The sequence below is a fragment of the Dermacentor silvarum genome, chromosome 3, assembly GCF_013339745.2.
Source record: "Dermacentor silvarum isolate Dsil-2018 chromosome 3, BIME_Dsil_1.4, whole genome shotgun sequence".
Classification (NCBI taxonomy): domain Eukaryota; kingdom Metazoa; phylum Arthropoda; class Arachnida; order Ixodida; family Ixodidae; genus Dermacentor; species Dermacentor silvarum.
The window spans coordinates 159633968-159697055 of record NC_051156.1 but is presented as its reverse complement, the minus strand read 5'-3'; the positions used below and the strand labels follow the sequence as shown (position 1 = coordinate 159697055).

At 46.9% G+C, this 63088-nt stretch overlaps 1 protein-coding gene across 1 annotated transcript; it reads right to left on the bottom strand.

Moving 5' to 3' along the window:
* Window positions 1–20998: 20998 nt before the first annotated feature.
* LOC119444954 (arylsulfatase B-like) lies at window positions 20999–44830 on the bottom strand. Its single transcript, XM_049664815.1, has 10 exons — window positions 44813–44830; window positions 42163–42322; window positions 40733–40845; window positions 34891–35001; window positions 32490–32615; window positions 31728–31854; window positions 29197–29493; window positions 21926–22069; window positions 21629–21819; window positions 20999–21124 (listed from the first exon to the last, which is right to left on the bottom strand). The coding sequence occupies exons 1-10, from the start codon at window positions 44828–44830 to the stop codon at window positions 20999–21001; spliced, it is 1413 nt and encodes a 470-aa protein (XP_049520772.1).
* Between the last annotated feature and the right edge of the window lie 18258 nt (window positions 44831–63088).

Genomic DNA, 63088 nt, shown 5'->3' with positions numbered 1-63088 from the left:
TGGCATTATCGTCCTAAGTGGCTTTCGCTGTCGCGTCAAACCAACACCTGCTCAATTCATGCGCCAACATCTGGTGGGGAATACTGAGCCCCCCTGGTTTGCCTTTCTGTGCATGCGCATTCATGAAACTGCTGCGTGGCACGATTTCGGACGCTATACTACAGCTTTCACCAAATTCAGATTCTCAAAGCTGCATCGCTTGTTGCAACTTCTCTCGTCAATGAAGTCACCGGTGGCATGTAATTGGTTACTTAAAAAAAGTAATTGAACTACAGTGGGCGTTACCGGAGTAAACAAAGTAACCATTAAATTACAATATTACCGGGAAACGTTGCTGATTACAAGTATTTAATTACAGTTAATTCGTTACAAGTCTGTTCGCAAGTCAGTTTATTCAGAGCAGACAAGTTCACGTTTTAGGGAAGATACCAGCGTGCGCAAATACATTTGCGCACCGAAGTCAGACGGCGCAGATGAAATTATGAAAATACTTGGCTACTCTAACATATAAATAAATAATTGATGTTCAGTGCTGCGTTAAGCCACAGACGTATCGCTGACGCAAATGTCGTGTTTCATTTTAGTGCAATATGCCACTATTAACTCACATGGCAAGGCATCTTTGCTTTTCATAAGATGTACATGTTAAAAAGACTAGACTATCACAAGCAAGAACCATAGGAAATTGTGCAGCAATCCTATTCTTGATAAAAAACTCATGCCCCCTTGCATTTCGGTAAGGCAGCGACTTGTTTCGCTGAAGCAGCGGCCATAGATCCAATATCAGCGCAGGTGCCAGAAACAACAACGGTGTTTTTATAAGGTGGCTAGATTTGTGGTGCCGCCGAAGAATGAATTGTAGCACCGCGTTTTCGTAAGTTTTTCGTGTGAATCCACGGACTTCTTTTTTATGATACACTTGTAAAGAACTCAACGGAGACTTTATTATGTGGAAAGGAGGATGCCAACCCTGTAATCGCCCTAATAGAACACTTAACACTTAAATGTTTAACGCGATAGCGTTAAGGGCCTCTTGTCGCAAGAAATCCGGTGTCGGTGTCGGTGCCGGCGTCGACGTTGGCGGCATCGTCCGTTAAAGCGAAATCATCCCGAAACACGCATCCCGAACCACGCATACCCTCCTGCGTGGTGCATAGGCGGTGCTAAACTAATTGGATTTTTCAACGCAAATTGTGTGAGAAAATTCGTAAAGTACGACTTACACACGACCTACAGACATGATAGAATCGGATTGTAATTTGAATATACGAGAAAACATAATTATATTACGCGGAAACGCAAACACAAACCCCCTTTTCAGCTGCTGTTTGAGGCCTGTCTTAGTGTGAGCGGTGCGCTCCCGTTCGGTTTCTTGCAATAGCATCCAGATGGCGCTCGCTTCCACGCATGCGCGGCAGCGGTGACACGCACCATACCGCCAGCGCTTCCCGGTAAACATTACGGTTACATAAGCTGCAGTTGCCGGGAAGCGGGAGAAGCAGTCAGCGATCTTTAAATGCTATCGGGTTCCACTCTTAAAGGCGAAGCTTAAACGTCCTACCAGTTTTTTACAATTGTTCACGGAGAAATTGTAACTCATTCCCATGTACAAAGTATTTGCATTGGAGGGTACATATGGAATAAATAAAATACAACCGTGTTGCGATCTGAACGAACCCACAAATGGCTCCAAAAACAAAGGACGTGGGGACGAAAAGAGGAAGTAACCGCACAACAAATTCTACTGCTTTTGAATGCGTCACTGCCATCTCGTACAGTGATCGGGAGGTTGCATGATGCCTACGGAGACCACGATCACAGGAATGAGCGAAAATTTTAAGGGAGATATTGATGTGGGGATTGCGAAAAAGCGCTTGCAAGAACTCCCCTGCGGAAGTCAACGAAGGTAAACTTCCTAGAAAGCCTAATGATCCGTACAACCAAATAAGCGATGAACCAGGCTAATATCTCGAGAATGTAATGACGCCCTCTAGGTACAGACGCGGCACGAAACGTTATAGTCGCCCAAAATGAGCATTTTTTTTCGAGCCCAATATAGTCTACTAGAAGTTGCAATCGACGCTCAATCACATTCGCTCTAAAATCGGCTTCAGCCGCAGCGACCGTGTATTTACGAAAGAAAACACAGCGGCAATATAGATTATCAATATTGAAATTTCTTTTATTTGAACCCACTCCGAATGTTTCAAGTCATGCAAGGCAACCATTACTGGCCATACAAAAGTTACGGCTAAAATAACAGGTGCATTCATAAAGTGTCCCTGAGAAAAACATTATTGTGCGTCACTATGTAAGAGATTGTGGCTTGCATAAATTGTGCGCATGATAAATTTGAAGCCCTGGGGGAGAAATATACGTCGTCGAGAGCCAAAACCTTTCTGCTCCGTTTGCTTTACTCCGCATGCAGTTCAGCACACTGCCAGATCCCTCTGCACACTTTCTCTACTCGATAACGCAGCCCAGACATCGCACGTGAGACGAAGCGAGGAATTAACGTTCTCGAGCTTCAGGCACACACCGATAAATGCAGGAACGTGCCTCGTTGCACACGCAATCATAAAGCGCACGGTAAACAAGCCACAATATGCACTATAATTTGCTGTGGTACAATGGAGAGTCCGTGGTATTACGGCTTTATAATTCAGTTGTGCGAGCATTTAAACTAGTTCGACTCAGGAACAGTAAGTGGACCATGTCGAAGCCTCGACAAAGAAGCTACTTATGTAGGCCACTCCCGGAGCCGAGCGCATGCGTAGACATTGCTTTTCTGCCCGAAACAGAATCGTCGCATTACACTCAGCAGTCGCAGTTCCTGCCCGACGCTATGAATGGAGCAAGCAGTGCCAATCATATTGCACCATGCAACCAGGCATCGCCGGTCAGCCTACAATGTGGAACGAAGCTGTGAGGAAAGGACACCATGGCAATATTCGATATCCGCACAATTTATGAGGTCTATGTTTTTCTCAGGAAAGCCGGATAGAAAATATAAGAGGGCAACAAAGATGACATAGGAAGACTTTCTGCACAGCTCGGTTGAGCTACCAATATAAAGAGCTCACTGTTGTGTTTTTTTCTGTTTCTTTTTCCAGAAACAGCAATGGACTGGCAACGTCGCTTAGAAGCAGCAAACCCCATTCAAACCGAGAGGATAGTCCTGGAGGACGGTGGTCACGTGACCGACATTCTCAACCCTATGATGCGCACCCTGTGGCTAGTCGGCCTCCTGCCTCGGGGCCCTCATAAAGTTCAGGCCACGGTCGCGGCAAGTCGCTTCTCGGAAGACGCCAGGAGGATTCGAGAGGAGCCTCTGCGTAGGAAGCTTCTAAGGGGATCGCCGATGCTGTTCGTGGTGTTCGGCTACCTGCTTCACTTCTCAGCGGCCACCGTTTACAACGTCACGCACAGTGGCGGATTCTTCGGGTTTTTCGCCAACTGCGGCTACGTGCTTCGTAACCTGTTCGCTGGCATCACACTCATCCACTTCCTGACGACACAAAATGAGCTGATCAGACTTCTGGAAGACAGTCGACATCTCCGGCAGTTTCTGCCGGCTTCGAAAGCACGACAGGTGGGCGGTTTCTACGTGGGCGCGTTAGTTCTTATACAAGAAAATCCGATTCTATAAGGACCACGGTGTTCACTTAGTAATCCTCCACATTATACCTATCCGATGTGAAAATTAATAGACCGAGCTCAGACTTTAGTTGCAGTTTGTAACAGCAACAAATGCCCGTGCAATGGCTTGTTTACTTCTTGTCCTCCTCTGCGAAAGTACGTAACGCGGCCGCAAGTTCCTTGGGAAGCGTGTAGTTAAAAAACACAGCCCCTGCTGTGTGAGCGTATAGCCATGACTTCCTCCCTTCGCAAGGTTCATGACGTGAAACATATTCTTGCCCTTCCCAGGTGCGGATATTCTCCGTGGTGACGGTACTGTTCGCGGCACTCAGCTGGCTAGGCCTTTGGGCGGCTACGGCGTATGCCGGGTTTGGAGATTTGCAGCGCTACTTCGACTACTACCTCTACAAGGGAGACGTCACCAACGGCACGATCCCGAGGCGGCTGGGCTACGCGTTCGCCTTCCTGGACGCCACTGCCTACAGTACCATGACCCATTCTCTGACGCTGCTTCTCGGATTCCACGTGTGCGCCGCGGTCTATCTCCGCGCCCTTGCAGCTGATTATGCAGCAGGAGTGGCCAGTGCGCAGCCCTGGAAAACCGGAGCTTCGCAGGTTGGTTCGGTGCTTGTTAACACGAAATTGTTTTTAAAGCGAAGCTTTCTATGTCTCACTGATTCGTCCGTGAGGGCCGAGAACGCACTCCAGGAAAGCCAACTTACACAATGGAACTATCTGCGCATCTGCGCACACAATCGTAGAGCACTACAGTTTACATTCGCAGTTGTACCGAAGAGAACAATGGGAACTGCAACGCCACGCTACCCCGACGAACTGTATACATCTGCATTGCATTACGAGGGTCACGCAATGCATTCCCGACCGTCACCATTGGTTGGCTGCGGGTGCAGCGCACGGCACAGGAAGAGGCTGCGTACGGGAACGTAAGCGCGAGCGTGATCGTGCCCGTAAGGCCGATCACGTGTACCGGTAACGGCATGTAGTCCGTGAAAGTGTGAGTGTGTACCTGTAATCAACGGCTACATGATCTAAAATGAAGGCTATGCAACTTAACGAAATGTGCCTTCATTCAACTTCAACGTTCAAGAAATACAATCCTAAACAAGCAATCAAATCACATATGCATCGCAGCGGGTCGCTTAGCATTTCTTGGGTTCGTTGCGTGGTGGTTGGCTTTGGACTTAGACTTTGATTGAGTATGCATGGGCTAATGCTTCGTGTTGAACCATCTTTCTTCAAGAAATCGGCTTTGATTTTTATGCCGGGCTCCACCAAGCATTCTCTCGTGCACTTGTAGCCTATGACGAATGGTTGCCTCGGGGAACACAAGACATTTGCGCATACCGTGCGCGCACTGGGAGCGTCGCCACTTATCGCAATGGGAGCCTCGCTGGGAGCGTCGCCACTTACCGCGCTGCCTAAGACAATTGCGAGCCTGACCAAAATGCTTCTACCTTCGGCGAAGCCGCTCGGCAACAGGAGGCCCTGCGTCAAGCAAAGTTGCCAGAAAGCTTCGCTTGTACGGTTTGCGAACGCCGGCCGTTTTTGACAGATTTGCGCACTACTCCAGGGCGTGCTGTGCAGTGTTTCCGCGAAATGTTTCCCGGTCGCGAGTAGTTCGACAACTTTCGCCTGTCTGCCAGTTGTCACGTAATAACTGTGCCATGGTAGGGTGCCCGTGATGGCTAGTTGAAACGAATTGACATACCCCGAGCACCCTACCCATTCCCCGCCTCTTGATTGGACCTTTTAACGTCCAGCAGAACTGCAACGACATTTTTGAAGACACGCTTCACTTTCGTGTTATGAAATATTCTTGTGAAAGAGGGATCAGCCATTTTTTTAAGCGAAGCTTTATAGGCTCACTAGTGTCGGGGTCGGTGTATGCGTACGCGGTATCATCATCATCATCATCATTGGCTCGAGCATCATCGTCTTTCTTCCGCAGCTGGCTCGTACTGGCGCCCCTCGGGTTGCGCTCGTGCTCGTGCCCGGCACGCGCTCATGCCGCTTCTCCCGCCTTCGTCATCTTCTTCCACAGCTGGCTGCGTTGCCGCTCATCATTCCAGCGTAGAATTTCACATCTCTTCTGTCGTCGTAATGGGGACGCCGCGTTTACGGGAGTATGAGCCATTGCTTAAGGGGGTATGAGCCATTCATTGTCTTATGTGACGGACAGATTTAATTTTGAAGCGATTTAATTTCGAAGAATGTTGCACGAATAGGAAGAAAAAGTAGAAGGAAATGGAAGGAGAAGTAGTACGAAAGGGAAGGAAAAGTACTAGGCCAGGTACACACACAAGTTTCACTTATCTCTATTTTCTCGACAAGGAAAGGGCTGGCGATTTTCTTGTTCTTGTTGTTGTTGCTTCGATTACTGTTTAAGTCCAGTCAGAAGAGAATAGCGCGCAGAAACGACAGTGGGAGTCGGTGACCAGATGGCAGTACCCGCATTAGAAAGCGCTATGTTGCGAAGAAACCCTGACAGGCATCGCGACATTCCCAGATTTTCTTCAACTTGCGGGCTAATTCTATTCGTACTCAAGCATATAACTTACTGCGTACCCCTTGTATTTTTCATGTATTCGGGGCGCACATTTCTCTTACGCGAACTTGTCTTCAGAAGTTTCAACGTGCGAGGCGCTGCTATTTTGCGATCACTTGGGGTCTAACGTTTTTGCCTCTATATTGCGCCATGTTTGCGCCCGCAGCTGAAGGGGCTTCGGTGGCGCCTGCTGTTTGTCTCGGAGCTTCTGCGGCGCTTCGACCGCCTGGGCAGTCCCGTGGTATTCTGCTGGTACCTGAACGCAGTCGGCAACCTGGTGCTCAGCGTCCCTGGGATTCTGGTGGGCCTCGGCTCAGCCAGCGCCTCCGACTACCTGTACATGCTGACCGACCTGCTGGCCAACCTGGCCGCCTTCGTCGCACTAACTCTGGCACTGTCCGAGCCGGCGCGCATTGTGCGCGACTCGCACCGCGCGGCACTCTGGCTCGCTGCCTCTGGCGTCCCCGGAGCTCAAGCGCTGGCCGATGCTGCGCAGTCGGCCCCCGTGTCGCTCTCCGGATGGGACTGTTTCCACGTCCACCGGGGCATGGTGCTGGGCGTGTTTGCCACGGTGTCGACGTATGTGATCGTCGTATACCAGTTCATACAAGACGCCGTGTGACTCTGAGACCGCTTCCATTTCGATACTTGTGGCAGTCGTGAAGAGATGCTGAGATAGCGTGGAATACTGCAGCAGATTATAAACACGTATGTTTAAGGACAAACACGACATTGTCATCGTCCTAGGCATCTTCATGGAGTCAGGATGCCGCTATATATGTTCGGTTCATTTGAATAGCCATGTGATGTGAATGCGCACTGTTACACAACCACACCACATTCTTGCATGGGCTCCTCGAGCAAAAAGCATTTTGGTCACCACATAGCTGTCCCTGAAAGAGGGGTGCATCCTGGAAAACAGAATACGAGGAAGAAAGAGAATAACACAGCGTCACATATGGTAAGGAGGGCGTCACTGCAGCAACGCTACACACGCAGGTCACTACTTGTAGGTGCTCTTAGATGACAAACTGTGTATGGTAACATGTCTTCGATAGGCGTTGCTGCTACTAGAAGCCCCTCCTTCGAGCGGCCAAAGGCTGCTGGAGTACAATAACCTGTACGGCTCTTACTCCATAATACTCCATAATAATTATTCCAGAGAAGTTGAGTTGACCACCAAGGTGGTGGTTCGGACACTCAATTGAGGAGTAATACATACTCCGTAAACCTAGTTTCACAGGTGGAGCGCGGGACTCCCTCCAAACATGAGTCCAGAGACCCCAGATGAGGTTTCCATAGGGTTTTGCAGGAGAGTTGTAGACAACTACATGGAGGCAGTCGTTCTGGCTCAGCTACGCAGATGCACGTACGAAAACTTGTTTCGTAGGGTGGTTGGTTGACTCCCACAACAAAAAGGTTACAGTGACGTTTCACTTTGTGAACGCGACTTACGCGCAAGCGTATGGACGCCGCGCACGTGCACAGCGAGCACCGGGGCGTCGAATCACAAACGGTAAGGGCACGCAGGTGGCTATTCCTTTCTCCACCTCCAGGGACTTCCTCCTTCCTCCTCCGGCGATCGGATCCCTCGCGGCGACAAACATAATCTCACCGATTTGATAGACGGGGCATCTACGCTTGCGCGTAAGAAGAGACCTGTGACACCGAGAAATGTTATATGTGCACCTTAAGGTTGGTCGGAATGGACCCGCTTCTTAAAGGTCTGGTTAGTTGTTACGAAGTCTGAAGAATCATAGTCTGAGCGCAGTGGACGAGTGTAAGCACGCACAGCTTGGTAATCTAAGCAAAGGAGTAAGCTGATGTTATGGCTTTCAGCTCATAAACATGAATTGACAAGACTTATTGCTGGTGGCGAAGGCCGTATTTACGATGAAGGGTGAATGAAAAAGTGCCGTGCATTGTGGTTAGGCTCCACGTTACAGACATTTAGCTTGCCGGAATTAATTTGGAGCTGTGGCCCGCACAGAATTGTTTCTAGCGCCATGAGTAACTTCGCAACATTAAAAGGGCCCTGAAACACTGTTTTATCGAAGCCGAGTAATGCAGACTATTTCAAAAATACTTTGCAGTGAAAAGTGGTTCAGCCCGTTCAACAGAAGCGGTGTTATTAGCAATGAAAGGTCGCCTTCGAACCTCTTCGCTGTGTTCCCACTCCTTCTTCAATGCCTTTCACTTCGAAGGCTACGGCAGACAACGCACCGCCTACTAAAGCTCCCCATGGCGCGCAGTTCAAATTCGGTTTGGGATGTTCACATAGAGGTCACTACTTCCGATTTCGGCGCCTACGACGCTCCAAACTTTTAGCCAAACTTGGAAGCTGTCCTTCCACTTATGGTTGAGTTCAGAGTGTCTCATTTTGTCTGTATGTTCACTCGTGAGAGCACGTCAGCAGCGCCCACGTACACCTGATAAGTGATAAATGCCGCACTGCGGGCTCGCGTTGGAAGGACTCATAACGTAACGCGTTTCGACCACGATGGCGACACACCTCGAAGGTGTGCAATTCGGGAAGCAGACGACCTGTTTCGCTCGGATGTTAGCGCTAGTGCCGGCTCGCCACGCGCCTGGAGTAACGTCTCCAACAGAGACCACTCAGAGCACGTGGTAGTTTTTACCCAGCGGCAGGCGAGCTCAGCGAGCGCAACCAACCAACCAACCAACCAACCAACCAACCAACCAAGAAAAGCCAACCAACCAAGGCCTATCTCCTCCCCCTCCCCCTCAAAGTGGGTATGCGCCAACAGGGAAGGAATGCCAAACGAAACACACGCCTGGCCGTGCGAGTTGTTACCGCAGATAGAATATATGCTAGTATATTTGAGGCACTTAAGCTACGTTTAGAAGAAATTCTATTTTCAGTCTTATCGTAGACCAAGACGTCTATAGCCGTTTGCAGCTGTTTCAAGAAGTCTTTAAGAGGTTCTGTGTTTCGTGGGCCCCCACAGTGGGTATGCGCCAGCAGTGAAGGAACGTAAAACGAAACACACGGCCAGGAATTTCGAAACAAAATCAGCATCAACATCAATATATGAAGATTCGGATGCAAAGAAGAAGAATGAGAGAAATCGAAGACGTGCGGTTAACAGAGCTGCCAGAAAAGCGCAATCTACCGTCTACGATATCGGCGTCGTCCCTTGGAGGGCATTCCCCATCTTTCATCTGAGAAACATGACTTCCACGTCCACTGAGTCGTACGGTGTGCCTTTCGTCGACGGTGTCTTGCGTGAATGCGGAGGGGCTGTCCGCGATCAATCTTCAACGGCGGCTGCCAAGCAACCTCAGCGACCGCCATACGCTCCCAGAAAGAATGTGAATCTCCAGCCACAGCTAATTTATACAGTGACCATCGGTTCGACAGATAATCCCGTCACTCCTGGAGTAAAGAAGCTTCAGAGCGGTGCTGCTTCGCCTGTACAGCCGGCCAAATCTGAGCGTTACCGTAAACGTGACGACGCCAAGCAGCATTCGGTTGCCGCAGAAAGCCTCCCGCCAAGCTCCGCAGGAACGCCGGTTGCCGTCAGCGCTTGCGGATCGTCTACGGCGAGCTCGCCTGCTGTGACACCACGAAAACGTCCAAGTGGCTTCTCAGGAAAACAACGCGGAACTTCAAAGCCGTCGTTTGGGCATGCTCGTGGCACTGTCACGCCTATTCTCGCCGCCAACGGGCCGATATTTCCGGACATGAAGTCGCAAGATAGAGCCAACCAAGAAGGCTATCCAGCCTTTTCGGACGACGTCACCGGAGGCGCACCAAACCGGAAATACTCAACGAAGGAAAGAGGCAATGCTTCACCGAGCAGCCATGTTGGCTACAACGTGCAGCAGCGGAACGAGCGTCCACTGCAGGCCACTGAAGTAGGCGTGAGTATCTATAGCGATAATTCCCGAGTGGTGCAAGGGCAAAGGGGGTTACTTGGTGCAAGGGTATTATGATGATGTCAACAGCATTTGAGAGAAATCTCAGTATGCCAAGAGGAAAGCTGCATGCTTTTAAACGAAGAGAAACAGCGTAGGTAAATGTAGCTGGCGACTACGTGGATACATCTCTTCATTGTTTAACACTTTGAACGATTATTTGCCTCTTATTTTTTTCTCACGATAAAAGGACATTGTGCTACATACTGCTCTCAGAGAAATATATATATATATATATATATATATATATATATATATATTGCATGCTCTTACGGTGCTTGCAATATCCCGTTTAACTGTTGTAAGTTATCGAAAACAAAGTTATTCAGTAAAAATATGGGAGGCGCATCTCTGATATCCTAGCCTGCCGTCAATTTTAGAGGTGGTAAAGAGAGAAAGTAAAACCGTAAACGTTAAGTGATAGTGCCCCCATGATTACATCCAACTAAGTGAGTGCTCAAGCCGTGAAACGATATAGCGAGATGCCGACAGTGGTGCCACCGTCCCACTTGTGCGTCATAGACAAACAAAGCCATTTGGAAGAGTTGAGCCGATATAAGTTACAACCTACGGTGGAGCCATTTATGGGTGGGAATGAAGCAAAGTCATTCTACATGCAGGCCTGGCGATACTACTAGCACTGAAGGGAATGAAGTATTTTAGAGATGTGAGTCGACATTATGAAAACATTTCATGGGCTAGAATAGTTCGTAAGAGCCCGTGGCGACCAAACGTGATAGTGAACACGACATTAGCGGAGGCTGGCGGTGAAGGACAAATATGTTCCTACGAAACAATGCCTTGTGAATTCGGCTTTGGTGGCCGCTTAGCAAAGTGTAATTAAATAACTCAAGGCTTTAATATTTTGACCGCTCCAGTTTACAAATGGTTATCCTTTCATGCACCACAATAACTGCGCTCGGGCATGGCGCTCGTGCAAACAAACGGTAATAAATGCGGTTCCCTCGCATGAGTGGTCCCTTCGTGAACGCCCGGCAGTGAAAAAAAAGAATGCCTTTAAAAAAGTTCAAATACAGTGTTTCACTAAATCCTATGTCACGTCGAACTTTCAAACTTTACACACTGCAAGTCGAATACCTTAAGTATGCCTAAATAAGGAACTTAATAGTCTATATTGTAGATATCCTAATGAAATGAGCTCGGCGCCAAAATGCACTCAAGCTCAATTGCACAATGACGCTCAAGCTTAATTTGTAAAGATTCTAGCCCATCAGTTGTCCCAATTATTGAATAACTTAACAAGCACAACACATGTTTTCTTTTCTTTCAGACAGAGTAATCAATTAGAGACGCATATTTTGCTTGGTCATCGTGCGTGTGTCTCCATAAGTGCTGTCTCTTAACCCTTTATTGACGAGTGTTGCCTGCAGGCATCATACCAGAAATTTTTTTTCTTGTTGAGTTTCAGTATTGAGTACGAAGTTTCTGGCTTAATGTCTTCGGCCAACACTTAATGACAGGAAGCAGGCGTCATTTGTTGGTTTAGAGCAGGAGCACTGGACGAGAAAGAAGTTTGGCACGCGACTCGCTGTCTTTTGAAAACAAGGTAACGGGAGACGGGCCGATGCAAGATATCCAGTTGCAGCCGTGTCACACATGTGATGTAAAGCAAATTAAATGTACACCTATGACTCACGTATGATGAAACCTGTCTAAACAAATTGAAAACGAAGCATTAGGTGGCTTTGGGCGAAGACCACTGCCAGTTTCCTGCCTGGGGTTTTTCCCCTATTGCTGAAAAATTTTCCGCAAAATATTTTTTGTTTTTGTTGATTATGCTTATTGTTGATGTGTTTTCCACATTTATTTAGAAAATAAACGTTTTTTCTCGGTATTTATAAGCCTCGTTCTTAAAGGGTTTTAAGTGCAAGACAAAGCTGTTTGTGGAGCAAACATTTTTTTTTTGCGACATTCTCAATGACTGCAAGGGAGAAAAAGTTATCTCGATGAAGCCGCCACTTTGGCCTGTATAAAAGGCTGCGTATGGGATGTATAAACCAAATTTTTTCACATGGGATATTGTAATTACACACTCGTACGCACGCACGCAAAAAGGGGATACCCAGTAGCCAAAATGTTCTTTCGACCGGGTGAAATGGTGACTTCGCGAAATTTCTGAAGATAGAAGATTTCCAAGCACGCTTACCGGCGTCCTTTGATTAAAAGAGTAGTTTTGAGTGTAATAATGAAAACACATAAACAAACGGTTGCCTCACATCTGTAACCGTTGGCATATGCGCACCTTCTTCTTGCAAAATCTACAAGCAAAGTCGGGAAAAGTGGCGGACTTGCGGAAAAAAAAGCCGCCATTTTTTCGGACAGTAGCGCATGCAGAGAGCATTTCGAGCAGTCTTTCTACGTTCGCAGGTTCCAAACGCTGGGCTGGTTCCTCCAGCCTTGGTTGCCCGGTCCCCCACGGGGGCGTATTCTCGTGTCAGCTCTGTGGCCACCTCCGGCGCTGCATCACCGGCTACGCCATCGCCGCGTTCAAGCCGACGAATGAAAACAACCACGGTACGCAACACCTATCAAGGCGCCGAGAGATGTGGTAGTAGAGACATTTACTACCGCGGAGGCGTTATAGAACACCGGAGAACAATGATTCTTCAGATAGAAATTATACGGACGGTCGAGGCGCATTTTCACCGTCGCTTTTGCCGTCACCGTCGTCGGCGCCGTCCTGTCACGGTCGATGCGCGGCTCGCGCGTCCAGAGACGCGCAGTCAGTCTGGATACAAAAAAAATTTCAGTGGCGATTTAGCGGCTAATGCGACAGAAATGTGTTAGCATTAGGTTGGACCTATTTGAGGTTCCGGTTTCTTGATCTAAACCACGTTCACCACATTGCATAATGTTGTTCAGGACATCAATGGACACACGTCCTGCCGTCTTCGAGGTGCGAAGTGCAACTATGTAGTTGCACTATAACGGGTGTTTCAGCGATCACTTTGAAAAAACATGTAGAGGTTGCCTGTGGCAGATAGCAGAATTCTAGTTCATGAGCTTGTCTACTCGAAGAGGCGGACATTACTAGCACAGCAATTGAAATGAATAAGCGACTAATTTACAAAAAAAATCCACTAATTAAGTTTTTAACTGAATACCTTATGGCCCATATCGCAATTCCACCCGTGGAGTTCGCAAGGTGGATCCACTTGGAACGAATTCTCAGGATGACAGCAGTTTCGCGAAACTAATTCCCGAACTTTGAGGAGAAATGCATTGGCATTCCACTTACTTCTGTGCCTCAGTGCATAGAACAACATTTACGGTAACGCTCAGATGGTCACTGTATAAATTAGCTCTGGCTGGAGATTAACTGATTTGACAACTTCGCGGTAATCATTCCTTTATTGCCCAACAGTTTTGGTCGGTGGACCAACCTTCGTTGCAATAATTTATCAAGCCCGTCAGGCCCGGCAGACTGTTGGGTAATAAAGCAGAGTACTGCGCAGTTGTGAACTTTATTTTCACTCATTTATTGTCGTGTCCGTTGAACAACGGTACTATATAGATATATATTGGCCACCCTGTAAATTCCTGTCTGTCTAGGATTTCGGATCGGCGCCTCCAATTTCTTTTACAGATTAACAACTTTCTTTTGCAATGTAGAACAGGTAAACAGGATATTGCAAGTACCTTAGTACCATCTAACACACACACTTCTCCCATCTCTCTCTCTCTCTCTCTCTCTCTCTCTCTCTCTATATATATATATATATATATATATATATATATATATATATATTTGCGCTAGCTGATTCCAGCTCAACTATATGTATATATACATGTACATGTGCATTTGTTAGATGGTCCTAAGGTACTTGCAATATCCTGTTTACCTGTTCTATATTGCAAAAAAAATTTTAATCTGTAAGAGAAATTGTAGACGCCTATCCGATATCTTAGACAGCCAGGAATATACAGGGTCGCAACAAGAGCAAAGCAAATCGTAAACGATAAGTGATAGTAACACCGCGAATACGTTTAATTATTTGACTGCCCAAGCCGCGAAACACGCACAATCTATGCGCAATACACAAACAAGGCCACTTGGAAGAGTGGAGACAATATATGTTACGAGCTATGGCGGTCGCGACGATATAAATCCAATAGGTAACGAAACTAAAGAAAGCATCGATGATAATTAGCTGTGGTTGAAATTGCGACGTAGAAAGTAATAACGAAAAGGGAGAATGAGAGAGGATCGAAGAAAAGATAACTTGTAGCCAGTGGAAGTGTCATCTGAGCTTTATCGTAATAGCAGCGATAGACTTAAGCCATAGAAGATTCTTTTGCAATCGTTAGCTTCGCACGAGGAGCGGTTTCCTCATCTAAAAAATTTTCGTAAGATGTTTGACCTTTGAAGTCCTTCTCTGCGCTCGAGCAGATACAGGAACACTATTATCTGGGAACGCAGAGCACTCCCGAGAGGCACGCGCAGATGTCGTCGTGACGGTCACGGTGTGACCTGCGGTGGCTGCGTCGAGCTGACCGACTCGCGCGTCACCGGTTGTGCCACCTCGTGACCGCCACCCTCCAATTTCCCAGATACAGCCAGGAAACTGCTCAACACTGCTTTCGCAGGGCTGGCATGGCCTTATTTCTTATTTATTTGCTTTCAGGGGCGAAGCTCCTTAGGGTGTGGGTCTGTCCGTCCTCTGTAGTATGTAGTAGTAGTATAGTAGTAGTAGTTGTAGTAGTAGTCGTCGTCGTCGTCGTAGTAGGTAGCCACGTCTACTTTTATGAAAAAGAAAATTCCGAAAGTTGTGTCCGTAGCGCGGAATCGAACCAGGGACCCCTCGCTTCCGAACGCGCGGCGCTAACCACTACGCCACGAAGCGCACATGGACACACGCACCACGATGACAATAAATACCCAACATTAACGAAAGACTGCGCGTTTCTAACGCGTTTGTGCTAGCGCGTTACGGCCCGTGTAAGAAGCTGGTGTAAGACGCTGTGGCCTCTCCGCTTTACCCCCGTATTCATAAACGCTCCTCGACTTGAACTTGACTTGCCACCGCCTTGGGCAGCGCGTTCGAAACGCGTTGAAGGCGGTGGCAAGTCAAGTTCAAGTCGAGGAGCGTTTATGAATACGGGGGTTATACTCTCTCAGCAGTCATGTGATGGCGTCGGCAAACGCGGTGCACGTTCCGGCATGTGTAAACGGCTGCGTAAGACGCTGTGGCCTCTCCCCCTTACTAGAGAGTACTGCACGTTTCTAACGCGTTTGTGCTAGCGTCCCCTTAAGCGGAAGATGGTGCAATTATAATGAAGGGCGCTGTTATAAAATAGGAATGACGTCACATATGGCGCGTGTCATTGGTGGAAGTCAATCGTTCGATTTAGTGCGGCGAGACTGGGCGAATTACACGGAAGATTCACGGTTTACCGATGATTCCCTCCGGAGCTTCGCCCACTCATCATCATTCACCCCGTGAATATGCGGTGTTTTTTGATGTCATAGTTCAACCACGCTTTATTTTATTTGTATTTAGCCATTTGTATGGTTTGCTTTAATTCACCTTTTCCTTCACTTGTGCTTTTGTGTCAGCGCTCGCCCTACATTTATGATAGCTTTTTTTTGTGTGTGTTGCGCCTGTACATTTGCCTGGGTAATTTAGTAAGTGTCTTAAAAACTTCATTACATTTGTCATCGATTCATGGTACTGATGTTAAATAGGCGTCATTGTGTGCCTTAACTTACTTGCTTCCTTATGTCCTTCCGGTCTTCTTATATGACAATAAAATATTGTGAGAACGCCTCCAGCAAAAGTTACCGCGATTTACAGCATTACCCACTCATTCATTCAAACAATTATTAAAACAAGAAATTGAAACTGGGTAATCACGGGCGTTAGTATATTCGACCACAAACGATTTACCCAGCCCTGCTCAGTTCCTGCAGCTCCACTTAGGTGTATTTTGGTCTCTTATTACAGTTTTCAGATTACGCGCAGGCGCTTGTTGCACAATCGTGGTTGAACCCATAACAGCTGGTGCTGGCACAAAGAATCCCGTCGAAGCCTGACAGGGAGAAAAAGAAAATTCAGGGGTTTTGCGTGCCAAAACCGCAGTCTATATACATATTTATGAGGCGTGCCGTATATTGGGGGCCACCGGAATAGTTTTCACTATCTGGGATTGTTCACTGCGAACGCAATGGACGCTGCACGAGTGCTTTTGCAATCTGCGCTCATCTGGAATAAGGCTGCTATGGCCTGAATTTAACCCGCGAGCGCGTTCTGAGGAGCACAATGACACTGAACTTCAGTGTCACTCAAGACACGGAAGTTCAGTGTCGTCTCGTAAAAAAGTGCCTTTGCCAATGTTCCGCGTCTATCGCTCGAGTCCCTCGTCATCTTCGCGCTCTCTCAATTACATGCAGCCAACTCAGGGTGGAATGTTCCGCCAAATTCGTCCCGACACCGTCTGGGAGATGATGGGAGTCGTCATGTCCGTCATCGTCATCGCCACTGTTATGACTATACTGCTCCTCATGAGATCCTATAGCAAGCGGAGGCAGCTACGAGGCAGCAGCGGAGGAACCACCACGTCTCCGGTCTCGTCGTCTTCTCGGGCGACCACGTCAAGATTGTGACTTTAGGATGTGCGAACGGTTGTGCAGGACCTCGGCCGCCGAATATGCGCCCAACGCGACGAGAAATTGGTCAGAAGAGCGCGGCAACGCATATTTGTTGTCCAGCGAGGGATCTAAAGCAAGTGGTGTCTTTTTTTTTGTGCGACGGTTGATTGCACATGAAATGTTCGCGCGACAATCAAAACACATGATGTATAGCATAAGTGCTCGTTCACTGGCGCTTTCCCTATGTTTCAGGTGCTCTTTGACTTACATGTAGTGAGACGCCATTACGTCATTACATATCAGGTGCTGTATATTCTTGTTTGTCATCTTAGGTTAAAGATCCTGCATAATCACGATGGCCTCGTATTCTGATGTGTATCGTATTTAGATGACGTTTGTTGAATCTCAGTACTAGAGATGTGAGCACGAAGGCAGACCTCGTTGTCGAAGAGTGGCAGTATCTCCTTGTGCTCTGCCGAATCATGCATGCCATTTTGTGAATGTGTTGTTGCCGTTCAGCGCACGCCTTGACTAAACTTCAAGGCTTCCTTGAGCGCAGCCGGCTAACTTCCATACTTAGCACAAAATTGTTGTTACTTTCCAGAATCGTGGATCATTATTCTTCACAACAAGGAGCACTAACTGTTTCCTGCCCTTTGTACAGACGCTAATAACGAAAATTGAGCATTTGATTTATGGCCTGTTAATACATTGCATATGAAACAATAACTATACACAGGTCCCTGCGCGATCCCTTTCGCAAGAATAATTTCAACCTTTCGATATTTATTACCTCATTTTGTGGTTTTTATGAGCACAGCTTTCATAAGTGAAGCAAAAATTACATTTCAAGTGAATTTCCTTATGTGAACTTAATTTTCTCAGCCGCATAGGCTAAATTCGCAATCCGGTATTACGAGTGCCCGCGCGCTTTTCCAGTAAAGGCTAAAAACGGATTTATTTTACAACTGCAGTTTAACCTTCTTAACTAAGAGTTCTACCGCCAAAATTTCTTCAAATGCCCGTGCTGGTCTTGTTGTATATGACGTAGATCTATTTGTTGCCATTCTAGTACAGCCTACGAGCTATCCTAAGGAGCGAATTAAGATAGTCTAGGACAGCATGCGTAGTTCAATTCAAATATTAGATTACGTTTATTTCTCTTTCTTAGACACCTTTAACGTCATTTTAGTGCTACAGACCGTAACAATTTCGTTCACGAGGTAGTACATGGAAGTAACTCGATCCAATAAACTCAAACTGTACGGCCACTGAGAAATACTTTGTGCATATCTTTCGGAGAGCAGCGCCCGTGTCCGAGTGGATTTTTCTTTCTTCAATCGAGAGTCTAGAGCGAAGGTATGTTTCTGTCCTTCAGATGGCAGCGAATTCAGAAGAAGAGAAAGACAACGCAGGGATAGCGTGACATGCCAGCATTTAGTAAATACGTGGTCGCGGTCGTTTTGTAAAGACATTTCGCTACAATTTCAAAGCAACTCCATGAATTAGTATTCTGAGGATGTTGCGAGTAGGCTAATGGAGAATGAGTTGCTTTTTTTACAGTTCATATATTTATATAAACTAAGGCAACCGAATAATATTCCCGATACTATGATAAAATTAGCCCATGTATACGTTATTTTAAAAAAAGGAACCCCACTACCGTAAGAAAGTGAGTTATTCTCGCATTTCATAGAGAATATTTACTTAAAAAATCATCTGCATAATGCCCGAGCATAGCGCAGAAAACTCCAGCTTGCGTCGACGTAGCGACGCGAGAGCACGTGTGCTGCTCTCAAAGTCTGCGACTGAAGCATCTGCAAGCCCTATAGTTACTCCGTCAACTCCACGCAGTACATTCAAGGTTATGGGCCGAGTGAATCGAGAACGAAAACTACGGTAAAGGCCCGTTCACCGCTCTATTGTGCCAATTGTGCGCTGCTAATCGATCCGTGATCCTACAGTTCAACTGATGTCACGCACAAGGGGATTAGCGGTGGATTGTGTACGGGCCCTCCTTGTGGTTCATGTCGCTGCTTAGTTCATAAGAGATCTGAAGCCAGCAAGCAATGAAGTAACAAAGAGTGAAAATGGAAACATAATTTTTCATGGACTTTAAAATTAAATATTAATTTTTAAATAAACGATAAATTTGTTATTCATAATTAAATAAATGGAAGAGAAAAATTCACCGACGATTACGATACTCCCTAATGCGAAATTTGAGCGTAGCTCTATACGTGTTTTCATTTCGCGATATATTGGCTGGCGCGGACAATCTGTCTCGTGCGGCACGTTGCAAACGGAGCGAAGTGTGGCACGACTGCCTCGCTAATCTGGAGATCGCGAGAGCCAGCGCGTGGGCGACGCGCGGACGCGAATCACAGCAGCCACCACCGACAAATCTACCAGACGACCCGCGCTACGATGGCGCCATGTCGTAGCTATCGCCGCCGCACTACGCTTTTCTTCTCACGCCTTCGCCATACCCTCCTCTGCTTTCCGCTTCATGGTTCCGCTGCACCCTCCCCTCTGCTCCGTATGCAACAAATTACACGTAATTAGTTACTTGGATCAATGACGTTTCTGGGTATTTTTGTAATTTAACATTTATACTATTTGCATGGTAACGCGCAATTCGAGCACATTTCTCAGTCATCAGTTACATGTAACCAGTTCCATTTTTCACGAAGCGAGCTTTAACAGGCGACATAGTTCTGAGCACTCAAATTTGGCGGGAACTACAGTGTTGAAAAGGATTAAAACGTGTTCATGGGTTACATCCTTCCCTCAATAAGAGTCATGCAGCTGCACCTCCATCACCAGAACATGGCAAGCTTGCAGTTTAGAACACCTCTCTCGGAATTACGACTTCCAAGCTCTTATAAATCCCCCCCCTTTTTTTTTTCTCTCTCTCTCTCTCTCTCTCCTGGAGCGGAGTTCACTGGTAGCAAGAGTTGCTGCTCGATCTCCTTCGCTTAGTGCAGTCAGTACCTTCTCGAACATATGCATGTTTTTGGCATTTAAACGCGCGTGTTTCTCTGTCTGATAGATGACTCATACACCTATTCTTGCAATTGTAACACACCAAGAGTCGTTAGGGGTGAATATATGCAGCTTTATCCTAACCTACATTACAGATTTTGCCACCTTTTCAAGGAACGTGCATGACTGCTGGTGCTAGTTAAAAGTATTTGTTTAGGTCTAAATGGGTAGCGAGTGAAGGATGCTGGGAGGCGGTTTACCAGAGGCTGGCTGTCAAATGGATGGAAACGGCGCTTCTATGGCTCGATAGCGATCGCCACTTCAGACGTTGATGCCAGCTAGGGAATCAGCTGTGGACGATTTTTCAGTTTTGCACTGGCCCTGTCAAGAGCGCCTTCCCCCAGCCTCAGCTACAATGAAGCGCTGCGCTTCACAGAGGACTAAGACCTGAGCATGGCGACATTGAGTCACAACACTTAATCTTGAGAGCAAGGTGTTTATTCGTTACGACATCGCCTTTTTGCCTCCAGCGCGAACATCGAGCAAGTTTTCAGTGTCGCTGCCAGACGTCTTCACAACAAAACGAGTTAAGTCAACCGAAGATAATCTCGAAAAGTCAATTCTTGGTGAAGATAAATGACGTGTTAAATAGCACACATTATAAGATCCAGACCAGTTCATTCTATTTACAACAGAACGAGCTGGTCTGGAGCGAGCGTATGTGCAATGGTAATAAAGGTAGGAAACAATGCAACGTGAACGTAATCGATTACGTTTTAGTAAGTACTCAATTACTTTCGGGGGTAAGTAATTGATAAATAACCAATGGCATTTATGAAAGAAGTAAATAATAGTACTCAGTTACTTTATTCTGTACCATGTCCAAGTCTGCTCTCAGCCCACCTTTCCATTTGTTTTTTTTTTGTTTTTTTTTGTATTGTGGCTGTATAAACTTCAGGGTAGGAACAATAAACTGATGCGGTTGCATTGAAAGCGCCACGATGTGTCTGTCAGTTTCCTTTTGCTTATTATAAGCGCTGGCATTCCACAATCTCAACTATGTTACATCAGGCGAACCTAGTTTCGATCTCAGTAAATTCCACAACAGAGTCTACCACACTCCCCGGCCGTCTAAATAGAGTTGCGCAATAGGAGCGCTTATTATTTTTTTTTCTCATTTCTCTGTTGTAACATTTCAATTTTCACCCAAACTGTTACGGAGTATTCGCTACGGCGGGCACGCTACTGAGTTGTCAGCGCTATAGCCAAGGTTTCCAAATACCATCGTTGTATTGTGGATATCCTCTTGGATCTATTGTGTCGTTCACAGGAGGAACTACGGTCTTGTTGTAGACAGATAGCTTGTCCAGTAGCGCGAACAGGAGCTGTAGAAAAAAAAAGCAGACAGGGAAAATATGTGAGAACTGACAAAATGGTGCCTCGCGAACAATATTCGGGCCTCCTAAATATCGTAGGTTGAAATGAAACCGAAATTAGCGTAGGGAGGCACCTGTTACGCAGCGATGTTCGCGCAGATTAGGCAGTCAAATAAGTGTCACATAATGTACATGGGCGTCGGGAAAACATGCTTTCGTAGAATGGCTAAACTTTGTGAAATTCGCTGTCATGTACAGTGCTCAGCGACTGAAATGCGAGACTCGCAGCCAGTGACTGCCGGCACCGTCTTGCCTCACGGGTGGGTGCTGGGGACACCAAGATGATGCATGTTTGTGCCACATGAAAGCGAAAGCCTCTGCGATGCATTGGGCTCCTCAGCAATCAGCCTAGCACTCGCCCGCGCTCAACCATGCACTCCGAGTATCGCGTTTCAATCGCTGAGCTATGCACTTCTCACCACAAAACGTTTTGGCTGATCCACGAGCACTTACTTCCGGCTGGTCCTTGGCCAGGTTACGCTGCTCGCAAGGATCCCGAGCGACGTCGAAGAGGTAGTAGGTTTCACCCGATTCAAAGTTCTTGTTGACGTCGTCATCGCATGTAAGAGTCGCTTCTTCCCTCCAGCGTCCAACGTTTTTGAAGACGTCTTCTTGTTCGTAGAGCCGCGTGAGTACAGCAGCGGCTGGAGATTGCCGTAGCAAGGAGTCCAGGTCCGGGGAAGAAGAGGGACGGCTTCCGCCAGCAATTGGAAAGTACCGTCGCTATATGATTCGTCGCCCACTACCAACTTGAAATCTTGGGTGCGCAGTGCAGCCTGCCCCCCTGCTGGTCAATGTTGAGGAGAATCTCGGTGCGTGGCGACGGCTTGCCGACGTTGAGCGCGCTCCACATGTCGAAGCCATCGAGTTCACCAAGACTCGTCACGTCGCCTCCTGGCAAGATAACGTGGGCTAGATTGAGCATAATTTACATTGCCACGGGAGTTTCATTTGCTCTCGCTACATGGCTTTGTTATCTCTAGAGACCACATTTTACGGCACCAGTAATGTGGGTATTAGGGGCCTAAAAATTTAGAGGACGCTTAAGCTTCGCTTTTGAGAGTGGAACGCGATAGAATTCGAAGATCCCCGACTGCTACTCGTGGTTCCCAACGACTGCAGCTTGTGCAACCGTAATGTTTACTGGCAAACACTGGCGGCGAACGCTATGCACGTAGGCGAACTTTCTGGTGGAAACGCGGCCTCTTGCGTGGGCCGATCCTGGAGATAGTGCACAACCGCGTTAAAGAAACTATATCATTTTCAGGTTTCCGTATTTGTTTCGCACTTTTAATGTTTCAGTCTGAGAAGATTTACCATAAAAGGTATGCGTTGTGGGTGTTTTTTTTTTTTTCGTGACATGTGTTTGTGGATTGTCATTCTCAAAATTCCGAGGAATAGCTTTGCCAAGAATGCAAGACACGGTATGAGCAACATTAATGATAGAATGGTGTGGCATACCTAAACGTGGTTGGGGATGATTTTCTTGGCCGCGGGCGCCAATGCCGACGCCGACGCCGGATTTTCTGTGACAAGGGGCCCTAAACGCTATCGCGTTAAAACAGATAATTAAAGCCTCATTGTAGGTGCGAAAGGAGCCGCAATAAGCACTATAAATTGTTCGCGAACTACAACCTGTTTTATGTATTGTATACGTGTAGCCTATTTTCGTGGTACGAAAACTGGTGAAGCACTCACTTTGGAGGACTGAAAGACAGCAATCATATTTTGTAAGCCATAAATTTTCCAAAAAAATTCGTGCCAGTTACTAACTCGGAGATAGTATCGCCTTTCACAAAGTTTACTGAGATCGTAGTAACCGTGCGTAGTAACGGCACAGGTCACTTCACTACAAACCCAAAGAAGTTGGTCAACCCCCCCCCCCCCCCCCCCCCCCCCGTGCAGAGCTAAAGCAGTAACCGTTTATGAAACATGGCAGTAATGGCAGCGGTTTAGTAGCATATGTTTGCCAATTAAGTTAGCCTGGCGCCTGTTTTGTTTACAGGGGACATTTTATCTTTCAGAAATGCTAATTAGATCGTTTCTGTCTGAAAACATATGACAGTGGCATTGCCACGCAGTCTAGTCAGTTCTATATGAACATGAAATAACAGCACGTAAGACTCATCCACGGCGGAACAATGAATAGTTTGTAAAAAGGATGCAGCTGTACAGAAGGGAAGAAACGATTAAGGAGAACAACTCCACGTGCTATATAGTGCTTGGGATAATACGCAACAAGTTTCTAAGAACGACTTTATGTATAAGAAGCATTACCCTAACAACCGGAGCATATGTTGTACTGGTGAGCGCTTATGTACATAGATAAGTAAACTGAGTACTGACCGTAAATTTGTGTAATGTGCAGTTACACAAATTATATACAAATGGTAATGTAACGTAATGACAGAAATTCTAAATGTCGCATTAAGGCAACCACTGCACAGAATAATGGACCACGGGTAAGTCGAAGGACCCTTTACTAACTGCGCCTGAGTGAATGTGCGGATTTTGAACTTAATAATTAGCTAGTAAAATGATATAGTAGCAGACAACCTAACAATTCAAAGGTTACATGTACGTTGACCAACACAATTTGCATAGAACACAAGAAAAATCTATTCACCCGTACGCGTACAAGTGTGGCATGAACAGTGAGTAAAATATAGCGTATCGCATGTGAACTACACCGTACTTGATAAGAACAAAACAAATGACCAAACAAAACAGTAAATGGTGTTTGCTTCCACTTCAAAAACTCTATTACAGTGTACATGCAAGAACATTATTGGCAGCCTCGAATTCATGAACGACACCCGGGGCACGCACAAGTACAGAGTCTGTACTCAGGAAACACAATTTGATCCATCGTTCTGGCTGTAGGAATACTTTGCCTCGAGAGGCGGTTAGGTAACGCGTAGACCAGTGGCGAAGCAACTCGGCTTCACCGAGTCTGAACAGCTGTTCTTCTTGATGGCCCCATAATATTATCCGTTATTTGGGTAGTCTGGGGTACATTGCTTTATCTGATTGCCTCAATGCGCCAGACAATTGGGTGCACTTATTTGCCGACAACAAGCGGTTTCGCGTGTTTAAAACAACTGTTCTCTTTTAGTACAGATGGTCTTTGTCTCACTGGTTTAGTATGAAAAAACGGACGTCCAAGGTAAAGCTTATGGTTGATCTTTACATCAATGGCTAAACCAAAGGCAACATTTTAGTTTGAATCAACTAGACATTATATTCCAATTAGGATAGCATTTATAATTAAGTCATTTAATCATCAAAGTCATTAAGGTGTGAGCGGACTCCGGTTGGCTTAGCTCTCTTTCAGAGATGCAGGACTGGTGCACTGCATTTTGTGGGTAGAGCTTGCCTGTGACTCTCAAATTGTCATCGGCTATAGTAACAGTGTGTCAAACGTAGTAAATGCGTAATAGAGGCAGCACTTACTAAGTTTGAGACATTGAAGGTACTAAACAATAGTAAAGAGGTAGTAGCGGGCGGTGAGGTAAGTAAGTGCACCCATTGCTATAATTTTCACCAACTTTCTTGTAAGAATGATCGCTTCGAGGGACATTGCTGGCCACACGAAATGCCTCGTTTTGGTCAATCCGCATTCGGCGGCGAGCACGTTTTGCCACAATAGGTAGTTAGCGTATATCAAATTGGCAAATTTTCCTGCTTACAATGACGCCTCAAGTGGAGCAAGGACGAAAAACACGAAACACGCCAGGATAGCGGTTATGTGTTCAATCAGGAGAAAGCTTCTAAGCGCTGTTGAATGAACTTGTAAATAGACAACTAAGAAGAGAAGTGTTCAATATTAGTGCGCTTAAGAATTTTTGTAATACTTTTAAGAATGGTAATATGATTACAACTTTTTTTTTTAGATTTTGGGTTATCACTCAGAATGACCTTGTAGGGGCTGAAAACGAACGTTTAACACCGACAGAAACTAATTGAACGTTTTTGTATTTCCGTATATTTGACGGCTTCGCGTACTCTAGGGAGGGATTCTTGAGTGTTCGCCGGTTAAGAACCTCCAAAAATTTCTTTGAGGACAAAAATTCCGCTTTTTTTTCTATAAGAGATTTCAATTTTGCACCAAATTCTGTTCGACAGCTGCTATGACACACGTGGGATGCATTAAACTCGTTTTTGTGGAACAGTAGCTCGGTTAAAATTCGTGGGCTGTTCGCGAGAACTCTTCCTTGGGTGTCTTTTGTGTATCGTATTCACTATACTTCGCAAAGTGTTTCTTAATTTATCAAATGTTGGAGCACATGGAGGAGCATGTATCTTTTTATACATATATGCGCTTGTTTAAAAAAAGCCGGCAGATCTCACGCCCTGTGGGAATCGATGTTATGCGAAGCAGTGTGCGGGGAGACTACCAACTTAACGAAACGACCATGAGAGCACCAAGACGGAGGCGGCTGTTTCATGGCCTACATGACACGCATGTAATGACGTTCATGTCCCAAGTCCTCAGGAGTCCCTTTAGCTACGCCTAAGAGACCTGAAGGTGAAATCCCTAGTCATGCTCATGACTATGACTTCGACCATCAACCTGTAGCCTTTTCCTTCATTTAGTACCACATCCAAACCGATTCCACTGGTTTTTGAGTGTTCATCTTTTTTCGCTGAGTCATTGTTATTTTTGCTGAGTCATGGTCATGACTATGACTTCTACCACTATCCTTTATTGTTTACTTAGTGCCCACGTCCGAACCCATTTCAGTCGTTTTGGAGTGTTAATGTTTTTTCGCTGAGTCATTGTCATTTTTGCTGAGTCATGCTCTTGACTAGGGCTTCTACCATCATCATTCAATGTTACATTCACTTAGTGTCCACGCCCGAACCCATTTCAGTGATTTTTCAGTATTAAACTTTTTTCGCTGAGTCATTGTAATTTTTGCTCAGTCATGCTCGTGTCTATGACTTCTACCATAATTCATTAGTGTTTCCTTCACTTATTATACCCACGTCCAAACCCATTTCAGTGGTTTTTGAGTGTTAATCTTTTTTTCGCTGGGTCATTTTCATTTTAGGCGACTGTTTCAGGATCTACATGACACACATGTCATAGCATTCATGCCATGACCTATCATTTAAGTTAGCCATTTACTTTTCTTATACTATGCAAACTTTGGTACCTACCAAATGAACGAATGGATCATGAGAGCACCAAGACGTAGGCGGCTGTTTCATGACCTACCTTACACGCATGTCATGATACACGCATGTCACGCATGCGCATGTCATGACCTGACACGCATGTCATGACCTACCTTACACGCATGTCATGACCTTCATTTATGTTCGTCATACACTCTTGTCATGCTACACCAATTTTGGTACCTACCAAAGTTAACGAAATGACCATGAGAGCGCGACCAAGACGTAGGCGGCTAGATAGATAGATAGATACTGTCAAAGTGGCAAATGTTTGCCAAGAAATGCTTCGTATTTAATAAGAACAGCGGCGGAGGCCGATGTTAGGGGCCGAGTTTGTTGCTTTTGATGATCCGGTCGCTATCAATTCAACTAGCATTCTGGGTATCGTTGGACCAGTTTTCTTTCTGGCTATCTAGCTATATGCCACCAACTATGTGGGCCGATGCCGGAGATAGTACAATCTAAACATGTGGGCCGGTCCCGAAGGTAGCGTGGTCTGAAAATGTGGGCTGTTAGGTATGGGCTACTGGGTATATGCCTTTCTTCAATGAACTTCTTTGACGCCAACCTGGTCCGCTGTGTACGTACCACTAGGTATGCGCGGACTTCATGGCGGTGGCGCCAGATAGCGCAGCGTGTCCAGGGGGAAACGCGAAAGAGGAGCCCGACACGCGCCATACATGACGCGATTCGGCTATTCGCATACTTGGACGGTCATCGTAGATGAGTTCTGCCCGAATTGTTTCCTGGTTTCCTCTGTACATCCCCAAAAGAGAGGAGGCGCTGAAAAAAAAAAGGGGGGGGGGCACGGTAACTGCAGTCGATAGTAGATCTAGCGGACTTCGTACGCTTCCGCCTAATACATGCAGCACACCTGTACAGTGAACATTCCAAGCAGCAGTCTGTAAACACATATCAACATCGAGAAAGCGTCATGACCTATATACCCGTACAGTAACGCTCCCGTGTGGGGATCCTAAACAGTGATTTTCTGATTTAATCGGGTCGAGGGGTTCGCATATCAGGCGATTTGAAAATGAAGACAGCTAAGCTTAGGCAGCCTCTGGTTTAGGCCATCAGGTGTCCACCGAACAGCTGAAATTGAGGGCTGCATGCCTACGCTTATTAGCTGTCCCCTCCCCTCTCGTTCCTGCCCCCCCCCCCAGATGCCAGAACGCAACGGAATTTGCATGCAGGGTTAGGAGTTTTCAATCGCGTCATGCATTAACAGCTCCAGTACGACAATGTAGGTAACTACGATAACCCCGTTTCTACGCCTTCAGTCTTTCTATTCTTCCAGCTATCTATGTACCCTTCTTTATTGCAGCTGGCAGCTTGTTATCGTAAGTCATAAAAGGCTAATTTCTATATGAAGTCAGAGCAGTGTTTTCCACTTCAAAAAGCCTAACACTGTCTCTGTCAAGGCTACAATAATACGCCACATTCAGTGCGCTCCACATTCAAGAAAGTAGCATGCGGCTCCTTTGGCTGCGTGAATCCGCTCGAGTACGAGATAAGGCATATTGTATAGCCTGGTCAACTTCGCTGATGGGTCAGGATTGACGGCTTGCCTAATGTATGTGAGGTATAGTGGGATTCACACCCGTAAAGTAGCGGGCGAAACTATGTTTGCAACTTTGAACGCGTCTACTGAGCGCGTGTATATATCGCGTTCGCAGAGCATCTTATTCCAGCAGAGCTGCCAGCTTTGAGCGCTCTCTCCCTTCCTATCTCTGTCATCTTTCAGTCTCCCCTCCTCCATCCCCACACTGCTGAGCGATGTTCAGGTGTCAGTCGCGAGCTGGACATTTATGGTGCGATCAGCAGGCTTTCTTTCCTCTCTTCTGTCAACTAATCTATCTCTCTCTCTCTCAATTAGCAAGAAAATTATCGTACAAGCGATAGTCGCTTCTTTCCCCTGTGCTACTGAACTCAAGCGCGTTTGCACAGGGCGTTCTTGAATACTGATATACACCGCAAAAAGTAAACGCTAGCGAAAGCGTGTCAACTTATCTCGACATATGTCGCATCTATTAGGTACTGCTATAGACTCTAGTGCCAATAAAATAAAAAAGCCTCTCATCACCCTTTTCGCAAAGGCTTGACCTGGGGAATGCGTCCTCGCAATTTTGGCGGACAATTTGGGGCGCATTGGGCAGTGAAAGTGTACCGGGGGTTGCAACAGCTTGCTGGCGCTGAAGTGCTTGCACCTTCTGGCATAGGGGAAACTGATTTCGCGCACACAAAACAAAAACAAGCCTCACATGTACCTAAAGCTTGTCTGAGCGACGACCAATTCAGCATGTTATCGTAGTCGCGACATTTCATGTCCAGAACTGACATTAAAAACAACAGCAAAATGTGGATGAAATCTTTCGGTGGACTTAAAGTGAGATAAAGCAAGGGTCCACTGCAGAATTCATCCGCGGTCATCGCAAGGTGCAGCGTGTGAACGATGCCATATTCTTTCTGAAGCCTGTCGCTCTCGCTTCGAGTAGCGCTGTCGTATTCCTAATAATAAATTTAGAGGCGCGAAATTGAAAGGCGCGAGCGCTAGCTCGAGTCGGAAGCATAAGCTATAGGGGTTCCCTTATTTTAAGACAGCTTATGGATCTTCTAGGGTTTAAAGAATGGTGTAGGGTTAAAAGCATCTTGCGGTGCACATGACACCGAGAAGATAGCACCGCGTCCCGAAATATCAGTCCCCTCGCGGGAAATCTCGCAAAACCAAGCCGCAAGAAGGACGGGGAGCTAATGGGCATGAACTCGCACTTAAAAGGCGTGTGACGTGAATTGTTACGCACGAAAGAGGCGCATTGGGTTCCAGCAAATGCGCGTACCGGCTGCGGAGTAGAGCGTGGGAAGCCAGTCGGTAATATGCATCAACTGATGAGACACCCGTCGGTGTGGGAGAAGGTCGGCACTCCAGAGGAAAGCGGCTACGCGGACGCCGCCCTCCCAGAGGGAGCCCTTGCTTCCACGCAACGGCGAGTTGTTCGCACAGTTGGAGAGAGAATTATTCTGCGGGGCCCCGCCGTTGTCGCTGCTGAACACTATGACGGTGTTCTCGAGCATCGATGCCGCTTCCAGCTCTTGTAGTACCTCGGCGACGGACTGGTCCACGGCGTCGAGCGCTCCTGCATGCGTTGTCACATTTAGATTATGACACCATAATGCGGGTGGCAAAAGCACCTATGCAGTTTACACTGGGCTCATTGCGAAGATCGCCTTTTGACCCAAGACCCAGACTTGCGGTTAGGGATTCCGCACAGACCTAAAGCGAAGTCATGCAACTTTACTACACGGAACGAAACGCCCGATGACATTTACGCGACATTACCTTCATCGTAAGGAAACCTTACAAAAGCCAATCCTCCGGGGAGAGGGAAAGAACGATTCGCATTAAACGTAGACACACAACCAGTGTATAACTATGGGGAGACATCGCTGGGTTGGCTCTTTCGTTGAATCACGGTTTTCTGCTAAGATTACTCGGAGGAAACTCGAGCGGTGCGATCGTTCGCTACCACGGGAATATTGATTAGCACGTGTATTTATCGAATTTTCGTGCGTGTGTTGCCATTCGTTCTTTTAACGTTAGATAATTCGCTTAATTTCTTCCAAATTTCAAAACACTCTTAGCTCACTATAAACGTAAACAAACACCTGATATACAACAACCAAACAATCTAACGAAGAAACATCCATAACAGCTTCAGCCAGATTGTCCGCGATATACAAAATGCGTAGTATCTTTGTCTGAATGTCTAATAATATTACTAAGCAACTGTTTGTTATAATTCAAACTTCAACCGCCAGTTAACGCACGTCACATCTAAGGTTGTCTACTCAAAGTCAGGGCTCTTGTGTGAGAAAGAGAATAGAACTGAAGACCGGGCTAGTTGGTAATGATTCATTATGAGCATAATAGCGCAAGACATTTAAATAAAGTAAAATCCGTGGTTTTACGTGCCGAAACCACTATCTGTATATGAGGCACGCTGTAGTGGGGGACAGCAGGTAAATTTTTCCCACCTGGTGTTCTTGAACGTGCACCAAATACACGCTACACACACGAGTGTTTCTGAGTTCCACCATTTCATCAGCGCCGGAATGCGGCCGCCGTGGCGGGGAAACTGAACCCGCGACCTCGTTTTAGCAGCCCGACGCCATAGCCACTTATCCACCATGGTAGGTAGCCCCAGGCAAGACGAGGTGAAGAAATTATACCTCCCTTCCACTCCGTGAAGATGGTCGAACAGCGAAGCTGTGTTAGTTACACCGAGTGTTACGAGTGTTACATGTGCATGTGTTGCATGTCATGCAATTGCGTAAAGACAAGTAAACACAGATCTACAACGTGAACTTATATTAAAACGTTGCGAGGCGAGAAGAGGCAGCGACTTCCGACGCTACTCGACGAGTGTCCAGTCCTACCCCCCGTGGTTGCTCAGTGGCTATGGTGTTGGGCTGCTGAGCACGAGGTCGCGGGATAGAACCCCGGCCACGGTGGCCGCATTTCGATGGGGGCGAAATGCGAAAACACACGTGTACTTAGATTTAGGTGCATGTTAAAGAACCGCAGGTGGTCCAAATTTCCGGAGTCCCCCACTACAGCGTGCCTCATAATCAGATCGTGGTTTTGGCACGTAAAAATTCCATAATTTAATTTTAAGTGTCCAGTCCTCTGGTCGAAACCTGCCCAGCCGCCGCCAGAGGCATCGGTTGCCGTCACGGACACCGCGCGAGTTCGGCGCGAACGCGGCGAAACGCGGACGGCGTCGGCAACAGCTCCGCGCGTTATCCGGAAGGGCACGCCGCACAGACACACGTTCTCTTATGCCCTTCGCCTCTCCTCGCACCCAGGGCGGCATCTTATTGGTCGCCTCCTCCCCCAGCGCGCCTCTTCTCCTCTGCTGGTCACGTGACCTTCCCTCCCCCAGCGCTGCTCATCCTCTCCTGGTTAGGTGACCTGCGTGACACCGGCGGACGGACGGACGACGCAGCCACGACCTGCAAGAGCTCCGCTGTTAAAAGGAAACAGGATGGGCACAGTTGGGCACAGCAGGGCACAGTGTAGCAGAATGAAGGCCGGAGAAAAAAAGAAGGGAAGGGAAGGACGCGATCGACAGCGACCCAAGAGAGAAATAGACAGGACAGACAAGGGAAATGCAAGGAGATTTACTATAGGGCTGGGCTAGGTTGGCTACCCTGCCAGAAGTGGTAAAGGGGACTGTAAGATAAGGAGTAGGAGAGCTGAAATGATTACAGTGTGTATGCACGCGCATGCACAAACGTTCGTCAGTCATGGATACATTGTAAGGAAACAGCGAGCACACTGGATTTAGAGTCTGTGCAACTGCAATAATACCTGCGTAATGTGTCCGCTCCATGTCATTAATGTAGGGAAATTTGGCCACGTTCTCTGTAGGGGCTTCAAGCAGGTACGGTTCGATGCCCGCATGCGTGGCCTGATGAGCCAGGTAAAGGAACAGAGGCTGCACAGAAAAGAGAGCGATTTATTTTTGGCTAGCTGCATCATGCACATCGTGCTTTTTCTGCATATGTCATGTGCACGTCGACGTCGTATGCAGTAGTGAAAAAAGTGCTGTGTTTGACTTATCTAACGGCGCGCTTTACAAGGAAGCATGCGGGTCAGATTAAATCAGCTTTTACGAAGCCGAGCAACACGACCAAGAAAACATTTGAAAGGGCATACATGACATGTGGTACGTAGTGAAATTTCAAGTAAGTGCACAAGGATCATGTCGACATGCACTCAGGTAGACTTGTGTATAGCGCCTGAGAGATGTTAACACGAGCGGCGAATTTGTCACGAAAAAATGTCAAAGTAGAGCCAACTTCCGGCGTCATGAACGATTCCCAAAATGTGACGTCAGGGCCTCTCCTCAGCTTTTTGCTTCCCACATGGACACGCAGAACTTTCTTTTCTTGTTTTCAACAATATAAAATGTGGTTTGGATCGAACGAGGACTGCCCCTCCAGGATGGTACGGAAAGTCCAGCTTTCACTGCTCGCGGATGATTAAAAACGCGCTATAGTGATAAGGGTATCTGATTTCTCTTAAGCAAGATTCGTATTATCGGGATGACGTGAACGAGCATTTGGCCACCTTCGAGTTGTCCCTGTTCCTGATAATGGACTTTGCTCGATCTGTGAACAGCGTCGTCGAGTATGTGCCGTTTTTTGTAGTCAGAGGCTCGGTGCCACTCCAGAAGTCAAGTCCCTCGTTGTCACCCTGCGCAGTGAATGGGCTACTTAATGAGCGGCCTTGGAATAAAACCAGACATGGGTGGAGTGTCTCCAAACACAGCCACTGTGAATCTAAATCTAAGAGAAAGAAATACAAAAGCACCCCCCCCCCCCCTCCCCCAGCTTGCCTGCGCACAAGCACACCAGAAAAACGACAACAACCCAGCCATCGACCAGAGCTTCACGAGTGTGGAGTATCCATACAAAGTTTAAAGTGTAGGGGTGCATGAATAGTGATTTTTCAAAACCGATATGAGTAAGAATTTAATAGCGCCAGAAGCGAAGCGAATCGAATAGTTTTCGAAGAATAAATAGCAGCGTTATCACGATTATTATGTAACGATGCTCACAGTCAAGCATTCTTAAAGTTAGCAGGCTTCTGTCATTACGTCATTACGTAGTACGTTATGAATCGTTGTTTATTAAAAACACAACTGAAGCACTAGGAGCAAACAGGTGCGAATGATTGATGTACAGCCTGTAAATTATGGCTACCTACTCGTAAGTAAGGTAGCCTGCTCCACTACGCAAGCTATCATGTCTTATGTGCATACCATGCCCGTGGGGGTGAAAATTTACCATAATTTAGCTCCAATATTGTGTTTGTTTGGGCCCACTTGACGTTTAGAAATATTCGAAATGTATTCGAAAAAATATTCGGATTTACTAACAATGTTTATTTGATACTTATTTGTAATCAAATTTATTTGATAATTTGTAAATTGCAATATAGGCCATCAGGTAATTAGGAAAAACTTAATTAGTGCAGTTCTGGTAATTATTCAATTATGCTTTTCAATTTCTTGTGGAAGTAATGTCCGCCTCTTCGAGTAGACCAGCTCATGAACTAGAATTGTGCTATCTGCTGCAGGCAACCTTTAAGAATTTTTGAAAGTGTTCGCTGAAACACCCTGTATATATATATATATATATATATATATATATATATATATATATATATATATATATATATATATATATATATAGACAGCCCACGAAAACAACATCAACGACAACTGCAAAAAATAACAACTCTGAGACATATCATATCCAAGGGGTAAAATCTAGCAGATAAAATTTAGTAACAATAAACAGTCACATTCAAAATTGAATTAGAAGCACTGTTCATAAAATGATCAGATATAGTGCACACGGAGACCATTTATCATTCGATAAAGATACTACAAACAATAATATCGTAACATTCTCGTTTCGTATTCGTAACTAAAGGACTCATGTTCGTTTGCAGAAATATTTTCTTTAGTTCTCTTGTATTCGTGGTCATACTATCAACATAATCTTCTAGGTAATTGTTTAGCAAGGTGGGAATGCGGTACTCAGGCGATTGCGTTGCTTAATTCGTTCGGGGAGCATGTATTTTCCAACATACTGGTTTACGTGTGTCATATTGTCTAGAAAGTTTTTGAATCAGTTGACCAAGTTTAGTTAGGTAATTTCTGTTGCGTTTAGAATTCTTTATTATCGTCTTGCAGAAATTGCAGTTATACATGTTTGGACCTGCAACGAGCCTAATTTATTTAGCAACGGTTGTACCGGAGAATCATATGAAGACTGGGTTATATCTCGACTAACGTTTTTTGTAGTTAACTTAGCTTCTGAATATTACCAATAGTTGTACCTCAAAATAATATGTATTAATAATAGAACTGGAGAGTGTTCATAGATTCAGGGAAGCGATTGACAAGGAAGAACATCCCTATTCGTACCATCACTTCTTACCTTCAGGCACCATATCGTATAACAGTAGCAGTCTCTACGAGGCATCCCACCGGAAGCCCCACAGGAACTGTATTTTGTGTATTTATTTGTGTAAATATTTTGTCTTTTTCTCTCTCCTGCAGAAACTCCTTAACGTTTTAGGTACATTTGACCACACAGCTGCTGCAGAACAGTTAGACGATAGTTAAGTGGTTGTGATTGCTTATGATGCATAATAACTTCCTGACAAAGAAAGACGTACACCGACCAAATAAAACTTTAAAAGCAAGACGTTGCGGCTTCCCTACGGAAGCCGATACGTCGTGCTTTTAAAGTTTTATTTGGTCGGTGTACGTCTTTCTTTGTAATATTTAATCCCGACCAAACTTCCTAAACGTGAGGTAAAAACACAAAGACAAAACGCAAACCTCAATGCTACTTTTGTTGCCTCCTTAATGTGCGCCGGAGCAGTGTGCGAAATTTCTAGTTAGCGAGGCCTCCTGTTAAATTTATTCAACGGGCGAGAGAAGTTGCGGTACTACCCATCTAAGAATGTGGCTGTAGTAGTCCTCGGGGCCTGTGTGCAAGCCGAGGAAGCTGTTGAAGCCTCGGTTCGTGGGCATGTACTGCTCGGTGGAGTAGCCGAGATGCCACTGAAAAAAAAAAAAATGAGCGGAGGCCATCTTCGGATAATTGTCAAAGTAAAGCAATAGTTTCTCTGTAGATCTGCTGAGATCAAGGAGGTTTAAAAAATGGCTGAGATATGTTTCTGGGAACTCATTGGTTAGCTCTATTGGTAATTAATGCAATGAGGCGTATGGGTGCGGTGATAGATGGACACGTAGGAGGGCAATAGGCAAAGAACAGTGTTGTCCGCGACACTAGAGAGCTTTATATTAGGGGACACAAGCACCACCCAAGCGTTGGGGAACGTAAACTCCGTTCGGGGCCTTTCACGCTTTTACGCGCAAGCTTAAATGGCTAGGCGCACGACGGCAGTCGAGGGGTTGTATGAAGCCGCGAAGTACGCGGAAGAGGAAGGCGCCTGGAGGTGGAGAAGAGAATCTTGCACCGAGGAAAGTACGAAGGAGCGCGCCGAGCGCTCGGCAAACCAACGCGACCGATAGGAATGTCTAGGTGACGTTGAACGAATCGGGGAAGGAGAAAAGTAGCGAAGCTTCGCAGATGAGGAAAATACAGGCAAAGCGCGCTGGGTTGACCACCTCTGGCAGTTGCTACGGGTTGTATGCGCGCTATGAAGGTGCCGGGTTCGCCTTGTGATCGAGTTGACGAGCGCCGAGCGCGAAGGACAGAGCAGCAATGCAAGCGGTGGCAGGCAGATCGCGAGTTGACCGACCCCGCAGTCGTAGCATCTGCAGATCGCTTTCAAGATACGGCGCGCGCCGCTGAGCAAACTACACAACTGCTACCAGAGTACAAGCCCCCTCCCCCCCCCTCTCCCGAGCTACCTCTCCGTTTTCCTCCCCTGTGCGCGATTCGGCTCACCGTCGCACGATTTCACTCGGCCATACACCATAATGGCGCGCGGAAACGATGTTGTCGCCCTTGGATTTTGTACGGAACATCGCGGTGAACACGACGGCAGCAATGCGCCTGGAATGTTCATATCATTTCTAGAGCAATTACATACGAATGGCACCCATACGCTTGCGCGTAACCCGCGTTCAGGCAGTGCAACGTCACTGTAATTTTTAAGGCCGTAGCTGCGGCGAGCGTCAGCGTTGTTCCCCGGCGTAACCGACCGAACGAGGAGCGCAGTGGGGAATGAAAGAGCGCAGAGCAAAGGATGAAAGAGCGAACGCGGCGCGCAGTTGGGAATGAAAGACGGCGAGAGCGAAGAGAACGCGAGGAAGAAAGCAGAGGAAGCCACCTTGAAACACCCCCAGATGGCGCTCGTGTCCGCGCAACCGCGGCAGAGGCGGCACCGGCCATGCCGGGGCAAGAGAAAAAAGTTGTCGCAGTTTCACCTGAAAGGCGAAGCATCAATTGCGATAGCAAATTTGTAGAGAGCTATACGGAGTATTGATATTAGCTTTATCAGCTGTATAAACTTGGACATGCAGCAGCACCGGCAACACGAAGAACTATTGTCGACGCCGTCGGCGTTTTGCCCGCGTTCGCTCAAAATGCGTGCGGCGTTGGTGACTGTTGCCGGAGCCTCTGATATAAATAGGCACTTGGTGCCGCAGCTAAACGTCGCCTCCCTTCCCTCCCCCTCCCCCTCCCCCACGGCCTCTCGCGCGTCGGAAAAAGGCGCGTTTGCTCTACATATATGGCGATTGTAAAGGAGGAAAGAGACGCTTACTTCTGCAGCCCTTAAGCGAGCACGGCGCAGAACGCGCGTTTGTTCTCCGCCGTGCGTTCACTCCCCGTGAAAGCGCGCGCCCCTCGCGCCCTTTCACTCGCACATACAGCGTTCGGCGCGCGGCGACGATTTCATCTCCATTGACGTCATACGGAACCTCACGGCGACGGCGACGGCTACGGCGACGGCGACGCCGACGGCAGAAATCTGCTTTTGAGTGTCCATATAATTGCTATCGCAATAAAAAGTCACAGGCCTGCGTGGCACTCACAGCACAGTCACAGCGTAAGCTGGTGGAGCGGCTCAAGAGTAGCTCCAATTTGGGCCCCACGCACAACAGGGTCTTTGCGGCAGTCTGTTAGCCTCGTTTTGACGAGAAAGATCTGAATTGTCCGCACGGCGTCGACGGCGAGCTGCAGCTTGTAGTGGTCTCTGCAAAGCAGTCTGCTGAGCCCGATCAAGCCTTAGAACTGCAACTTACATGTCGGGCGCGGGTTCGATCCCGGCGAGTATCGGGTACTTTTTTCGCGTTTCCGGCGATAGCGGTTACGCGGCAGCCGCGCGGCGGCATCATCGCGACCCGAAACGGCTAATGGAATGAGCCTATAACAGCTTACGCTGTAGCGATGTTTCACTTCGCGAACGCGGGTGACGAGCAAGCGTATTGTTGCTATAGCGCACATGAAGCTATCAGCCCTCGGTGCACCTCGACGGCTAGACTGTCCGCATCGCAGATTGCTTTCAGGACAGGGCTCGAGCGGCCGCTCCATAAGCAGCAGCCACCGGAGAAAAACGCCCTCCCCACGCTGGTGGAAAGACGGCGCCCTTTCTCCCAGCTATCCTTCCTTACGCGCGCGAGATTGAACCGCCAACGTCGGCTCACCGTCACACGCTTTTGCTCGCACATACAGCATTCGGCGCGATCAACAGATGAACCCCGTACGTCCATTACGTATAGCTCCCGTAGCCTGCCACAGTATGGTATGGTATGATAAAACTTTATTACGGTCCCTCGGAACGCGCGTCAGCACGTAGCGGACCGCTCCCACGTCGGTACAGAGTTTTCTCGTTAAATTACGGTTGCATAAGCTGCAGTTACCGGAAAGCGGCAACTGTGCGGCCGGTCTATTAAAGGGCCTCGCGTCGCGGCTTTACCAGTCGGTGATCGGTGCGATGCCTTAATGTATCGCGAAATGAAAACACGTGCGAAGCTGCGCTCAAATTTCGCATTAGGGAGTATCGTAATCGTAGGTGATGTTTTTTTTTTGTGCTCGCTTTGGGTTCTTGTGTACGCCCGGCAGTTTGCGTCCCCCCACGCTTGGGTGGGGCTTGCGTCCCCTAATCTTAAAATCTCTGCTACCATCGTCACCATCATCGTCGCCTTGCTGTTGTCGTGACACATACGTTCGCGGCCCATACATAATTGCTCACCTTACTCAAGCGTGTTCGTCTACCTGGTAACGTGTTGCAGAAACGCGAACGATGCCTGAAAACCGGACGCATCCAAAATTCTTCCCATAACATCGACTCCCGCATTACGTGTGATCTGCAATAATTAGATAATCTGTAAATGAGTTTTGTCCTACTTACTCTCACAGAAGCATCTATCAACAGGGCTTACGCAGCTTGTCCCTGCTGCAATCGGCTATAGAGCAGATTTGTGTGTGTGTGTAAGTGGGTGTTTAAGTGGAGGACACACATGCTCAATTAGTACTCTGACTAAACAATCGATTTCGTCAACACATGTACAGCTTGTTTAGAGCACAAAAGAAAACAAGCATATCTGGGCATCCATGCAGCGTAACCGCACGACCTGCTGACCCATGTGGAAAAAATTACAGGCAGCTTCACACTAGTGGTGCGAACAATGGGCAAACAGCGAAGCTGGCGACCCCACCTAGCTTTATCTCGGTTCGGCCAAGTTTTTGCGAGGTTATGCTTCGAGAGTCGGCCACGTTTTGCGCAAGATCACCCCGGAATCATCGACAGCCCAAGGAGCAACGAACAGTCGGTCATTAAAGTATCTGGACGCTCAAACGCTTTTGGTCGGTTTCGCGGGCTCCATACACTCCGGATCTTCGGCGAATCGCCGACGTTTCGCCGCCGGGATACTTGGGATCGGACCGAAGACGTCTCACTCGCTTTCGTGTAGCAACGTGGCGGCTTTCGCGCTGCGCTTCCTCTTCTTCGGGAGTGACGCTCTTCTTCGGCCGCCCCATCTTCGCGGCGATGTGCTCGGCGCGGAGACGGCGGGGGTGTTGTGTCGCCGCGGCGGCGAGGTGGAGCTATATATCCCGTGGGTCGGCGCAGTGAAGTCAAGGCATAGCTCCGCCTCTGCGCAGCCGCGGAAACCACTCCGCACGGCGCGGTGACGTCATGGCTCGGCAAAACTAAGGTGAAGCGATGCGGCGCGCGCGATGACGTCACGGCTCACGCATCTGTGGCGAGGCTCGGCATGGTCGGCGCAGCTGGGGCGAAGCGTTGCTAGGCGACGCATGGTGACGTCATCGCTAGGCGGAGGTATTGCGGCGTACACTCGACGGGCCATCTTCGAGCTTCAACAGCTTCGCTAGTTCACAGGGGTATGCGTCATTGCGCTTGGACCCTTTCTGCACTAACTCCAGAATCGGCCCACATTTCGGGCGTATACACCACCGGACTACCTCCAGCTTAAACAGCTTCGCTGTTAAAAGCTTGAATAACCTTGCTAATGGCTCAGCGGCTATTGCGTTCTTCTGCTAAGCACGAGCCTGATGACTCAATTCGCGGTCACCGAGGCTGCATTCTGATGCTAGTGGCATGCAAAAATCCTCGCTTGCTTAGTTTAGGTGCATGTTATCTGAGAACCCCAAGTTGTCGCAATTAATCTGGAGACCTACACTATAGTGCGGTAGTGAGCGAAGCCATAGAGCCCGTCTGTTTCTTTGGCACCTAATACTTCATAACGTATTTATGCCCTACATCGTTATTTCGAATAGTCTGGACATAGAAGTAAACGACGGAGAAAAGGCTGACTTTTATAAACAGTACTATATTGGTAAGATTTACATACTGTGGGAGATGAATTGAATGTTTGCATCGGCAGAAGCATACTGGTGCCACGCAGGATTTTTTAAAATAGAAAATAAGCTACCATTACTTAGGCACGACGGGCTTGTAAGCTGATGATAATGCGCATTAGGCCAGAAGTCTTGGTGCGCTGTTGCTAAACGCGTCTGAAGGAGATAGGAGAGGGAGCGCTCACATCAGTTGACAAATAAAGTGCACCAACATAGATTTCTATTGTGGCATCATACAAGTTTGTTCTGTCCTCAAACGCGGCTTACTGCAAATCTATGCTTGGCCGAGAAGGGGAGTTTAGACACTACATTTCTTTGGTGGTTTGTACAACTTCCTTTAACATGGGTTTAGATAAAATAAAGAAATTCGAGGGCTCTTATGGAAACATAATGCTGTAAAACAAACTCTCTTGCCTAATGCCTTCATGTGAAAGGATAACATAGTATTCGGATCAGATAGGTGAGTGCAGAAATAAGGCATAATATAAAAAATGTTCAAAACTTTGAATTTCTGCAGAGAGAGAACATGTACATTCCGGCTTGTTGGTGATGCACCACTTACTAACAGCGCGGAGAGAAATCTATTCAAGAAGCAAGGACCGCGCTGCCCTTCAATATATATACATATGTTGGCGCAGTAAAGAGGAACATGGAAGAAGCTAAGAAAACTAAAATATTGTGCGCCGTAGCGACGAGCAAAAGCTTAACGCAAACAACCAAAACAAAGAAATACAACAAATCTATGAACCTATAAACCATAACCTGGAAGTCAGGGCAGTGTTTTTTTTTTTTTTCTTGTACAAATGTCCTTGCTTCTTCAACGCTGTAGGGGATGTCAAAAATGATTTTGGCATTTCGTGCGTTGATTAAATTTCTTGTTGGAAGCGTTTAGCATGCCTCGTTTAAGATATACTGGAAGCCGTGATTAGCTTTTGTTTGCACCACGAGCATCAAATGCCGCTGCGGTTCCTATTTGGAGCTCAGAGAGCGACACTATACCTTTCCGATCATGTGCGTCTCATAGCCCAAGTCCCTGAAATGCTGGGGCATAATCGTCAGTTCGAGCGGCAAGCCCCCTGGTTGTGCCGGTAGTAGAACGCAATGCTGGAAACCTGAGTCATTTAAGAAAGCACGAACCAACATTAGGGTGAAGTAATCAGCCTTCGTGGGCGAATGAATTGAACCACGTTGGCTAGAATAACAGGTGAGCACGCAATACTGTTGAACTTGGAGATAATCAATTGTGCAGTGTACAGAGAACGGTGAAAAAGAAAACAGAGCGCCTTTACGCTAATGGTTTGACGTGGCGTTATGGACATACGAAATTGAAATCAGTAATCCACCCCCCATTTTACTTTATTTTTTATTTTATTTGTACATACTGCAGCCCTATCGGGCTATGGCAGGAGTGGGTGTGAAAAGCAGAGGAATGATAAATAATAAACAATAAAGGCAATACGAACAATACAAATCAAAACTATTCAATGGCTGCTAGGAATAAGTTTAAAGGAATCGAAAAGAATTAACCTTTATGTTCGCCGATTGCTCGCGCATATGTTTCGCCTTTTTTCTTTTTTTTAATCAGCGGTTGCCGTACTCTTCAGCCTTTCGTCTTTAACGAAACAATAATTGGCCATTAAAAATTTGACAGGCTGTGAATTTAGAACAGAAAGACGTGCAAAGCTTCTTTTTTTTTTGTAAAATAGCCTGCTGTGGAGGTTCAAATAATAATCACTGCTGGTTAGTAACAATTAAATACGCTCTTCAGTTTGTTTCTCTCTTAAAATATAGGCGGGTAAATGCGGTTGGCTGTCCTAATGCCTTGCTAAATGCTTGCGTACGACTATTGCTACCACCCGCTGGGTTGGCTCAGTCAGCTAAGGCGTTGCGCTGCTGAGCACGAGATCGCGGGAACGAATTCCGGCCGCGGCGGCCGCATTCCGATGGAGGCGAAATGCAAAAACGCCCGTGTGCTTGCTTTGTAGTGCACGTTAAAGAACCCCAGGTGGTCAAAAACGCCCGTGTGCTTGATTTGTAGTGCGCGTTAAAGAACCCCAGGTGGTCAAAATTAATCCGGAGTCCTCCACTACGGCGTGCCTCATAATCAGAACTGGTTTTGGCACGTAAAACCCCAGAAAGACTATTGCTACCGATGACAAGACTAACTGCAAACGGTCGTATGTTTATGCTTTATATTCCACTAAGACGCCGCTAGGGATGCTACTGCGGGTTTACCATGATTCAAATTATTATATAGTTTGCGAATTGTAACCTAACGTGTCCAAGCTGCAGTCTGTGTGCAGCCATAAGAATTTCACCCATGCAGCTGACATTGAGAAATCAGTGTGGATGGGTCCTTCTTTCCGGCTGCCCTTAATACGAGTGTTTCTAAAGAAAAAAAAAAAAAAAAAACGTTACGGCCCATTCACCGATGTGTATGCAATAGCGGCCGCTCATGAGTGCTCCCCTGGAAGGTGAGCACAGGGGCATGACGTAGTAGTTGTTTAAAACCACTCCCGTGCTGGCCAGGGCGTCCAAGTTTGGTGTAGGGATTTGAGGGGAGCCATGGAAGCTGACGTCGGCCCAACCCTGCAATAAAAATATGGATTAGGAAAAATGCTTGACCTGCCACGTGTGCACGTTAATATTGATGTTTACGTCAGATTTGAGGGTGCATTGTAGGCCGACTAAAAGCTAAATATCTTCAACACCACCCACCAAAGATCCGGCTTCCTCTCCAGAATTCAAGCACATAAGAGTTGCAGCATGAATCAGCCATGGCTAGCCCCACAGTAACAATATCGAGTGCTCAACAAACGTGCTTTGACTGTTAAGGAACCAGTACAGAGTTCCTCGAAAGATGTGAAAGCCGTTTATAGAAATGAACTGTAGGAAATGCCTCTGCCACCTTCACCGCATGCTAAGGAAGACTTAGGTTTCTATTTAACATATTGAATATTGAGGCATAGCCGGTTCCATGGAGTTTGGAACCATTTGTTACAAGTTGTCTCCAGCGTTGTCATCTGCTAATCGCAGGATCGCAGATTGCTGAGGCATTCTTCATTTGCCTTTATCCACAATCCTTAGCCGTCTACCATCTTGAAAACTTCTTGTAAAAATATGCATTGCATGGGGCCCCCGACCTCAAGTTTGCAGACAGACGCCAGCAGTACCCCTTCCCCTGGCGTAGATAGGCGTCACCAAGTATCAATCAGTTCGCCGGCACCGTTCGCGATGCTCGTGATTTTAGACCGATAGCACTACTACTCCAGGTACAAATCCAGAAAACGCCTGGTTCAAAAAATCTGACCTTCAAACTCAGCGAAAGTCAAACTGGGACTTAGCCTGCCGCTACCGGCAGCTGCTGCGTACGCCGCGCGGGCGCCCATATCTTGAAATTGATCTGCGATGTGTACAAAGTGCGCCGAGTGCTGGTAGGTTCGTATGCGCTGTGCTTTCGACGCTTAGTTCGCCGTTGAATCGAGACGCAGCATGAAGGTCAATTCGCTCGCTCCTGCTGCCGCACCGAGCAGCTTGTGTGTGTGTTGTCTTGTGGTGCAATTGTAGATGCGGCAGTTGCTTACAGCGCCGAGCAAGGTCCGTGTCCTTTTCCAAAGCAAGCAAAACCGTGCTATAGGCGGCCCGAGGGCCCATTGTCGTCCTGCTTTCTTCTCTCTCCCCCCCCCCCCCCCCTCACATGATTCTCGCGTGAATCAATAAAGTTTACCACCCTTGAAAGCACGCGTCCCTCGCGGCCTTTCATTCGCACATACAGCGTCCGGAGCGCGGCGACGGCGACGCCGACGGCAGAAATCTGCTTTGGAGTGTCCATATTGACCCTTTTCGTGGAGCAGTTGGTTTTAGAGAAACGAGATGGCGCTCACGGCGGCGCGCCATACCTCTCCTCAGCGACCGCGCACGAATACGAAACCATTACTGCTTCTACCTTGCTTCTGTGCGATCAGCTGTCGGACATGCAACTGAGTTTTCGCTAACACACTGTGCTCCAATCATGCTAGTGTAGTGAAGATGAATACCCGGCGCTGCAGCCACATATCCAGTCGTCCGGGAGGCGCGAGCTCGAGATTGCCTGAGCTTTCCTGGTTGAGACACGCTGCTTGCTGTTCTCTTGTCCTGTATTCATATTAGATTCTGGTGGAGGTGTTGCGGTTTTCCCCCAACCCGGACTTACGCACCCGAACTCTGCCGTCCGTCATGCCTGACGACCCCAGCCCGACATCCCCACCGGTTACTCCAGCCATCGTATGTGCCGGTGCCCAGCGTCAGCGGAATCTTGACGTCTTCAGCGGCACCGATGAGAAAGACGTTGAAGATTGGCTGGAATCGTACGAACGCGCCAGCAACCTCCAACAAATGGGACGATCCCTTCAAGCTCAGCAACGCGATCTTCTATTTATCGGGCGTCGCCAAGCTCTGGTTCAAAAACCACGAAGCCGATCTCCGCACGTGGGCTAGCTTCAAAACCAGCATCGCGGACGTTTTAGGTCGCCCTGGCGTGCGCAAACTTCGCGCTGAACAACGCCTACGAAGCCGATCCTAGCAAACTGGTGAAACGTTCACCAGTTACATTAAGGACATCGTCCACCTCTGCCGGCGTGTCAACCCGACGATGGCGGAGGCGGACAAGGTACGTCACATGATGAAGGGCATTTCCGACGATGCCTTTCATATGCTGCTGTCCAAAAACCCAGGCACTATTTCTCAGGTCATTGAGCTTTGCCAGAGTTTCGACGAGCTCTGCAGACAGCGTCTTCTCACACGGCGCCCACCTGTGTCCGGTGAAAGCCTCGCGAGCGTGGCCGCGGCTCCTGATATGGACTCCCTGCTTTGCCAGATAAAAGAGTTCGTCCGTGCTGAGGTCGCTCATCAGCTTTCGCTGCTGTCCTCAACCACGCCACCACCCTCGCCTTTGCCGGCCAACCTTCGCCAGGTCATCCACGAGCAAGTTTGCGTAGCTCTCCCTTCTGCCCGCGAGAGTCCGCCGGTGCCAACTCCCGTTGCTTTTCCCGAGGTGACTGCACCTCTCAGCTATGCCGAGGCTCTCGCGCGGCCCCCCACCTCGGGCCCTTGCGCCATTCCCATCAGCCGTGCCACTGCGTCCAGCTCCTGAATCCGTTCAGCCGCGGTACCCACACAGCAGTGGACAATGGCGCACTCCTGACAACCGGCCAATATGTTATGAGTGTGGTCTACCTGGCCACATTTCACGATTTTGCCGTCGCCGCGCACCATCCTACCGCCGTCGCTTCGACACCGAACCACACGTTTCGCCATACCCGTCATCCTCCGCGTCTCAGAACCCTGGCCCGATGTCTTCCTATTCCGACCACCGCCCTCTTGTTGACCGCCGTTCGCCATCACCTCGACGCCGCTCTCTTTCGCCGATGCGTCGTCGTCCTTCTACGCCTGAACGGGAAAACTAATCGCCGCAGTTCCAGAGGCAAGAACTGCGTCACCCACGAATAGACCAAGGCCTCTCTCTTCTCCGACAAATGTTATTGACGTATATGTGAACGGCGTCGCTGCACTCGCTCTCGTTGACGCTGGTGCCGCAGTTTCAGTTATTAGTGCCAAACTTTGCGTTCGCTCAGAAAAGTTACGACGCCCCTGTCAAACGTATCACTTCGTACTGCAAGCGCCGACCGCATCACGCCTGCAGCTGCGTGTACTGCTCGCGTTGTAATCAGCGGCCTCCTCTACATCGTCGAATTTTTGGTGCTGTGTTCTTGTTCCCACGATCTTATTTTAGGCTGGGACTTCCTTTCCGCTAACAAGGCCGTCATCGACTGTTCTCGTGCTGAAGTGGAATTTCCAACGCTGTGCGACGCCCCGCTACTTGACGCTCGTGAACGTGACGATAAAGTTTTTGTTGTCGAAGACGTTACCATTCCACCGCAATATTTTGCCCTTGCCACAGTGTCATGCAACATTGTTGATGGTGCCAGCGCACTTTTTACGCCATCTGCCATTTTCGCTCGTCACAAATGTTCCCCGCCGCCTTTCGCTCTTTTGGACGTTCATGCCGGCGTCAGCAGACTGCTCGTCGCCAACCAATTGTCCTGTCCTCTCACGTTGCTTCGTGGGGAGTGCGTTGGCCGCGTCCAGTGTGTCGACCCTGCTGCCATCATTGACATGCCAACTGGTTCCATCGCCACTCATGAGGTCGCCGGAGTGACCTGTAACCCCGCGCAGGAGCCGACTTCGCCCGATGTTTTACATGGCTCCATCGCCGACACGTTGACTGTTTCCCAACGCGCCCAGCTTCTACACCTTATCGACAAGTTCCGTTCGTCTTTCGACTGCCAGCATGTTCCCTTGGGCCGCACGTCAACTGTTTGTCATCGCATCGACACGGGTGCCAGTGCACCACTGCTACAAAGACCATATCGTGTATCCGCGACAGAGCGCCGTGTTATCGATGACCAAGTAGCTGACATGCTCAAGCGCAGCGTCATTCAGCTTTCGGATAGTCCCTGGGCATCTCCCGTTGTCCTTGTTAAGAAGAAGGACGGATCGATTCGATTCTGTGTCGATTACCGTCGTCTTAACAAATTAACTCGTAAAGATGTTTACCCTCTTCCGAGAATTGACGACGCCCTTGACTGTCTCCAAGACGCGGAGTTCTTCTCTTCTATAGACTTACGCAGCGGCTATTGGCAAGTCCCCATGGCACCCGAAGACCAACCTAAAACGGCCTTTGTAACACCAGACGGCCTACATGAATTTCGTGTTATGCCTTTTGGGCTTTGCAACGCCCCCGCAACATTTGAGCGTACGATGTACAACCTTTTGCGTGGTCTCAAGTGGAAAACGTGCCTGTGCTACTCATATGATGTGGTTATTTTTTCGTCCGATTTTCCCACCCATCTCTGTAGGCTGGAGGAAGTGTGACGGTGCCTAACTTTCACCGGCCTTCAGCTGAACCTGAAGAAATGCCACTTTGGCGCAAGTCAGCTCACCATCCTTGGCCACGTGGTATCGAAACACGGTATTCTTCCTGACGCCGCCAAGCTCCGTGCAGTTGCTGATTTCCCCAAACCTTCCTCCGTAAGAGAACTTCGCAGCTTCCTTGGCCTGTGTTCTTACTTTCGCCGCTTCATTCGGAATTTTGCGTCCATCACTGCTCCCTTGAATGAGCTTCTACGGAGCGACTTGAACGATTACGCCTGGTCGTCCGCTTGTGACGATGCCTTCCAAGCGTTGCGTCGTCTACTGACCTCGCCGCCTATACTGCGTTACTTCGACCCGACAGCTCCGATCGAAGTACACACCGATGCCAGCGGTGTTGGACTCGGCGCTGTGCTCAAGCAGCGCAAATCTGGATTCGACGAGTACGTCGTTGCATACGCAAGCCGCACCCTCACCGAAGCCGAGAAGAATTATTCCGTTACGGAGAAGGAGTGTTTGGCCATAATCTGGGCACTTGGTAAATTTCGACCCTACCTTTATGGCCGCCCCTTCGACGTGATTACAGATCACCATGCACTTTGTTGGCTGTCCACGTTGAAGGACCCCTCAGGTCGATTAGCTCGCTGGGCTTTGCGATTGCAAGATTTCGACGTGCGCGTTGTCTACAGGTCTGGCCGCCGCCACACCGACGCCGACGCGCGTTCCCGTTCACCCGTGTCAACCGAAAGCGATGCCTGCCTCTCTGCCGTTGACCAAGTACTTTGGTTCCCAGCAGGCTGCGACATGGCTTCGGAGCAACGCAAGGATGCCTGGATTAGTGCTCTTATCCGCTTCCTTTCAAACCTTTCGACCGTTCCTCCACCTTCTCGAGCTTTGCGCCGTCAAGCATCTCACTTCGAAATTCGGGATGGACTTCTCTATCACCGGAATTACGCCTCTGACGTCCGCAAGTGGTTGCTGGTCATACCTCGACATCTTCGTGGCGACATATGTTCTGCCTTTCATACTGACCCGCAGTGTGCACATGCGGGTGTCTTCAAGGCGTACACCCGGCTTCGCTCCAGGTTTTATTGGCGTGGCATGTACACCTTTGTGTGCAAGTACATTCGGTCGTGCCCTCAGTGCCAACGCCGCAAAGGTCCTGCTCAGCATGCCTCTGGTCCGCTCCAGCCAATCCCGTGTCCGGCCAGGCCCTTTCGATCGCATTGGCGTTGACCTGTATGGACCCCTTCCGAGCACGGCTTCCGGAAACCGCTGGATAGTCGTCGCCATCGACCATTTGAAGCGCTACGCAGAAACAGCCGCTCTGCCTGCTGCCACCGCTCGTGAAATAGCATCCTTCCTCCTGAAAAACTTTATTCTCCGTCGTGGTGCACCTCGCGAACTTTTGAGTGATAGAGGACGTGTCTTCCTCTCCGAAGTCATAAACGCGCTCCTTGCTGAATGTCACATCGTTCATCGCACCACCACCGCCTACCATCCTCAAACTAGTGGTTTGACGGAAAGATTTAACCGCACCCTTGGCGACATGCTCTCCAAATACGTCGCCTCTGATCAAACTGATTGTGACCTCATTTTGCCATTCATCACGTTCGCCTACAACACTGCACCACAGGCGACCACAAGCTTCTCCCCATTCTTCTTCTTATATGGCCGCGAACCTTCGACTTCCCTCGACACCATTCTTCCGTACATACCCGACTCATCCGAATGTACGCCCATCTCTGAAGCTGCCCGCCGCGCAGAGGAATGCCGTCAGCTCGCCCGTTCCTTTACAGCCGTCGACCAATGGCAACAAAAATCTCGACGTGACGATAATCACCTGCATTGTCACTTTCTTCCGGACTCCCTTGTGTGGCTTTGGGTTCCTGCCGTTCCTGCTGGACTCTCATCCAAGCTTGTTTCCAAATATCAAAGTCCCTACCATGTTGTAGCACAGACATCGCCTGTGAACTATATTGTCGAGCCTGTCACGCCACTAACGGACCAACGCTGTCGTGGGCGTGAAACCGTCCACGTACAACGCCTGAAGCCGTATTACGACCCAATGATTCCATGTTCACCATGAGTCGCCAGAATGGCTCCTTTTCCGATGGGGGGCGATTGCAGTGAAGATGAATACCCGGCGCTGCAGCCACATCGCCAGTCGTCCGGGAGGCGCGAGCTTGAGATTGCCTGAGCTGTTCTGGTTGAGACACGCTGCCTGCTGTTCTCTTGTCCTGTATTCATATTAGACTAGATTGAATCATGTGGATGGAAGACGTGTGCAGTAATTGGCTGGAAAAATAGTGACTGGCGTGTTAAGGAATAGAATGAATCTGTGTGGCCAAGTTTGCGGACCGCTGCTGCAACTGTCCGAATGTGTTACCGGCACTTCGTGATGTACGGCTTTCCTCGATGATACAGAAATTTGCTCATCCGCCAGCCTTGTATCGCTAACCTCCAAAGAAAGGGCTTCATCCCCAGAACGTCGGCAAGAGTGAGTACCACTCGTTAAACAATGACAAAGGGAGTAGCGCCACTTCCTGTCATAGTAAGTTTCGCGCACGTTATCTATACACATCTGTCCCAAATTGCAGGAAAACTTACGCCCACTCTATCACCGACGTATCAAGAATAAGTGGATGGGCACACACTTGAATATATACGCACTGTATACGCACAATAAATGACGGACTACACCTATGGCGCACGAATGGTCGAAGCTGAATCTTTCGTGATGGTCCACAAGACTAAGCGAGTTAGTTACAAGCCGCAAATATATTTCCTACAAGGTATTACAATGTACGAAACAGCTAGGTTTCAAGCATTGTGCGCAGCAAGAACAAATCTATCGGAACTGCATGAGCACACCCGCGAGCGATTAAGCAGAAAATAATCAGATAGTGGCCGCACCGAGGAACTTCACTGAGTCAGAAACTGACAAGCCACTGCTTCAAAATATTTGCCGAATAAAGAACAAAGAGCAAAACACACTTATCCTGACTGAATTCATAATCGGAAAGCTGGGATATAGCTTGGAATACATATTTAGCCCTGCTTTTAGAATAAGCACCATATACGCTGCTTGCGCCGTTTGGAAATAGCTTAATCAGCTCCGAAAGCGCTTTTGCATGTTCTCTGAAGCTGTGATCAAAGCTTCGTGTCGTCCACCTAGTCACCGTCTACTATATCTCCCAAAACAGAGGTTTTCTAAGCCGCGCCGGCGTCATACACTTCCATTGTAAACCAAGAGGCAACGGAGGCAGTTGAGGCAAGCAATGGACGCATCACCACGTGATCAAACATGGCAGCGCCCATGGAATCGCCGCGAAAAGGGTCAATAATTGCCATCGCAATAAAGCTACTATCCTTACTCCGTATAGCTACTAGCTCTCTACTAATTTGCTATCGCAATTGATGCTTCGCCTTTCGGGCGAAACTGCGGCAATTTTTTTTTACACACCCTGTCGACACTCGTACTTTTGGTCAGAACCTAACCAAATACAGCTTCGACACGCGCTCAGCTATAGCGGCTTCCACATGTGGTGTATCTCAGGCTTTGTGGATCGATGTATTCATGGAGCCAAGTCGGTATCGAGGCGTTAAGAAAAGCTACCTTGAAAAGCCTCAGTCCTTGCTCAAGCTAATTTTTAAGTACAGTCTGTATATCTATTAACCAATTCGGGCAATCCTATTTTTGATGATATTGTTGTGAATCACTTTAAAATACCTCATATTCTTTAAGCTAACATCCGTTTTGACACCTGTGCTAAGGCACTTCATACATTAACCGATATATATCCGCCGCCGAAAATTCTTGTTCTACGCGTCGTTTTGTCGGCGGAAGCGATCCGCCAGAACCTAACCATATACAGCGTAGCTGTTAAAAATTTGGAGGACGCTTAAGCGTTGCTTTCAAGAGTAGAACGCGATAGCATTCTAAGATCCCTGACTGCTTCTTACGCTTCCCAACAACTGCAGCTGATGCAACCTTAATAGTTACCGCGAAACGCTGGCGCCGAACGCTATGCGCGAAGGCGGGCTTTCTGGTAGAAACGCGGCCTTTTGCGCGGGCCGATCCCGGAGATAGTGCACAACCGCCCTCCAAAAATTTCCCGTTTTCGTTATTGTTTCGCACATTTAATATTTCAGTCTGAGAAGACTTTACATAAAAGGCATGCGCTGTGGGTGTCTTGTTTCATGACATGTGTTTGTGGGTTGTAATTTTCAAAATTCCGAGGAATAGCTTTGGCCAAGAATGTTAAACAAGGTATGAGCAACATTAGTGATCGAATGGTGTGACAATATTACCCGCATATGCCGCACGTCATATAGTAGGGCCTGGCATATACATATACCTAAATATATTCCGCCTACGCCAACGCCGACACCGGATTTTCTGTGACACGGGGCCCTTAACGTTAAAACAACCGAGGCCCGCAGCCGCGTGTAAAGTTCTACAATTTACCGGGTAAATGGTATCAAAAGGAACGCAGACAGGCATAGATAACCGCTGTCCGCAAAATCAAGTAAGTCAAAACGCGAAAGTTTGTCGTTTAACCTTCGCCTTGTCACTCAGTCATGGCAATTTGCTGGAGCTTTATACTCGCGGACAACTTTCTGTGGCAATCCCTTTCCCCCTACCCCTGTGCAGGGGAGCCTACCGGGCTCAGCACGCCTCTACTCTAAGCAAGAGACGTGTAGAGTATTGGTGGAAAAAAAAAAAAAACGGGGAAGAGATTGATACGACCGGATCCGTTACAGGAATAGGTAGCGGTACAAGGTAGATGTAGATAGAGAAAGTTTGAAGGGAAAAAAAAAAGATTAAGGAGATGTATACAAAAATGCTAGAATGAAAAGCATGTATAGCATACGTGATTAACTCAAACAGGCCAGGTGACCATGTGTCACCACCCCGTTTCAAAAAGGGGTGCCAATAAATCATCATCATCGAAGCGCGAAAGAGCAGTGCCGCTGCATTACACGCCTCATACATAAGTCGTTTCAACGGTGGCAATACGTTGCGCTGGTATATGGATTCAATACTAAACGCATTACCGTCCACAGTCACCGTGAGATGGATTCAGCGCATATTGGCGTTCTCGCGAGGACGTCACTTATCATGATAAAACGACAGAAGTAGAACAAGTATTAATCAGAGATAACTTAATGCTGTCCACAAAGTTCATATCGTTTGCATGCAATGTGACGGATTCTTCGCTGATTCAGTCGATGGATGGATGAATGCAAAACTTTAATGAAAGCCCTGACTTATTTTTTTTAACGCTATAGCATTAAGGGCCCCGCGTCGCAGAAAATCCGGCGTCGGCGTTAAGCATCGGCGTCTGGCGGAAATAATCATGCCGAACCACATCATCCCGAACCACACCCCGACCACATAGGCCCTCCGCGTGGCGCAAGGCGTTAGTGAACAAAAAATTAAATTTCTCAAAGTAAAATCCATCAGAAAAATCGTAAAGCACGACTTAACCACAACCTACAGATGTCGGATTGTAATTTGAATATACGAGAAAAAAGCCTGATAAGCAGCCAGGGATCTTTGAATGCTATCGCGTTCCACTCTTAAACACGAAGCTTAAGCGTCCTCCAATTCTGATGGTGTTTCGCTGCACTTTGGTTCTAGGCAACAATGAGGGGAATGTTGAAAACCAAGCCTTTCAAAATTTTGTGTGTTTTTTAAAATCTTCTTGACGATCTTCACGTCGTAGGAAGTGAGACGAGCTCTATACTCTATTGTCTGTTGTCATTAAGTTGTATGTATTTATTCAAAATTTATTTATTCAAAATACCCCTAAAGGCCCTCCAGTAGAGGGTATTACATAGGGGGGGGGGGGGTGATAGCTGATCATACTGTCATAACACTCTATGACAAAAATGCAACAAAAGTGACAAAATATGCAGACACAACTTTGTGTAAAATAAAAATAATAAAAAAATACAAAAAATGAAAGTTCGGATAAAACGGAAGTAGCACAAAATTAGCATACATTTGAACACTTGATACACCTGGAATTCCGAATACATAAGAGAAATTAACAAGAGAATAACTGCAAAAGAATATCGGATGGACAGCGAAGGCACCAGAAAAAGAAAAACAAAAGTACAGTTTTACATTGCGGTCATTGTCATAGTAATCGATGTCCTTTAAGCATATGCTAATGTAAATAAACTTCTTCTTATTTTGGGGGTTTTACGCGCCAAAACCAGTTCCGAATATTAGGCACGCCATAATGGAGGAATAATTTTGGCCACCTGAGATTCTTTAACGTGATTTAACGTGATTCTTTAACGTGATTTTTTAACGTAAACAAACTTCACTTGTTAGTAGAGCTTATCCTGTCGCATATGTTCTTTCTGTTGTGCTTTGGGGTGCCGAAAGAATGAACGCCAACGTGTTACACAAGCCATCCCAGCAAGAAGGTCCTTTGATCTAAATTTTCGAACTTCGTGCTTACGACGCGAAAAACAAACATGTCTCTGGGTGAATGTCACAAGGCTGTGCACTCGGCGATACTGGCCACGTATGCACGGGCCTAACCAATAATCGCATAACGAACCCAGAGCACAATTCGCAAAGAAAAAAAAAGATAAAGAACGAAAGGGGGAAAAAAGAGAGAGAAAAAAACAACAACATCGTGACTGAAGCACAGAAGGGCATACGTAGTTGATACGCGCAGTAAATACGAGTACTTTATCTGTGCTGTGTATGAAAAGGTCGTGTTAGGAGAGGCCATGGTTGCCGTCATTCCTACGTTTTGCATACACCGTACATAGACGCATTGCTGCGTATAATGTTTGCTGTTTTTACAGCTATTTCATATTTGACGTACGCCTTTATCCTCTGGAAACCACCACAATTTGAGCTGCGGCATTTCACTTGTCGCAAGCTGTAGTCACTAGAGACTGCGCTATCAGTGCCGCAAGGCTAAAACTCTGGCCTCTGATCATCCGCAACATCACGGGAAAAACTTGGAGCAACTGAGCCTCAGGGCTTTTATTATTATTATTATTATTATTATTATTATTATTATTATTATTATTATTATTATTATTATTATTATTATTATTAGTGGTTTTTATTTTGCTTGAGAAGATTTATATATTTGAGAAAGGGGAAAACGAGCATGTGCCTAATCTTGAAAAATTAGGGAACTGAAATTGAAGGTAGGAAGAAGTGAAGAAAAGGGAAAGAAACAACCATGACAGATCAAAAGACTAAATCAAAACGACAACAAATAACGTAGTACGCCAATTAAATATAGCTAAAGAAAGTTGAAGATCAAGAGCAGTGTTTTACTGCCTTTTTAACGACAACAGCAGTGACAGTAAGGAATATGAAATTTTGAGTGTTAAGCGCTTATTCCAATAAACTCTAATACCACTAATTGGTTGTATCTGGGGTTTAACTTCCTAAAACAGTACATTAATTAGGAAAGACGCCGTAGCGTAGTGCTCGAAATGTTTGCTTGAATGATTTTTTCTCTTTCTTTTTTACCTACACTCTATGTTTGATACGGAAGCGCTTTCGCATTCCGCGCTTATCAGAATGCGCTCGGCTGCAGCGACCGGGATTCGAACCCGTGACATCGTCACGCAACAAATTCAGCGCAGTGTGTACAGAACGTGTAACTCAAACCTAAATTGTCTTTTCAGTTGTCGTGCTGTCGAATTAGCCCCATTCTAATGTTCACCATAAACTTTTCTTTTTTCTAGCACGGAGCGCAGTTTGCGCACAGATGTACGCACCTGCTGGGTAAGTATTCATATGCGCTTAGGTTGATGTCGCTCATGTCTCCTAGGTCAACCCTGCAGGCCCGAAGCTCTGATGAAGTCGAGCCGGATGCAAGCGTGTGCATGCGCTTGTGCGATGCAAACACCTGCTCTCGTTTATTGCACCGCAGGTTCCAACATCGTCATCGAGAAGCACACGGTGCAATAAGTACAAATATACTATGGAGAAATCGTCGACGGCAGCAACGGGCCTGAATTAGTCTGTAAATTTGTGTATATATCCATGTTTTTTTCTTCCTTGTTCCCATTATATATATATATATATATATATATATATATATATATATATATTGTTGCCTACGACGTGGTATCAAGGAAGAGGCCGGCTGAGCTTACTGGAAGATAGTTTCCATACTAATTTCGCATGTTTTGTTAGTTTTCCCACATAAATTCTTTTCTTTTCAATTGCTTGTACTCTACATGATTCGTTGAAGTCGGCAAGACTGTCAATCCTGTGCAATAAAACAGCAGTGTACTTAGGCAAATGCGAGAGTGCACACAACGCTTTGCGTGCCAAAAGGGCCCACTATAGGAGAGAAGCGAAAAAGAAAAGAAGACAAAATGCGGTCCCTCACTGACATACCAAGTCGTCAGCCAAGATGAACACGATGTGAGGAGGAGATTCCTTTTTTTTTCCTGCCACAGTCCACGATTCACGGGACAGAAGAAGTAGCGACACCAGAAGCGCCTGTGTGGCATGGTGAACCTGGAAAGGCAGCCAAAAGTGAGAACAGAATAACGATGTACACCCTATCGTTTCAGAATTGCGTAACTCACTGAATGCTAGCGCGGTGTGTTCACTTGGGAGAGCAACATGCCAATATCACGGAAGGAAATGGGGTACAGAAAAAAGAATACAAATAGCAGAGCCGTCACGGGCCTGCAGCTGAGGTCGCTCTCACAAAGGGATTGTTTGCTCACGATGATGATTCAATAGAACACGCGTCGTCCAGTCCCAATTCAGAACATATCCTTAGTCAGGTTGTGCTACTATTCAGTATTTTGAGTACGATTCCAATAGTATTTCTTATTAGATTCCTATTCGATCCGGGAATTCACTATTCGAATCTGTTCTGATCGAACACAATGCGATAACATTTATTGGATTCTAAAGGAAGAAAGACGGATATAAGTGGTGACTCTGCCGGTGCTGATTCAGGGAAGCCGGGGTTGCTGGGCACAGGCTTCAGTTTCTCAGCTGATGCATGGGGTAGCTAACTTCTGGGAAATTATTTGCAGTCATTCTAATAATAATGATGCCTCGCCTTTAGGCATCTTAATTATTTTTCTCGATTCAGGCGAAGATAAGGCACAATCTAACCATGTTTGCATCCCTTTAAAACAATGTTTGTTGTCTTTATAGCATGACACTTTCCTTCTTCAGTGAAACGTACATTCTAAGTGGACGAGTTGCGTTTTTAAGATTCATTGCTGGACGGGCCAGGTACGATCGCCTTTTAGCTGGCTCTCTTTGACAAGTCCCTAAGCTGAGCATACGTCAAGTTCTCAACGGTGTTACGTGCATGAAATGATGTAACTAAGCCTTCTTTGCGATCTTCATAATTTTGCCGCTCAAATAGTTTGCACATGCCGCCTGAGAGTCCGTAAGGACTATAACAAACTCCCAATGCGGTGTGGTCGTGATGGCTGACGCTATCGCTAGTTGGCTGTTGCTAGACAAAGCTCGGACCGCCCCCTTCAAGTTGCACATGCCTCTCGGGGAAGCACAAGTTACCTTAAGCTTCCTTGTGTGCGACCGTGCGCATGCACGCACACGCGCTTGTGTGCTTGTGCATGTGCGCTTCAACCGAGGCGTTCAATGTGGCCATACCGTGAACCTATGTAGATTCGCTTTGTGCTACGAATGATTTCTTCTTGCACCGCCATCTCAGTATAGGCTGGTAAACTTGCCTCCACGTGTATGCCTTCAAATGGAAACACGCGGGTATTTGTGACTCAGCACCAGCTGTTGCTGTCATCCACACAAACTATCCCAATTGAAAGTAAATTAAAACAACTTCTCCACCTTTATTTCCTTTTTCATTTTTGGGGCCTTGGAGAGTATGTATTAGCACTCAAAAACAGTCTTACTTGAGTGAGAAAATATTACTTTGTTGCCTAATTTACAAACGAATGCTTTGCTGAACTATCCGCAGGAAGAGAGAGGGGGAGAGGGGGGGGGGGGGCTTGCTCCAACAAATCAAATTGCTCTTAAGGGCTTTCTTTGAAGCTTCCGATGCTTAAATCAAAATTTTTTGCATATTTACTGTGATACCTGAAAATTCTACGTTGGGCTTTGTGGGGTTAAACAGTGCTTCTCACGATACTATAGAGGTTGGATTGCGCGACATTTTGACCGGACACATAGGAAAGAAATGCACACAATGGAGCGCTATTTGGAACTGTCAATTTATTCTCTTGTAAGGCGAACACATGCAAGATAATAAAAATGGAAGAGCAGCAAATGTAAAAAATACAAAAACAATTTACAAAAAGGCCATCCACCAATACCAAGCCGGCTTTGTGACATGATAATTTGGCTGAGCTCGACAACGCAAGAAAAAGGGTCGAGGGTACCAAATATATTTCAGATTAGGGCGTGAGGAAGCCAATTTCTTTTGCACTAAGGGAAATAGGCGACATGCTTAAGCACATACTTGATCATGTGACAAATAGAGTCACATCCACGCACATACATGATCATGGGACAACGCCGTCTTGGTATTGGTGAATCGCCTTTTTCTAAAAAAGAATGTTTGGTATTTTTTGTACGTGTTGTTATTCTCCTTCGAACATCTTCTATTTACTCCGCTGACAAGGGAATAAATTTATACTTGCAGGTAGCATTCCGTTGTGTGTGTTTCTCTTCTGTGTGCCCCGTCAAAGTCTTGCGCAATCCAACACCTAGTATTCTATACCAACACGCCCAGTTTTCAACCTTAGCGTCTCACGAGTAACGCCATAAGCGAGTATCCTCATTTCATCCAGGAAAGGCTGTCGCATCTTTTTAAAGATGCGGATGTGCACTTGGAAAGCGAAATTTGCGCCTGTACTAGTGTCTCTGTGCCGTTTCACATACAGCTTGAGAGTTAGCGTCATCATAACTGTTTTCTAGACTCCTTTACCTTCCCAACTTGTCGCCATATAGATTATGATTTGAGACAGCAGGTTTTGAGGCATGACTAGGTAATAATGCTTATTCCCGATGCTTTTCGTCACTGCAGAAGTTGCATAAGCCATCAGCTGCGCTAATTATATTGTTGTAAAAATGTTAATCACTCCCAATAGAATGAACTTCGCTATCACTGAAACCACTGGATCAGGCTGCACGTTTCTTTTTCTTTTTTTTTTGCGCCTGTCACAGTGTAACAGCACAAACTAAAGTATAAGAGCAACCAATTTATTTATGCTTTCAAATTCACATATTGCGCGAACCCTGCTTTTTCTTTCTTTTTTTTTCTTTCTTTCAATGTGCCTATGTGTCTATCTTTAGCAAGATAGACAACGCAATAGTGGCCAACAAAGCACGCGTCCTTACCTTTGCTAATATATTTCTGCAATGCATCTTTTAGGATGCAATAAGCGCTACTTCAAAGGCCACTTTCTCTCGGCCTAAGCTATTTCCGTACTTTCACAGGTATTGTATCGAAAAACTGAGCATCGCGAGCCCCATGGGAAATAGAAGATAAAGAAGAAAGCGCCCCTCCGCAATTAAATTTTAATTGTTTTCTTGGCGGGCAAGGAGAAACCCTGGAAGAACCATCACACCTGTCTGTTTAATAAAGCCGATAAAGCTATTTGTGTCCTACGGAAACCAAGTAGTACAGGAATTCATATGTTTAATTTTTTTAATGCAAGCGATGCTCATGTAATTTAAGGATTACAAGTTTGTTTGCTTAAGGCTTATGCATGTGGCTCAAATATCAGAATGCGAAAATTTGTATGGTAGCCAACACTTTGTGCTTTAAACTGTAAAAAACAACCAAATAACTTGAAACGTGCCGCCGCAGTACGTGCCGATAAACAGTTCGTACAGTAGCACAGTACGTGCGGGAAAGCTTGTGCTTTGTTAATTATGTCACTTCCGTGAAGCTAATGGCCCACTCTGTATTTACAAAACGAAGAGCAGCGCCGCAGTGCCAGGGTATTTCGCTCAACGCGTGGTTCAACTGCTACCTCGTCAGAAAAGTCTCCGGTACTTTAGATAGAGATTTTAAAAGCCTGTTTACTTACTTATTGAGAAAAAAGTAACTTACAAACGGATAGAACACACAATATCTCCACAGAAGGAAGCAACATACATCGAACTCACGGTTGTGGGAAGACCGAGCATCCGAGAGAGCTGCAGCATTTCTAGCGTAAATGGAATGGAGCACTGTCAGCTCTTCTGTCTAAACAGCGACGGCTTTTATTTTATAGTCGCCGGCGTAACTTATGCCTCACAAAACACTTTATCGGAAGCATCCTGCAATGCACCTGTCGGGAACGATCTCGGAGTGCTCCGATGCAGTGGCTGCTTCTCGTCAGACGACTCGGACGACGACCGCCGTCATGCTTGTGACCAACGTTTGGAAATATCAGATTCCGCGCCCATGACGCACGGTTACCAAAGCATGGTGGCACTGATAACACAAATTGGTTCCCGCGAAACATGTTTTACCTGAGGCGCTCAGGATGCATTTTTTTTTTCTATTTTCAAATTTTCTACGGGAGGAAACATGGTTGTTGGGCGATAGGTAATATGTCTATACGAGATGCGAGTAGCTTTTGGTCCGTATTGCCACTTGTGAACCATTTCCTTTAAAGGTGGACTTGAAAGAGCAAGCGCGCTTTAACTCATGCTTGAATTCGCGCGAGACGTAATGTAACTCCACTTGATCTCAACAGGCTCTAACTGCAAACATTGGAGGAAATAGTAAACGCAGACTCACGACCTTTTGAATTCGGCTGCTGAACAAACTCTTACGGAGAAAGCTTCTACCTTTCCCTTGGTACTAAAGTACTGGAGACGGCCGATCGAGTGTATTAGGAGACGGATACCTATCCGTGTTGTTTCTATTGGTAGCGTCCTTATTGCTGCGCCACAACTTTTGTGAAAAAACATGCACCAACTAGCCTAAATACATGTTTTATTCTGATGACGAAGTTGTAGAGCGTTCTAGCAAACGTTGGAGTCCACAGTTTTTATCTTCCTACAAACTGCGAAATTATTTGTTACATCATAAAGAAAGCCGCGAAAGAAATATATGCAGTTCCAACGCACACATTTGAAACTATGCGAAGCTGAGCTTCAGTCAAGCGGTGTGTATTAAATCCTGTACCACTATATAACGGCTTCGGGTATATATAATTTTGTTTACTGTCCTCCTATACAGCGTACGAACTCGTTAAGTGTTTATACATTTATCCGCAACGAATGCCATAACTTTATTCTCATGCATTTCTCTGTTTTTCTCCAAAAGCCATCATTACCTCCTGATTCGGGGGCTGTCATGATACAGTTCCAATATTTTTGGAACCAAGGATGTAGGAACGGCAACTCATCCATCTTTAGTACGTTGCAAAACCTCGGTTCCCTCCCATGTCCTTGCAACATTTGCCCCATCATGTTTGTCTGTAACCTAATGGCTAATCGCGACATTGCATCCGCGTCCTTCATAGAAGCTCCCGGGCGAAGAGCTACTTCAAAATCAAATTGCTGAAGTTCACCCACTCAACGGGCCATCTTTCCCTTCAGTTCAACCATCTTCAATATGTACGTTAGTGCTTCGTGATCTGTGTATAGCTTGAACTTTGCACCTTCCAGATATGAACGGAAGTATCGAACGGCTTTTAAAACGGTGAGAGCTTCTTTTTTTTTTTTTTTTTTGTCGTGGTATAGTTCAATTCAGCTTTGTTGAATGTGTAGCTGTAGTATCCAACTACACGGAGCTGTTGCTTTGGCGTCATGATTAGTCTCTCAAATATGAGACTGCTCCCATTCAATAGTGAGATGCATCGATATTCAGTTCGAAGGGCAACGCAATGTCTGGTAAGCACAAGACCGGATCAGAAGAAATGATTCGGACCAGTTCTCGGTAAGCGCCATCACATTCTTCTGTCTAATAAAAGGGAGCATCCTGCTGTGTCAATCTTGTCAGACAGCACTTTTCAGAGCATAATCTTGAATGAACGCTCTGAAATGGCCCGCCAAGCCAAGAAACACATGAAGTGAGCGCACATCGTACGGCTTTGCTAGTTTTGCGATGTGAGCTAGAGATTCTTCTTTTGTATTCTTCGCTGTTCCATCCAAAACTCTGCCAAGAAATGGCACCTTAGTTTTGAAGAACTCACTCTTCTTGAAATTAACTTTTAGCTTAGCATCAGACAACGCTGCCAGAATATGAGCCACGTGTTCTTCATGACACTTTTCACTTTTGGAGTATATGACAATGTCGTCTACGTAGACATTGCAGAAGCGTCCATTGTATGGATTCAAAACTGTGTTCATTATCTTTTCGAACCCACTAGGTGAGTTTTTCCATCCAAAATGAAGGCGCTTGTATTCGTATATGCCAAATGAAGTCGTAAATGCGTTGTATGGCTTGGTGTTCTGGTAGTGGCACCTGCCAGAAGCCCTTGCGCATATCTATGCGAGAACAGCAGGTACAGCCTCCGGTGTCACCGATAATGGCGTCTATTTTCGGCATTGGAAAATGAATCAACGGGGTTTGGTTATTTACTGCTCTGTAATCCGTACATAGCCGCCAGCTGCCGTCTTCCTTTGGAACAATGGTGAGAGATGAAGTAAAGGGAGACACCAATGGGCGAATTGCACTGGCATCTAATATCGTTTGAAGTTCTTTTAGCCACGCCTTCTTTTCTCTCGTCAAGTTGTATATTTTTTTTTTCTCACAACCGTTTTGTCGGACAGGTGAAATGGTACTTCGAACTTTGCTGTCGCCGGTGGATATCTTCCCAAGCAGACCAGTTCGGGGTAGACTTGAGGTATTACACTGTCTTTCTTCAGCATACGTAGGTGGTCTTCTTTCTGTTCAGACTGTTTGGTCCGCTTCTTGATCAGCAGACACCGTATCGTCCCAATGAATATTCAATCTCAACAACTTCATGTCCGGACGAAATATGAAAAAGTCGTACTCCATAGTGCAACCACTTCTGGCTCTTTAGATTGGTACTTTAATTTCAGGCGTGCCCACTCACAATACTCTCTCTTGCTTCCATCATACCCACGCACAAAAACTGACCTCCTTCGGAATGCATCTTGTTGGTTAGCGTTGCCTTTCCTAAGAATAGATACAGAAGCTCCGCTGTCTATAAATGCTCTTGTACGTTGTCCGTTAACCTCAAGTTCTATACGTAACAAACTCGCAGAAATCAAACAAGCAGTCTCATTTTTTTGTCATAGGGTCAGACTGATAACCCTCCTTTATTAGTTTTTTTTTTCAATCTGGGCAAAATGCGTTCCTCGGGCAATGACTAACTTTCTGCGGTATGCAACGACCTATGGTGACTTCCCTCTTGCGAAGCATTTGGTAAGCCTTCATGAAACTATCTGTTCTTCGATGCATCTGCCCCTTGAACTTCCTGATGCGGCTTTGTCGTCCTCTCCGTCCAATGGCAGGCGATCTCTTGAAGTGACTCCAGCAAAGCCTCCATAGCTTTTAATGCTGCAGCTTGACGTTTTCATTGCAATTCCCGAGGTAGGCCATGCATTATAAGCGTTAGAACAGACTTCAGTGGAAGTTTCGGCTCTGCAAGTTGAAGTAGTCGACGTTTTTCGAAGAAATACTCGAGCACTGCTCCAGACCTGTAGCGATAAAATATAGCTTTACCCCATCCCTTAAGCAGACTGCCACGAAATGACGAGATGAAGCTCTCATTCCATGTGCTCCATGCGTCACATTGATGTCCCGTGATACGCAGTTCGTACCGTTTTCTTGCAATGCCATTTAGAAAAGGGAGAATATGCTTCACTCTTCTTTCATTTGTGTCCCAGCCGTTTTGTCGACAGGCGTATTCAAAGAACGCAATCCAAGCTTCTGGATTCCCCGACAAACCATCAAAGGGTGCAGGTTGTACAACTTCTGTAGGGAAGCTTTTCTTCAGACTCGGAGCCGAGACAAGAGTCTGAATCATTTCATTTTGCTGGGAAAATTGCTTTTGTCGAAGCAATTTTTGTCGCCTGAAGCACAACTGATAGATCTGAATGGTAAGTTGGCTCCGATGCGGCTGACTTCTCGACTTGCGAGAGCACAAGGCGGTTGAAAAGGGATACTTGAAGATTTATCTTCATGGATCTTTTTTCTAAGAGCTCGTCCAGAGACATAGATGCCTTCTGCAGAACGATAGACACGAGCTCACCTGTTGTCTCGTCGACGGGAAGATCGACTGGTGGGTCTCCAGGGAGCGCGCACTTCGTGAAGACGAGGCTGTCTTTGTCTGGCTGAACGAAGAAGGTTACCCACATGATGGTGCGTATAAAATCGACTGCACCAAAACAAGTAATAAACTGCACTTAGTAGCTGCACAACAGAGACTCCATTTTGTTGTTGTTCTTGTTGTTGCCTCAAAACATGGCTCGTTTTGTTCTATCTCACACTTCTTCTTTATTGTCTTCACTCCCCCTGCCCC

Coding starts and splice junctions, on each gene's coding strand:
- LOC119444954 (XM_049664815.1), bottom strand. Junction 31,855..32,489: donor GGAACAGGGACAACTCGAAG/GTGGCCAAATGC, acceptor TTTTCTGTGCAG/CCTCTGTTCCTTTACCTGGC. Junction 21,820..21,925: donor CTGCGCACCCAAGATTTCAA/GTTGGTAGTGGG, acceptor GGCAATCTCCAG/CCGCTGCTGTACTCACGCGG.